The sequence below is a fragment of the Taudactylus pleione genome, unplaced genomic scaffold (genome assembly GCF_031769625.1).
Source record: "Taudactylus pleione unplaced genomic scaffold, aTauple2 ptg000212l, whole genome shotgun sequence".
Classification (NCBI taxonomy): domain Eukaryota; kingdom Metazoa; phylum Chordata; class Amphibia; order Anura; family Myobatrachidae; genus Taudactylus; species Taudactylus pleione.
The window spans coordinates 1,660,058-1,721,005 of record NW_028284614.1 but is presented as its reverse complement, the minus strand read 5'-3'; the positions used below and the strand labels follow the sequence as shown (position 1 = coordinate 1,721,005).

At 44.9% G+C, this 60,948-nt stretch overlaps 2 protein-coding genes across 2 annotated transcripts; both read right to left on the bottom strand.

The window, feature by feature from the left end:
- Nucleotides 1-19,771: 19,771 nt before the first annotated feature.
- On the bottom strand, nt 19,772-29,272 carry LOC148517675 (zona pellucida sperm-binding protein 4-like). The gene is made up of 12 exons (XM_088478249.1): nt 29,057-29,272; nt 27,822-27,943; nt 26,834-26,927; nt 25,456-25,611; nt 24,180-24,367; nt 23,637-23,734; nt 23,434-23,561; nt 22,675-22,864; nt 22,433-22,583; nt 21,755-21,833; nt 21,572-21,679; nt 19,772-19,933 (listed from the first exon to the last, which is right to left on the bottom strand). The coding sequence occupies exons 1-12, from the start codon at nt 29,229-29,231 to the stop codon at nt 19,791-19,793; spliced, it is 1,632 nt and encodes a 543-aa protein (XP_088334375.1). The 5' UTR covers nt 29,232-29,272; the 3' UTR covers nt 19,772-19,790.
- A 19,561-nt stretch (nt 29,273-48,833) lies between these two features.
- On the bottom strand, nt 48,834-57,175 carry LOC148517674 (zona pellucida sperm-binding protein 4-like). Its single transcript, XM_088478345.1, has 12 exons — nt 56,969-57,175; nt 55,226-55,347; nt 54,414-54,507; nt 53,511-53,666; nt 52,200-52,387; nt 51,647-51,744; nt 51,445-51,572; nt 50,488-50,677; nt 50,246-50,396; nt 49,597-49,675; nt 49,412-49,519; nt 48,834-49,000 (listed from the first exon to the last, which is right to left on the bottom strand). Exons 1-12 carry the CDS (start codon nt 57,141-57,143, stop codon nt 48,858-48,860), a joined length of 1,632 nt encoding a protein of 543 aa, XP_088334471.1. The 5' UTR covers nt 57,144-57,175; the 3' UTR covers nt 48,834-48,857.
- Nucleotides 57,176-60,948: the final 3,773 nt, after the last annotated feature.

Below are 60,948 nucleotides of genomic sequence, written 5' to 3'. Positions count from 1 at the left end.
ATTGTGGGGGATATGAGTATGGGACCTGTGGTTGTGTATGATATGTGGGGTAAGGATGTGTTTGCTGTGGTGTGGGATTGGTGAGGACGTGTAATTGTTCAGGTGCAGGTGTGTGTGTGGGTGCAGGTGTGTGTGTGTGTGTGTGTGGGTGCAGGTGTGTCGGTTGGCTGTGATGTTATTGTCCTTCCTTCCAGAGCTTGTATACTGACAGCCATTAGTTTCTCGCTCTGGGCTTCTCTCTTTTTGGAGATGTTTTTATTATGTTCTATGGCAGACTCTATGAGGTTATCTATTGTAAGTCCCCTCCAGCCAGGTTGTGAGGTCTGAACCCGAATCTTTAAATCGTCTTTCAGACCGTCCATGAGTACCGTGACTATCATTCCCCTGTGGTGAGTGCTATCTTTAATATCTTCTATCCCAGTGTACTGGGTGATAGCCTGCAGAGCCCGATCACAATATTCTACTGCAGTTTCACTCTCCTTTTGCTTAATTGTAAAAATTTTGTTCCAGTTAACTACTACTGGAAAATATATACCCAATTGAGTTACAATGCGGGAAATGTTACCTTGGTTTACTTGGTCTGTTAAGGGAACGTCGCCATCCAATACACAGTCCGTGATAAATTTTGTCACGTCGGTATTGCATGGTAGACAGGCCCTTAACACCACATGCCAATCTTTATTAGTGGCTCATGAGAACTACCCAAATTTCTCAAAAATCTTTGACATTTGGCTAATTCTTTTTTTGGATCAGGGAAATCATTTATGATGGAATTTAGTTCTGCCCTTGTCCATGGACAATGCATTACTACTTCCCTCATGGGCACTACACCGTTTGCATCCGCATTTCCCTTCGGAACAGTTATTGTCCGAATGAGATGCAGACCGGCAGCGTTGTTACCTCTGACCTGGTTACCTGGCTGGGGGTTTAATCTGCTGCTGCTACGTATGGTATTAAAAACTTCCTCTATGGGTGCAGAGTGTGTTAACACTTCCCTTGCTGTTACCGATGGAGATGGCGACAACACCCGTGATTGTGGTGATGCAGCATCTATCATTTGCACAGCATGGGAAATGGCAGACATTACAATAGGCTCATCATCCGTATCATGAACATTTTCTTTATAATTGTTTAAGAGAGGGTACAAGTTGCTTGTTACATTTTTATGGGTATTTTTGGTAACTGTACTTACACCTCCATCCACATAGGGCGGGGGAGGTGCGAGTGAACTGCTGGCAATACTCTCCACGACGCTACCTTGCCGCACGTGCGCGCCAATTTGCGGCTCGCCCGTATTGCAACTCAGCGTCGCAGATGTATTTTCTGGCAATGCGCTCGCAACGCTGGTTTGCGTCGTTTGCACATTTTTAAGCCAAGCATCCCCTTCATGCTGCCATAGTTTTAAACATTCAAAATACTTAATCTTTTTCTCTCTGGATCGCACCATACTGATGTGATCCTGGACATTGTCTAACACATTTTTAGCAAAACTACCAATTCTGGCAAACGGTCTAACACTCTTTCTCGTCATATTAAACCATAAATCACAATACCTTATTGCATAAGTACCGTACTTCGTATACATAATACGACGGGCTGATCCAATCGGCGCCTCCATTAGCAGCACATCATTGCTTAACATTTCTACTGTTTGCGTGGCTCCCATTCTGAGACAACTCCTACGCTTTTCAATAAAAATGTAAACTGGTGAAAGACAATCAAGATACTTTCACTTACCTACGGACGAAATTTCTAGATGCGCCAACTCACCTACGGAAGAAACTCTAGATGCCCCGCTCACCTACGGAAGAAATTCTAGATGCTCCTCGCTCACCTATTATCTCTCAGCTCACAATCACACCTAGTGCGGCTCAACTACAATGCTCAAATATTATTGAACACTGCAGTCACACTGAGAGCCGGTCCCTAACAAAAATAACAAACCATACACCTGCTCTGTGTACCGAGCGGCTAGGCTAACCCTTGCACCTAGCCTTTAAGGATCATACGATACCCTTAACTGTCCAACACATACTCACTGTTACACACTTTTTTCCTGCACAGAAAAATAAACTTTAACCCAGATATTGATAATAAAAAAAAAATTAAAATTTAAACCTCAATGGCTTTGTTCAAACACGTGGCAGCACAACCGGAAGTACGTATACGCTATTGTGCAACCAGTCGCATACAAAATAATGTGACTACCACACAACCGTATAATGGCTTTTTAACTGCGTATGCAAAAGTGCGTCTTTTCTGTGCGCAAAACTGCAACTTAGCCGCATACTCAATACTACGGCACCCTTTAAACGCTAGGTTCTATCAACAAAGGAAAACAAACTTTTTCCTCCCTTGTCCCTGGATTCTAGTCAGCTTCCTTTGCTCACACGAAAACGGATAGCGACTTTTCAGCACTCCACCCTTTGCTGAGATATCGCTAGACATATGTGCCGTGTGAGTAGGTAAGTGACTTCACTCGATGAGCCCCCATCTAACAATATTGGATTCTGAACCTCTATGTACCCCTGCCTGTACCTTCTAAAATCCTTCCTATAAACCTCTAAGGATGACGCTAATTTGCGTACACAGTCACACCATAAATAAAGACTTAGACATAGAACCTGTGGTTCCAAAGCACAAGTGATATTCAGGTAAAAGTTCAGACAGTTACACGCAATTGATCAAGACACAATTTAGGACTTTCCTTCGCTCGTTGTGTCTGATCAAAGGGGGCGTGCTGTCGATGTTGATTGACAGCACGCCCCCTTTGGTGGGCGTGCCGGGGGCGTGCCTCCCTGACGGGGGCGTTCCTAAGGGAACGCCTCCCGTCAGAAGCCGGCCCACTGACATCACTAGTGATGTCAGTGGGAGTGATTTTGGCTCTGATAGAGCCAAAATCACTCCGGAGCTTGCGGTTGAAAATCTAAACCGCAGGCTCTGGCTCGCAGTTTCGATGGTCGCAATGGTCACGACCATCGCGGCCATCAAACTGCACGCTCGAAACTACATAATATTCGGAATTTGATGAATACCGTAATTTCCACATCCCCATACTAATGTACTAATGTATGGGGAGTGAGAAATTAACGCAGGGGGACTTAGCAAGGAGATATCACTGATATCTCCTGTGTTAAATCTCTTCATGTGTCCATAGGCTGTGGGTGGTGACCCACAGCTATACGAGCGTCCAGGAGGACGCTCCATTTTAATGGAGGGCGGCCCTCATTCAGAGCGTGCGCTCTGCTCAGAGCGTACGGCTCTGAATGAGGGCCAAAGTCTCCATTTCAAGAAATTGATAAATATAATGAAGACCCCCCCCCCTGCTTTACTTACTTGATGAATGGCCTGATGATGTCATTTTTATAATTGCTGGTGAATATGTGCATTTTCCCCTGCTTTTGTGGGGCCCCATTCATCATCACTTTTCACAATCTGTTAATATGAGAGATTCAGGACTGGGTACGTGTTTTTGTGGGGAGGGAGGGGACTAAGGACAAAATTATCAGAGGCATATCTGTCCTTTGCGATGCGGCCGGGCAGAGGGACTTCCGGGTTGAACACCCAGAAGTCCTTCTGCGCATGCGCAGAAGGACGCGGGCCGCGGGGGCTCATGGGAGGGATCCGATCGGATCCCTCCCGGCCCCGAGCGTCGCGCTAAGAAGCCCATAGGCTTCTATTGGGTAACGCCTCCTGAAGGTGGCGTTACCTAGCGACGCGAAGCAGCAGAATGCAGCGCATTCTGCTGCTTAATACATACGGGGAATGCGGTAAAACCCCCGAAAACTGCATTTTCGGGGGGTTTACCGCATTTTGCCGTTAATACATCTCCCCCTAAGTTCCACTGTTAGACGTGTGTTAAATTTTCTAGTGGTGAGTATGTATTACCATAAGGGTATAAGGATGAATAACCTGATGGTATCTCTGAATATGATCAATCATTTGCAAGAACTGTAATAGTTTCAATCTAATATATTTATATTTATTTGCAAGTGGATTTTCTAGCAAACTGAAGGTATCACAAAATGAGTCTTATTTATTTGTTTGTGATTCTGATGTTCGTGTATTAATATTGGTATCAAGCCTGATATGTTACCTTATTCCCGCTTATACATGCAGAAATATCGTCATATATATCATATTGTATGTGACTTGAACTGTGCAAATTGATAGATCAATATTCACTTCTATATTGGTAGAGTGAGATTAGCAAAATTTGTGATAAATGGGATCGGATTGTTTATTGACCTCAATCGCTTACGATAGATAAGGCACGAGTAAGGTGGCTAATATACATTGATAGATTGTATTTACTAACAAAATAAGTGTTAGTTTTATCCGACATCCACTATCTCCGTGTTCCCACGTTGATGTGTACAGATGTCCCATCGTAGATCACAGTTAAATCACGGTCTATGCCGTCCTGTGTAACAGAAGATCAGTCAGCTCAGTGACTTTCAGTGCCAGACTGTAGTTTTGCTCACAGTTATATCAGTTTGTCGTCTTGTACAGTAACATCTATAACTGCCGGCTCAGATATTTTCAATGTCAAGCTCCAGTTAAGCCAGTTTTATCATGATCTAAACCGTCTTATGCAATAGCATGTATGGTTGCCAGCTCAGTGATATTTTAGTGCCAGATTGCAATTAATCCCGATCACTATTCATTGGTGAGTCTGGGTTGTTAGTTGGTATTCGCTCATACCCTCAGATTTCTAAGGATTTATTTAACACAGAGCTGTGTAGTGCTGAGTTAATGGATAAAATGTATCATAGGTATCAGGACAATTATTTTCATAGTCATATAGTGATCAGGCTCAGTCGCTACCATTTGAAATAATGAAGCTTTACCGGCTAAATGTTTTTCGGTGCCAGACTGCGGTTAATCCTGATCACATTAATAAATTAATCTAGGCTGTTAATTAATATTCACACATACCCTCTAATTTCCGGAGGTATTCTTTCACACAGAGCTGTATAACGCTAGGTTATTAAATAAGATATATTGTGGATATCAAGGCAGTAGTTTTAATAGTCACATTATTATTAGGCTCGATTAATACAATTAGAATGAATGAAGCCATCGGCTTCCCATTATAAATATTAGCCACAGAACCTCCGGTATAACCACTCAGATTTTCATGTTAGCGATCTATGGGGCCTATTCATCAACACTAAAATAACGTTTTTAAGGACATTTTCCTTAAATAACGTTATTTTGGTATTCATGTAGCCACTTAGCACAGGAGATATCACAGATATCTCCTTGCTAAGTTCCCCTGCGTTAATTTCCACACTCCCCATACATTAGTACATTAGTATGGGGATGTGGAAATTATGGTATTCATCAAATTCCGAAAATTATAAATTTTTTCGGAATTTGATGCAGTTACTATTCGCCACTGTGAGGTGGCGAATAGCAGGTGAAACTTACCTGTATCAGCGTGTGCAGGTCCCCCGACGAGTCCCTCCGGCGCTCTGCTCCGTCCTCAGGCTCCGGAGGCTGGTCGGACATGTGTGCTCCCCAGCAGAGCACAAGAAAGTTTAGAAAAAGATTTTATTTTTTATTTTTTTCTAATCTGTCATGTGGTCTGCTGGGAAACCACATGACAGACCAGCAGGACGGAGCCGGAGGCTGCTGCACGGACAGATAAGTCGGGGGGGGGATCGGGGGGGGGTACGAAACTTAGCGCATCTGTAGGCAGTGCTGCGCATGCGCTGGTTTTACAGATGTAACAGCGCATGCGCAGCACTGTTTCCAGATGCGATAAGGTAGTGTAGGCAGGGAAAAGTATCTATTTCACGAAAAGCTGTCATTGCAAAAATGATACATTTATTTTGCACCTTTATCATATAAATATGATATTTTAATATTTTGTGTTGAGCTTTGTGTCTCAGGGCTCTATTTACTACAATCCACATTGGGAATGCAGATTGTAGTGTGATATTACCGACTGAATTTGCATTACGAATTTAGACAATATCACAGGGATTTACTAAAAAATCTCTTGCAGGGACAGAGCTTGCGATAAAGCTCTGTCCCTGCAAATCCCCTTCGCAGCCTTATCACAGTATTTTTGCAAAAAATACCGTGACGTGCTAGCGCATGCGCCGACTGGCCGCCGCTACCTCCCCCGGCTCTAAGCCCCCCCCCTCCTTTAATTGCACTTACCTGCATGATCCGGGCTCCAGTGATGTCCTCCATGACTCCGGTCAGCTGACATCCCATACTGCACTGGTACCCAGTCACCTGATGATCAGGCCGCAGTGCAGTATGGGAGACCAGCTGACCGGCGGGAGGACATCACCGGAGCCCACTCCAGTCCCTGGACTCAGGTAAGTAAATTTTTTAAATTTTTTTGCAGTGTATCAGCGTGTGGTCTGTTTAGACAGGGCCGGATTAAGGCTTGTGGGGGCCCCAGGGCAACTAAGTTGCGGGGGGCCCCTTCAAGCCACACAGAGTCGAGCCCAGACCAGCCGTGTCCCCAGGAGCAGTCCCCCAGGAGTACCCCTAGTAGTAATCCCCCTCTATGCTGTGTCCCCCAGTAGTGGTCCCACCAGTGTGCAGTCCTCCCAGTAGTAGCCCCAGCAGTCCCCCCCCTGGAGTGCCCCTAGTAGTAGTAGTAGTAGTACCCCCCCAGCAGTGCCCCTGGTAGTACCCCCTGCAGTGCCCCTAGTAGTAGTAGTACCCCCCCCAGACACACACAAAAAAACAACAAATTCCACTTACCTTAATCTCCGCTCTGTCGTCTGCTCCTCCGTCCGTTGTCCTTACGGGCCGGCCCGCTGTGCATGATGGGAGACCTCCCATCAGCCACTGCGGGAGCCGGAAGACGGAGTCTCCGGCAGTGGGAGCAGCAGCCGATGAGAGTCTGACTGACTCTCATCGGCTGCAAACACAAACACACAGCTGCCGGCGCCTGTGTGTTTGTGCTGTGTAGTGCGGACGGCTCTTATGGGCCGTCCGCACTACCGCCCTGCCCCAAGCTGATGCAGCAGCACTGACTGTGCTGCTGCATGCAGCTGCAGAGCGCCCTCCTCCCGGGAACAGGTGCCGCCAGCACCTGTTCTCGGCAGGGTCACATCGACCCTGTGTGGGGGCCCAGGGACGACCACCCCTGTCGCCCCCCCCCCTTAATGCGGCCCTGTGTTTAGGCCACACGCTGATACACTGGAGCCGGCTCCGGGCTCTGCACGTTAGAGCGGAGCAGGAGTCCGGTAACCGGGGGAGACCCTGGATAATGCCACTTCCAGATGGCGTTGTTATTATCACAGGACCTCCCCAGGTAATTTTTTTCCACCATTTATTGTTAGTGACTTGCACACAGATCGCATTTCCCATTACAATTATGGGAAATGCGATCTGATTACTAAAAATAAGTGATAATTAAGGGTTGGAGTAGAATTTTACGAATTCTACTCCAATTGCCCTGTAGTAACTTTAGGTGAAACTATAATAATGTGAAAAGGGTGTGAAAACACCCTTTTTCACTTTATTTTAGTAAAAATAATGTTAATAAATAGAGCCCTCAGTGAGTTACATGTGTCCTTTTAATATACTAATAAAAGTTATATTTTATTTATATTAGTCCTAGTGCACTGCCTGATAGACTTCTTTCCTTCTGTTTTTGTGTTAGCTAAAGCCCATGTAAGTAGTGACAGTTATACCCCTTTTCCACCTAAATTCCGGGTCTGACCCGGAGTTGGAACAAAGTTCCTATGCGGATCAGACCCGGAATTTTGCCAGCGCCGACTCGGGATATTCCCGAGTCACCGCCGCTCACACCACAGTCGTGTCTGCACAGACCCGGCTTTTGCGGAGTGAAAGTGGTCGCTTGGAGATGACGTCATCTCCAAGCGCCACTGAAGCCGGACCAATCGGCCGGCTAGCAGCGCACTCCAGGTCATCGTGACCCGGAGTGCGCTGTTCTCACAGCAGGGTTTCACGGGCTACGCCCGTGTTAAACCCTGCTAGTTACCTGGGTTGGATCGCCGGGTCACTCGACCCGGCGATCCAACTCTCTCCCCTTTTACACCAGGGAGCTGCCCGGGTTAACCCTTCAAAAACCCGGGTTTTAGCTCCAGTGTAAAAGGGGTATAACTTACTTACCTGCATGCTCCAGGTCTCCGGTGATGTTCTCCATTCCTCCGGTCAGGTGATCTCCCATACTACACTGGGGCCTGATCACCTGATGACCGGGCAGCAGTGCACTGTGGGAGACCAGCTGACAGGAGGGGAGTCATCACCGGAGGCCCGACCACTGGTCCCTGGAGTCAGGTAAGTAATTTTTTTTACTATTTTGATTTTCTTTTTTTTTTTTACAGTAATCAGCTTGCGGTCTATTTAGACCACACAGCTGATTACAGGGGCCGACTCCCGGCTCTGCTCTCCCCGTTAGAGCAGGCCAGGAGTCCGGTAACCGGGGGAGACCCTGGATAACGCCAGGTGGCGTTATTATCACAGGGCTTTCCCCGATATTTTTTTCACATTTATTTTAAGTAACTATGGTCAGATCACATTTCCCATTACAGTTATGGGAAATTATTATTATTATTATTATTATTATTATCATCATTTATTTATATGGCGCCACAAGTGTTCCGCAGCGCCTTACAAAGTACATAGACAAAAAAGTGACCATTGACTTACAATACAATACAATACAATACAGGACATGGATAAACATAGCTATATTAGTGACATTAACGCCCGCATAAGCAGCCAAGTGTAAGTTGCCCTAGTGGCTAGTAAGAGATAAATTAAATTACAGTAGGGAGAAGCACAAGAGGGCAGAGGGCCCTGCTGGAAAGAGCTTACATTCTTTAAGGGAGGGGAAGACAAACAGGAGTGACACAGAATGGGGAGAAAGGAAGATGTAGCAGCAAGTTAGGATGAGAGCTGGAAGGCTTTAATGAAGTAGTGGGTCTTAAGAGCTCGTTTGAAAGATGGTAGAGAGGTGCAGAGTCTGATAGGGAGAGGGAGGGAGTTCCAAAGGTGAGGAGCAGCACGGGCAAAGTCTTGGAGGCGGGAGTGGGAGGAAGTAATCAATTGGCATGAAAGGCGGCGTGTATTAAGTGAACGAAGAGGGCGGACAGAAGAGTGAAGGGAGATGAGATCAGAGATGTAAATGGGAGAGGAATTGGTGAGGGCTTTGTAAGTGAGTGTAAGAGCCTTGAATTGGGTTCTGAAAGGGAATGGGAGCCAGTGGAGGGCTTGCAAAAGAGGGGAGGCAGATGTAGAGCGTTTGGAGAGGAAGATGAGCCGAGCAGCAGCATTGAGCACAGACTGGAGAGGAGAGAGATGGGATTTGGGGAGGCCAGCTAGGAGAAGGTTACAGTAGTCCAGTCTGGACATGACCAGTGAATGTACAAGGGTTTTGGTAGCATCCTGGGTGAGAAAGGGTCTGATCTTGGAAATATTCTTGAGATTGAAACGACAAGACTGTGAGAGGTTCTGAATGTGTGGTTTAAAGGAGAGGGAAGAGTCCAGGATGACTCCAAGACAACGCACTTTGGGGCTAGATGAGATAGTAATGCCATCTATTAATAAAGAAATAGTGGGCCATGATGTTATGTGGGAGGGTGGGAAGACTATCAGCTCAGTCTTAGACATATTAAGTTTGAGAAATCGCTGGGACATCCAGGAAGAGATAGCAGAGAGACCGTTAGAGATACGAGTCAGTAGAGAGGGGGAAAGATCAGGTGAGGAAAGGTAGATCTGAGTATCATCAGCATAGAGATGATAATGGAGGTCAAAAGAGCTGATGAGTTTACCTAGAGAAGACGTATAGAGAGAGAATAGGAGAGGTCCAAGAACAGAACCTTGGGGAACACCTACTGTAAGAGGCTGTGGGGGGGAGGAGTCGCCATGAGAGGAAACAGAGAAGGAACGGTCAGAGAGGTAGGAGGACAGCCAGGAGAGAGCAGTGTCACGTAGACCAAGGGAGTGAAGTATATGCAGCAGTAGAGGGTGGTCCACAGTGTCAAAAGCAGCAGAGAGATCAAGGAGAATGAGCAGTGAGTAGTGGCCCTTGGATTTGGCAGCAAGGAGGTCGTTGCTGACTTTTGTGAGGGCAGTTTCAGTGGAGTGGAGAGAACGGAAGCCAGACTGAAAAGGGTCAAGGAGGGAGTGGGAGAAAAGAAATGTGGTGAGGCGGTTGTAAACAATACGCTTAAGGAGTTTGGAGGCAAAAGGGAGGAGAGAGATTGGACGGTAGTTAGAGAGAATGTTAGGATCAAGGTTAGGTTTTTTAAGAATGGGGGAAACACGGGCATGCTTGAATGCAGAAGGAACAGTGCCAGATGAGAGGGAGAGATTAAGGAGGTGGGCAAGATGGGAGCAGGCAGAAGGAGAGAGGTAGCGGAGGAGGTGGGAGGGGATAGGGTCGAGGGGAGAGGTGGAAGGGGGGGGGACTGGATAAGGGCCTTAACTTCCTCTCCAGTCACAGTCGGTAAAATGGATGGGGAGGGGTGTTCCGGGAAAGGAGGAAGTGGAGAGCTGGGGGACTGGTTGGATATGATGTCCTGACGTATGGAATCAATTTTAGATGTGAAATAGGTAGCAAAGTCAGTGGCAGAGAGCAAGGAGGGGAGACGAGGAGGGGGTGGGCAGAGGAGGGAGTTGAAGGTGGAAGAGAGACGCTGGGGATTTGAGGACAGGGAGGAGAAGAGATTCTTGAAATATGACTGTTTAGAGAGGGAAAGGGCAGCACTGTAGGATGACAGCATGAATTTGAAATGGAGAAAATCTGCCTGAGAGCGTGATCTTCTCCACTGTCGCTCGGCGGTTTGTGAACATTTTTGCAGGTATCTGGTGCATTTGGAATGCCAGGGTTGAGGTGTGAATTTGCGAGGGTGAGTAGTGATCGCTGGAGCAACATAGTCAAGAGCAGAAGTAAGGGAGGCATTGTATAGGGAAGCAGCTTGTTCAGTGCAGGAGAAAGAGAGGATAGGGGAGAGAAGTGAGTCAAGTAGGGAAGAAAAGAAAGCAGTGTCGATGGCTTCAATGTTACGCTTAGTGATGGTGGCTTTCGGAGCTAGTGGAGGGGAAGGAGAGAGGGATAGGTTAAAAGAGAGGAGGTGATGGTCAGAGAGGGGGAATGGGGAATTGGAGTAAGCAGAAATATCACAACGGTGAGTGAATACCAGATCAAGCAAATGCCCACTAGCGTGGGAGGGTGAGGAGGTCCATTGGGAGAGTCCAAATGAGGAAGTGAGGGTGAGTAGTTTGGAGGCAGCAGATTCTGTGGGGATATCAATAGGAATATTGAAGTCACCGAGGATAATAGAGGGAAGGTCTGAGGAGAGAAAGTGAGTGAGCCAGGAAGCAAAGTTGTCAAGGAACTTGGAGGGAGGGCCAGGGGGACGGTATATGACAGCTACTCTGATGTGTACTGGTTGGAAGAGGCGTATAGCATGAACTTCAAATGTGGAGAATGTAAGGGATGGTTCTGATGGTATATGTTGGTATGAGTAACCAGGGGATAGAAGGACCCCAACACCACCACCATGGCGACCCCCAGGCCTGGGGGTGTGGGAGAAGGTGAGGCCCCCATAAGAGAGAGCTGCAGGAGAAGTGGTGTCAGAGGGTAAAATCCAGGTTTCAGTAATGGCCAGGAGATTCAGGGAGTTGGAGATGAAAAGGTCATGGGTGGGGGCCAGTTTGTTACAGACTGATCTGGCATTCCAGAGGGCACAGGATAGAGTGACAGAGTTGATAGGAGAGATGTGAATGAGATTATCAGGGTTGCAATAGCGTGGAGATGAGAATACTTTAGGAGACAGAGATGAATAGAGTGTAGGGATCATGCGTGCTCCTGTGCTAGGAGGGGACCCTGTAGGAAGTGGGCAGGGAGGGAAGTTAAGGAGACGTGAATGAAAGTGGGGCGAAGTGACAGGGAGATAAGTAAGGGAGGAATGATTACCAGTGGGGTAGTTGGATCCTTGGGGGGTATAAGAGAAAGAAAATGGAGCAATGGGAGAAGAGGGGGAGGAAGGCAGAGAGAGAAAGGGAGATAGGAGGAGGTGGAGGAGACCAGGGGGAAAGGATAGAGGTAGAGTCAGAGGGCAGAACAAAAGAAGATTAGTTAGAAACTGAGTGAAGGGAGGAGAAAATATAGGGCCTGATTCAGAGCCACTCTTAAGCGGCAGCTCGTTCGCTCCGAGCGATGTTTGCCCAACTGCGCATGCGTACGGATCGTTATACGCATGCGCGAACCAGTCAGTGCGGTCAAAATTCATGTGCTCGCAAAGTAGCGAATGCCTGCTAATTTGAGTGACAGAATGAGGCGTATATGGGTGGTAACAGGGGAAGGTGCTTGAAAACGGGGAGTGGAAATCCGATCGCAGGCGTGCTTAAGGGTCAAAACGGGCGTTTTAAGGGAGTGCATAATTAATCCAGCAGCGTCATTGACCACGTCACTTGGTTTTTTTTTAACTCAGAACTGCTCGCAAAATAGTGGTTGAAAAAACCAACCACAAGAATAGCGAGCAGTTCATACGCTGTTCGATGTACTCGATTAATCTAATAAATAGCGGACATGACGTATGGTGCGAGCGGCAAGGGGGCGTATTTTTCAAAATTACATTCGCATGTTTTGCTCGCTCGTTCAGACTTAGAGGCGTGAACAGACCGCAAAGTGCGAACGGTTCATTTGAATAGCCACCCCTTTTTAGAAAACAAACGACTGCAAATAGCGAGCGGCTCTGAATGAGGGCCATAGTCATGGTAAGGATGAGGTAAAGTGTCAGCACAACAAAAATATATTATAGAGTTTAGAAAAAGTGGAGATAAGATGGGCGCAGAATTTGAATATTAGAGTAGAGAGTAGCAGTAGCTAGATCATGTAAGACTAGACCAAAGTGCTAATGTAAAAAGACATTATTACAGAGTTAAGCTGATATTAACAGTATTCAGTAAGATTATCTGTTAAGCACAGAGGCAGCACAAATAGTAGAAAGTGATGGCCAGAGTTTTTGTAGCAACCAGAGTTCAGTGTTGAAAGTCCAGGTTATGCAGTCAGCAGGAGTTTGTAGCAGTGAGATTTTAAATTCACCTTTGTTGATGGTTTTTCTCCAAATCTAGATTAGGTTTTTAGAAGTGCAGATCAGTTGTTTCCCTTCTGTTCAACGCTGGTGTAACGCTAGTATTAATCTTAAAATGCACTTCTGAATGGGGCAATTCCAGCCTACTAATGACCAATATGTAGGAGACCTGGCATGTTAAATTACTGATTGCTTACAAGCCCAGCACCCTCCCACTAATATGGCTAGCAATAAATTGAGTTAAACAAACACACAGCACATACCACTAGGCTAATAACAGGCTCAATGAGCTAACTAACAAAGAAACTAAAAACATCAAACTCATATACTATGCAGTGATATGCTAAATAACATTACTTATCAGCAAAAGTCTGAGACTTGTAGTCCGTTACCCAAGTTCTCAGACTGGCCAATATATATTCAGTATAGCAAAAGTCTGAGACTTGTAGTCCGTTACCTAAGTTCTCAGCCTGGCCAATATATATTCAGTATATTCAGTATAGCAAAAGTCTGAGACTTGTAGTCCATTACCTGCAGATGGCAAGACAAAAAAGGATGCGGCAATTCAGCAGCAGATATAATTGAGAACGCTGGTGTAACGCCAGTATTAATCTTAAAATGCACTTTTGATAATATATATATATGTTTTTTATTAGTCTTTCTTTTATATACATATATTTATATAGAGCTCCCAGCTCCCGGGACGCCAACACACGTGCTGGCCAAAATGGCCGGATAACCACGGGGCTCCCATCTGCTACCATCTTGGAGAGGGTAAAGGCCCCCACACACGGAGCGATATAGCAGCTGATTCGTTGGATTGGAATGATATCGCAGCTATATCGTTCCGTGTGTGTGTGTATGACATTGTCCGCTGCGCACTCCCATGGGGTCGCCCATCACTCCTCCAGATCTTTCTGCATGAAAAAGAGATCTGGAGAATCGATGGACGATCTCATGCAGGTCTATGGGGGGGGCATATCGGCGGACGGGCACCGGATTGCTCAGTGTGTGGGGACCGCCCAATATATCAGCCCTTGGATCATATAACTGGGCGCACACTGCACCGTGTATGGGGCCCTTTAGCCATTACATTGACTGCTCTCGCTAACCGCCAACCACTGTGTGTAATCTTAAGAAAATCTCCCCTTTGCTAAGGGAGATATCAAACGGGTGCATGTACAGCTCTGGGAAAGTGCATTTGTTGCGGAGCATGTGAAAGGACTTTTTTAAAGGAGACTGGCAGTCAGCTATTAAACTGAGCTAATGATACTGCTTATTGCTCTCTGGGAGAGAACTTATATGTTGAGTTCGCAGTGAGACTGACATTTTAAACAAATAACATTAACCAATTTGCTTTAATGCTGAAGCGGACTCTACTAATAAAGACCTTATACTAACAACACTGTATGATGGTATTGGTGATAAACTTCTACATTGGAGATATTTTGAAGTCGATTCAGTGTTTGTGTCTATGTCATTTTTCAGATCTGCAAATGCCATTTAGCTTATATGTTTTATATTGTTGCTTAAGAGATATATGTTAAAAGTGCATATTTTTCCATTTATTATATTTTTATATTAGTATTCAATATGTACCAGGTGGGTGTTCACTCCCCGTCTGGGGCCCCCTCCTCTCTCAGCAAACTAACAGCAGTGGTAGACTCCGGGCATTAGAGTGATTTCCTACTGCGCATGCGCCCATTTTCCAGGCGTTTGCTGTAGCGCTACTCCTTGGGATATTGGAGCGGTAAGTATATATATATAAAAAAAAAAAAAAAAGTATGGCTGCAGGGTCCGGACCCCCTTGGACCCATGGGCCCATGTGTGCACACCATTATAAATAAGCCCCTGATATGTACTAAGAGATACAATATTGTGAGAAATTGTCGATAGACAGCGCTTTTTCTTCCATATACACTTTCATCTCCCATAGCTTGTGGCACACATCCTACATGCAAAAGCCCTGATGTTGCCCAGTTACGCCAACTAAGCAGCAAGTGGAGGTGCATCTGAGATGCATATACATCAATCTCCCGTAGTTGCTAATAGTAGCATATACAGGCTTGGACAGTTGCTAAAAATATAAATCCATCTGCGAAGATGACTTGCAGTACACTCTGAATCAGGCCCTCTATGTACAGAGCTACGTAAAATGTTGGAGTTATATAAGAAATAGGTTAATAATCTCATGATAAACTGGATAGTTCTCAGTTATGGGAAGAAGGGTTTATACTTTGACGAGATTTAAATCTGGTTTCCCACTTTCATACTTTGTCTTTAGGCGTCAAACAGCAAGATCGTTCAGGCACGGACTCATCAAGCCTCTCGCCTTCCACATCCGAGGAGCAAGATGATAGTGTGCGATTAAGAATGTATTCACTTTTAGGGAAATTGATGAAGACATAGCCGACGGTGCTTTAACTCCTTATACACTTCAGGGGAACAGTCTCAGCCTCAACATGTAAGATTGAATTCATTTCATTATCCATACCAGATCTGCAATTTATACACAAAGTATATTGCATTTTTGTAAGTCATTATTTTGTATTGCTTTTGTTACAGGATAGCACCATCCAACTGTGTCTGACAAGAAGATGATGGAGGATGTACCAAAGTAAACGTGGGTATCAGACAATAAAGCAAGGTACCATATTTCAGAAACCGCAACTCACATACAGGCTGGAAATGGTGCAACCGCAGATATGTCCTTGCCTGACTTTACACAAGTAAGAGGAGGAATGCCACAAACTTGGACACTTTCAGAAAACAAAGAGTGTTCCAAGTGGCAGGCTTGAAGTAATGGAAATAAGACCAGCCTGCAGAGTTAATGACAGAAGGAACTGGCATGCCAAGATCTAAAAGGCCCATTATATAAAAGTGTGTATATATGGAGATATATTCAGCATGTGGACATCTGAAATTAGGGTTAGGCTGCATTAGAATTAGGCTAAAATAGGAGTGTCGACATTCCAATTGCCAACATTATGTCAGCGTCAACACTGTAAATGTCGACATTTCATATCACACCATTATATGTGAGATTAACCCCACTATTGTATACAGGTTTCTATATGGCAAAAAAGGCACATCTAAAACAGCAGATAACGAACAGCAATAACTTTAGCTGCATAGTAATTTCTTTGTAGCTCTCTTCTGACTAGGATTTGTCAGGATTATCTTGTTCTGCTTAATGGATCAAAGTCTAATAACCTATTTCCCAGCAAGGCTGCTCACTACATTTGTTCCATGAAGTCCTGTGTGTCTTATCAGTGCTGTGTACTAGGTGTCCCCCACACGAAATCAGCTTATTAGAATGCATCTAGAAGAGCCTAGACATACAACTGCTATTTGTTTACGGGCATTTATTACCATAATACCCAGTCATATGCCTTGTTTCCCCTCTGCTGTTCATACAGCAAAGATTAATAAAGAATAAAGAAAATGTCTGTTTCCAGGTGAGATAACGTAGCCACCAAAAACAAAATATTACATTTTGCTATCTGCTTTACTAAAAATAAGTGATACTTAGGGCTTAGAGTAGAATTTTACAAATTCTACTCCAATTGCCCTGTAATAACTATAGGTAATACTAAAATAATGTGAAAAGGGTGTGAAAACACCCTTTTTCACATTTTTAGTAAAAAATAATGTTGATAAATAGAGCCCCAAGTCTGACAGAGAGCAAAACACTCCCATACCTTTGTTCAACTTTTCCACCCTTCATAGTATCACCCAGCCAAAAAACAGGCTGATGTCTAACCATATATCCTCAAGACTCAAGTTACATCAGCATACAGACTTCAGGTAAATTGCTATGTTTCAAAAGTCTCCTAGCTGTGGTAGAAATATTTTAAATCACAGCAGATAATCTATAGTTTGTCTATGTTTCTGCTTGATGTTTATATACACCTTTTGTTCAGCTGGTTGCTTGCATAGCCCCTGCCATATCTGGTGCAGGCTGAGCATCCTCAAGTACTCCATCTACAGAGGCCGTATGTTTTCCAATCTACTTCAGGCAATTTCTTTTCTTTTTCTGCTCACAGGATACAAGTGAATGTACATGATAGCAAATCTACACAAGCCCTCATGATTCCTGGGCGATTTAACTCCTATTAATGTGTGGACAGTTTTACCATATCAAAAGAACATAACTCACAATATGCCCAAAATGTCTACACCCTCATTTAAAAATAGTTAAGTGATTGTCAACTGCAGGGTAAAGTAGCAAATTAACAGATATAGGGGCCTATTCATTAAACTTAAAACTTCTCTGGAGATAATTAGCTTTAGAACTCTCATGGAGTTCTACCTAATTATAGGTGGAATTCATCATTCCACCTCTCCATAAGTATCTATTCCGAAAAGCTGTCATTTTTGTGATGACAGCTTTTCGGGAAATAGATACATTCCCTGCCTACACTGACTTATCGCATCTGGAAACAGTGCTGCGCAAGCGACGTTACATCTGTAAAACCAGCACATGCCCAGCACTGCCTACAGATCCATTAAGTTTGTGGAGGGCGGCCCTCATTCAGAGCGTGCGCTCTGCTCAGAGCGACGGCTCTGAATGAGGGCCAATGTGCGATGTTGACAAATAATCATAACTAGTTTGGATAAAAACAGTAATGTACACTGGCAAAGCCAGATGTTGAAGTAAAGCAGAGTTAGTGTAAATCTATACACAGTGGTCCGAATTCAGTGCGATGTTGAATAGCCGCGGGAGGGAGCTTCCGCAGCTATTCAATACAATGTGCCGTTTGCCTTGTCGGGAATTGGTTAAGTCTGAGAATGTTCTCACAACTTAACCTGGGTGTTAAAGGCACGGTAACCAGCATTCTCTGACTAAAGTGCTGGGCATGCAGCTGTTAGCACCACGCTAAGCCGGCAAACAGCTGCACACACAGCACTTTCAGCCAATTTCTCCTTGTATCCCCAGGGGGGTGCGAGAAAAAAAAAAAAAAAAATCCTTTAGCCACCTAAGCAGCACATTGTATGCTCTCTCCCACAGCTATTCAAGATCACACTGAACTGAGTTCGGTCCAGTGAGTCCACAGCTCAAAAAGGTAATAAACTTAGGTGCATCCTACTGCAACCCCAGCCAAGATCCAGGTACATCTAGTAAAACAAGTTGACAAAAGCACGTACCAGGGTTCTTTATCCAAAGAATTTAATCCATATACTCTATGGAACATGCAGGGTAACTTTTAGTCAAGCATCACCTTTAATCAAAGGACAGTCACCATAGCATCAAACCCAGATCACTCACTATATATAGCTAACAAGCCATAAAAAAAAAAAAAAAAGTCACCACTCATTACTGACATCATCCCAACTGAGTGCTAGTGTTTGGCATAAGTGGGAGGGTTAGGAGGATACTTACCTGCATGTGTAATGATTTCCATAATCCGGATTCTGTCATCTAGCACTACTAGTGCTGGGATAGTGTATCCAATCCCATTAAAACCACCTCACTAATATTGTGTAGCTCCCTATGAGAAACCTTTGACAGATTGAGGAATGACTGCACAAGACCTCAGACGGTGGCCTGTGCCATCAAGATGTTAGCAGTGGCAAAACTTTTAGCCCCCATGCTCTCTCACACACTTGACTAGATTTGAGAGCTGGGAATTTGAAGGCCAAGTCAATTCTTGACCTTTGTCATGTTAAACAACTTTGCCATATGGTAGGGTGCATTATCCTGCTGAAAGATACTATAGCCATCAGGGAATAGCATTTCCCTGAAGGATTGTACTTTGATTAAAACAATGTTTAAGTTCTACATGTCAAAGTAACATCCACATGAACCCAAAAGGTTTCCAAGCAGAACATTGGATGCCCATGACCCTATCAAGAGTTGTCCTTTCTTAAATCATATTTGGTAGTTCCTGTACTTCTGGCAAGGCTCTGACCCAGTTAGACATCATTTGGCTCTTGTCAATCACTCAGATCCTTACCAATTCTTCTTACTTCCAATACACCTTCAAGAGCTGAGTGTTTACTTGCTGCCTAATATAATAGATTATACATACATACATTCTCACCCCTTGGTATGTGCCATTGTAGCCAGATCAGTGTTACTCACTTCACCCATCAGCGATTACTGTTGTGGCAAATGCTGATCTGCCACATTAGTGTGCAGAGCCATTTGATTGCTGTACTCAGCAGCAACACTTCCCTCCATGGAATGGTGTTTTGCATCACATTTCATGTAGTTTAGCTGTGACACTAGCAATTACATGACTGCAGAAATACAATTAAATATTTCAGTCACACAGCACTGAAAGCCATGTGCAGACTACTCACACAACATCACTTGATCAGGTATAACCACACTATGATAGCCACATGCAAGTTCTGACAGCACATCAGCCAATGCACCCAACAGGTGCATCAGACACTGCCCAAACGTATGCTCATTAAAAACAAAAACATTTAGGTGTGGCACTAAATCCCTAAGCCCCAGTGGGATGCACCTCTTAAGTAAACTAGATGGGGGAAGAAGAAGTCATACATAACATTAATGTTCAAACATCTAGGGTAGACATGATATTTAGAGTTCCCCACCACTATTGTGAGATGTATGAAGGTATTCATTGAAGGGACAAGTGTTCAAAAAAGCCATGTGAATGAATACCTATGAAAGACTCAATATATTGAGACAACAGGCATGTAGACTGGACATTAGCCAAGAGCCATACAAGACAAATGACACAGGAACAAGTCAGTTTGGAAATGGTACTTTATTCATATTACAGTGGGTATGGTCGAGCTCTGACTCCTGCGATGCCACCAGACACCTAGAACTGTGACAGTCACCACCAAGATTCCTCCTCCGGCAGCTGCTCCCCTCAGCCACGGCATAGTAGAGGAGTTAAGGTCATGGGTACCTGAGAACGGGAAAATAAAGTCAATACCCAACAAAACTAAGCAGTCATGTAGCTTCTTTGCCACCACAGCAGGTTTTACCACACATTAGCATCATGGAAGACAGACTGGATGGAGCACAAGGCTCCAGGCTTGGTAAGTGGTGACGGTCAGTCACTAGATAATATCAACTGGTTGGGTACAGGTTCCCGGCGGTCAGAATCCTGACTGCTCAAGGCAAGTATTCCTATTCTAACTTGTGCCCAAACCTTACCCTCCCTAGTGCCCAACCCTATTACTTCCCTTTTGGATTCCAGTGTCAGCATTGTGACTGCCAGAATCCCTGCTGTTAGATTAAATGTATCCCATACAAACTAGAAGGGGGTCCAGTGTGTTTATCAGGGTATTAGACATACTTAGCTTGCTTGAGAACAGGTTACAACTCATAAAATACAAAAGATTGGATTTTTGGGGGTAGACACCCAGTCTTTAGAATGGTTAAGAATGGTGTAAGTGGACAAGTTGCCCATAGCAACCCACTTCTACCCTAAAAAATGACATATAAAATTTGTAGCTTTAAGCCAATTGGTTGCTATGAGCAACTTCTTCACTCTTTAGAACAGTTGATACACCTCCCCTATTCTTGGTAATTAGTGAAATCCTGCACACAATAGGAGATCACAGTTCTACCAACATCCACACAACTCACCCTGGACTTTTGTTTTTTGTTCAAAACTCATTAAAATACATAAGTCCAGAGGTACCACAAGCAGCAGTTGGGGCTCTATTTATTAACATTTTTACTAAAAAAAAAAAAAGTGAAAAAAAAAAAAAAAAAGTGTTTTCACATTTTAGTATCACCTACAGTTATTAAAGGGCAATTGGAGTGGAATTCATAAAATACTCCATCCCCTAAGTATCACTTATTTTTAGTAAGCAGATCGCATTTTCCATAATTGTAATGGGAAATGTGATCAGACCAAAGTTACTAAAAAAGTAAAATGTGAAAAAATACTGGGGAAAGCCCTGTGATAACAACGCCACCTGGGAGGTGGAGTTATCCAGGGTCTCCCCTGGTTACTGGACTCCTGCTCCACTCTGATGGGGAGAGCAGAGTCCGGCCCCAGTGATCAGCTGTGCGGTCTAAACAGACCACACAGTTTAAAAAAATATATAACACAATGACCTGACTCCAAGGACTGGAGCTTGGAGCTCTCGTGATGTCCTCTCTCTGGTCAGCTGGTCTCCCATGCTGCACTGTGGCCCGGTGGTCACCTGACAGGGTCCCAGTGCAATATGGGATGTCAGCTGACCGGAGGACAGGATATTGCCTGAATTCGCAATGTGAATTCACACTGTAATATCACTACAATCTGCATTACCAATGCGGATTGTAGTAAATAGAGCCCTTAGACACAAGTCTGTCCAATTAAATTGAGCCTTTCGGTCTAAGTATTTCTTTAAAAGGAACAGTCAACAGGGGCTATAAATGCCATATTCACATAGCTATTCATAGTTACCTAAAGGCTAGATGTGTTTTCATCTAGTACATCACACTCCACTCTGACTGCATGCATTTGCCTGAATTAAAAACTTAGACCATGAAGTGGCTCAATATTGCCATCAATAGTGGTAGTAAGCCACCTAGAAATAGAAGTTACCTTGAACAGAAGTGGCAAGCCTCCTATCTGATGGGATCTCACGGTCAATGAAGTCAACTGGGCCTTTGCTTACTGTGATCTCCTGCGCTGGTTCCTCAGCTGCTCGTTCTGCAAATATAGGAAACCAAATATTAGATGTTGTTCTCCCAGTAAGCAGAGCACGCTTGTACACAGAGCCCTTACTTGTCCTCTGGCTACATGACCTGGTGCAGGAATCAGCAGCAGATGGGACGCACACAGAAGCGCTGCAGTGGAAGTAGACCTGGGGAACAGATGGTCACTGGTTGAGTCCTCCAGATCCAAATACAGAAGTTTTGTTTTTTTTAGCATGACAGAGAAACAATTACATTGAACCATCAAAAACAAAGCTTTAATATAAAAATAACCTTCAGGCTGTGTATATATACACACACACATGTATATGAAAAATAAAAGTTTCATGTATTTACAAACTCTTTGAGCCATAACATTATATAATATTTGTAGGCTGTGTATATAAACAAATGCATTCTCAGTTTAGATTTAGGTCCCATTCCAAAGATCTCATTATGGTATGAGAGACTCAACCTGTAGCAGTTTGAGATACAGGTTTTATAACTGTACCAGCCATGTCATTATCAATGTTACATGAATCAGAAGTCAAGGGGATGTTGGTGGCAAAGCAAATGCTCATTGTGAATATATGCAAGACACGGCAACCAGATCACTGTACCCAAGACAGGCTTCCATATACACAAGTTCACGGATATCACAGCTCAATGACCACTAAACATGACCAAGTATATTGTACCAGTTTCATTAATCAACCCATAACACCTACATGCAATGAATAAAACTGTATGCATGTAGAAGTTAGTTTACCAGTCCTTCAAGAGCAAGCTGGGAACTCTGATCCACAAAGGTGAAGGTGCTGACAATGAAGCGCTGGTAGTGGGTGGGGAATGACATGCTCTGTGTGGGTGTGCCAACTGGGACCAGCTGAGTTAGGTAGTTGTCCCCAACAAAAGGGCACCTGGAATGAGAAGGATTAGTAATGTGTAAAGTAGTAGTACACCCTGTTGTCTCATACAGAGACAGGCGGTGAGAAGGAATGCCAGCCTTACCGATCCACAAGGATGGGCCATTGGACTTGTTGGGTGGGGTCTGGAGAGGGAGTGGCCCAGCAGTCATTTAAGATCAGGACCAGGTTTGGGTCTGTTCTTTGTAGTATTCTGACCTCCAAGAAGACTGGGTCTCTGAGCACTTTGACCACTGGGTAATCTCCATCCAAGTAGTATGAAGCATACTGCATGTCTGCCAGAGGAGAAGCCTTATTACCATTTTAGCATTCACACCTGAGCCAGTCACCTATCCAGCAAGTATTCTTCCCATTATATAAAGGCACACCTGCAGTCACTGATTCAACATCTGTTTCTGCAGAGATACTCAGCTCTGCATTGCTACCAGAGTGGCCACTAAAACCTGCCCTACACAGTCACCCACTGGCATCATTCATCATAGGGAACTGCCTGCCAGATCACTTTATTCTTTAGAAAGCAGACATCTGGCAACAGCCACTGCCCAGTTCTAGAGCACTGTTCTGCATCAGAGATAAAGTTATGGTTCTTGCATCAGTACCATAACATTTGTTCTGCAGGCCTCTACATTGCAAACAGCCCCCACACTCTAATCTACATGGCAGATCTGTACAGCTAATGCTGTGGGCATTAGAGGTACCCATTCTTACTAGGGATATCTTCATATCTATTAAACCAGTATGCTGTAGACAAGTCCACCTCCCTTAAACTGAATTATACATTTCAATAAGAAAGTTAATTTCCCCAGTGTACTGCTGCTTAGAAGCTAAATACACCAGTCATTACCTTGTGCTATCCTCATCTGCAGGAGCAGAGGGCCTGAGGTGGACACAGGAAGGGGTGGGGGCAGGGTGAGCACCTCAACATGCAGCGGGAGAACACCAGTCCGAGAGTAGATGCAGCGGACAGTCAGCCTAGGGCAATAATACAGTATTAGTTTTGCTCAGTGTACAGCTCCCCAGACACATACACCAGTATATATTGCTTACCTAAATGTGCTGTCTCTTGTGATAGATGACCCTTGCCATGTCCTTATGTCTTTGGTGGCATAAACTGTATTCTCATACACTATAGTGTTATCAGATGCCTAACAAAAGGAAGATCAGAGATGTGGAAGATGGGAGGAATACAATAAATAAATCATGCACTGGTTAGGTAAGCCACCTTATACCAAGAAGTCCCTTTAGCAGCCACTGATACACAATGATGAAACCCCTCCACATCAAGAGCCATGTTTGGGATTGGAGGAAGGATCCTTTTTGCAGCAAATCCAGGTCATTTGACCAATTTACTAATTTGATAAAGATTAAATACACCATACTTTAAGACTCTCGTCTTCCAGTAGTACCAAAGATCCATGAAGGCTCCATTGCTTCAGTGGCAGCATATTGTAGGTTGTCCAGTGCAAATGCATTGTAACCACCATATCACACAACCAATTGGTTACTGGATAAAGGCTCAGACAAGAGATAGTCCATTTAAAAACAATATGCTGTGTAACTGGAAGGGAGCAGTAAAACTGTCAGACTGACCTGACTGGCTCCACCACAAGAGAGCGGGAACTGGAACAGTATGAAAGCTGATGTCTTCGAAACACTCAGCATGGGGCACGAGGTGGCATCCACATTGAGGACACCAGCTGAACCCAAGAGCAGGGATGGTGTAGTCACATCCTTAGAGATCGCGATCAGGACCTGGCCGTCTGTACACAGTGCAGTCACTGGAGGGGGAACCATCACAACAGAAGCAGTTAGTTAAATTAAAGTCATTAATCTAATACTTGTAAACTACAAGTATCTACAAGATTTTGTTTCAAAACAGTTAGTACATATGGGATGGCCTATAGTCCAAGTGTCATCTTAGATGCCAAACTCTTAAGCCCAGGTGACCAGAAGGTTCTGGTCAGGTCAGTAGTCATATTGGGTGGGGAGGGTTATTTATGGCTTAATGCAGAAATTACAAGCCCAAATGCTTAACCAGTGGCATGGTTTATTTGAGCTAGATGCAGTTCTCCATTATACACTGGTTATGTGGAGCCGGGGTGTCATACAGCTCACCAGTCAGTGAGTGTATACAGGTAGCAGTGCAGGCTCTCTATAAAGCAGTGTGGAATTTGTGAACTCTCAGGTCTCACAAGGGAGGGCAGATTCCTGGGCGATACAGGAAAGGCAGAGCAGGTACAATGGCGTCTATTTACTAAGCCTTGGATGGAGATAAAGTACCAGCCAAACAGCTCCCAACTGCCATGTCACAGGCGGTGTTTGAGGGAAAAAAAAAAAAAAAAGACAGGAGGTGGTTGGTACAGTACTTTATCCCCATCAATTTTGTCTGGTTCAGAGGCTCATGTGGTACAAGTTGCCACCACAGCTCACAGATGGGACACTAATGTGAACCTCAAGAGGAAGAGTGGAGAAGTTGCCCATAGTAACCAATTAGTTTCCATCATGTAGTACACAGGTTCTCAAACTTGGTCCTCAGGACCCCAAACAGTACATGTTTTCCAGGTCTCCTCACAGAATCACAAGTGAAATAATAATCTCCAAATAATCTCCACCTGTGGATCTTTTAAAATGCGTCTGGTGAGTAACAAATACACCTGTGCACCTGCTGGGTGACCTGGAAAAAGTGATCTGTGTGGGGTCCTGAGGACAGTTTGAGAACCACTGATCTAGCCCATGACAAATCAGTTTCTATCTATTGTAGAATGTAGAACTTCTCCACTTGCCCTCATTAGAGGGCACCTCACATTTTGTTCTATTAGATCACTGGTCCAGGTTAGAAATCTCCTGAACCCCTGGAACGTCTTACCTTTGTTTCCATAATAACAGGGAAAGGAGGGATCACTGGGAGAGAAGCAGCAGTCTAGTCCTTCACAGACAGCCCTGGTCACAGAGGCATTGGCACAAGGCAAGCGGTCACCACTCTGCACAGCAGCACAGTCACTGGGGCTCGGAGCGTCCATAGCTGAGGGAGAGACAGTCCTTAGTGTAGTCCCAACACCCACTGGATCCCAACTAGTGTTATACAGTTATCTAGTAAGTGTAGCAAGTTTTCTGAAGGCTCAGATTTCCCACATTTATTGGTAAAGTTTTATCCTTTAGCTCATTAACAGGGAACATCCCTTACAGAGCATTACTGACAAATGTCTCCCCTGGGCAGCCCGTTAAGGGACTAATATGGAGTTTGACCAATATATTTAAGAATTTAAAGCTGAAAGGAAGACATTTTGTGCCAATTTGTCTCCAGACACATCCAGCACTACAAGGGTGAATTGATCAATGTATGATCATATTTAGAAGGAATGGTGTCTATACTGTAGAAGCAACATCAAACTATTGATACATTTGCCATCATTGTGATGTATACTTTGTTTAAAGATTGAAAAAAAATTTTGCAGCCAAAAAAACAGGAGGTATGAAAATGAGTAGTAAATTAATTCAACTTACATTAATAAAACAATCAATAGATCCAACATAAAGTACAAAGAACTGCAATCTTTGTTTCACCATACAATCTTAAACTGGGCATCCACTACCCAATTTTCTGTCAGATATCTGTCTGGTTGGAATGAAAACCTGGTAATTTATAGGATTAAATGAAAGTCGATCATATGGTTTAATTTAAACACTGAACATTTTTTTTTTGTCCTAGTTTCAAACTGGTTACATTTGTCTGAACAACCATTTTTGGCTATTTTCCAGTGTTTGTGAGCAAATTGACGACTGTCATTTGCTCCCATACATTACCAGGTTTTCATTCCAACCAGCCAGATATGACAGAAAATTGTATAGTGGATGCCCAGCTTTAGAATTTCTGCATTTTGTACTTACTGTTCTATTTATTGAAAGGCTCACAATAGTGTAATTTCAAAGAGACCTTGCAATAAAATGTATTCCTGCATTATACATTCACCCCAAGTGAGTTATACCTCATGCATGCATACATAAGCACAAGGGCATAACAGGTGTTTGAAAAAAAATAAAAATAAAATAAAGATGAAGTATTAATGTAAAACCCCATCTAACAGCAGGTATAACATGCCTTCTCTTGTAGAAATGTGTAGCAGACACATTTGCTTAATCAGATTACTGAAGATATAAGTAATTCTGGGCATTAGTGTCATTTTCTTGTGTTTGTTTCCATCGAGCTCCCCCAGTTACATCACATGTAGAGAACAGAGCGTTACCTGGCAGGAACGGGCACTGGATGTCACTCTTACGATATTCCACTTGACCGTTGGCAATTTGCTCCACAATCAGAGTCATCACGTGGTCTCCATTCTGTGACATGAGTAATATTAGGCATGAGCAATACAATACTAAGTTACAAAATCCTGTACATCTTTATGTGCATAGTCTCTAGTAAAGGGATTTGTATGTAGCCTGACAGAGGAGCTGAACTGTTGGTAAGAGAAGAGGGGATAAATGAGGGATGTACACAGATATGGCGCATATAGCAAACTAGTAACATAACTAGTGCATTACAGTATTGGGTTGGAATGCATTTCTAGAGGGGGGTTTCCAAATGATTGATTTTAGAGTGAGTGTGGTGATTTTAGAGTGAGTGTGGTGATTTTAGAGTGAGTGTGGCAAGTCCAGGAAGAGGGTATAATTATCACTTAATCAGCTTTATTATGCGTCATACATCATTGTTCCAGCATATACAGGACCAGTGACCCCAGTAAGCCATTAAATGCAGCAGTAGGGCCATCCTGCCTGAGCTGAATGTTTATTTCAGATGTGGGCACCATTCCAGAGCATAAGAGCAAGTCCAGGAGTCTGGGGGAGCAGCAGAAGAACCTAGCACTGCCCTGGACATATATGTATATATTGGTCTCATTATGCACTTGATATTGTATTATACAGTATTAAATAATTAACCTTATCAATGATGACTGACATGATTAAAGATCCACACGTGGTAAAAATGATTTTATTTGCGATACTAAAAAACATGCAGCACAAATAAAATTCTATTATATTACTATTTCTGTTGTGGTCATGGTGTGGACTGGGGGAGGGGGTTTCCAGGCAACCGGAACCCCCCTGCATTTGCCTATGGGCCTGGCACATATTGGAGTCTAAATATCAGCCCCTGCCATGACACCTATAGGCTATGGCAGTGTATTACAGTCATTCATAGTTATGGTTTATAGTGTTAGTAGTTCACCTTACCTCCATCCTTACATAGCATCCATCATAGGCAGCACCAATGATCATTGAGCCATCTGGTTTCTGTCCTACCCAGAGCCCACAAGTAGAGTCATTATGGAGCCTGTGAGGCTTCCCAGCATTATCTGGAAGGGATAGAACAGAAGTTACATGTGCATTCCTAATAGCCAGCACAGCCTGTCCTCCAGCAGCTACACATGCACATTACTTACTATAGGGTCAGAGGTCAACACAAATAGTGTCACTGATGGCACTCCATGGACTATCAAAACAACCTGTCACATCTGTAACTCCAACATTTCAGATGAATTACTTAAATCTTCAAGGATAATGCTGATCCTTGAAGAAAGATGTAATAAATTAATCTGAAACATTGGCATTACATCTGGTGACATGATTTGAAATTCCATATAGTGCAATCAGCTACACTATTTGATTATGTAATGCTCGCAGGCATTCTTTGATGTACACCTGGGTATTTGAACCATTATGTGGCATGCTGGTCTGAAGATCCACATATTAGGGGTGCAAACATTTGTCACATACAGGGAAAATATTGGCCATTCCACATAAGACTACTGGGCAGCTTTGTTTTTACAATGAAAATTAATGTGCTAGGCCACACCCCTCCCAGGTACACTTCCCTGCACAGGCCACACCCCTCCCAGCTACACTTCCCTGCTACTCCCCCACACACCAACATGTAAAAGATAGATTTTATCAGCCCATCCAATAAGAAATAAGGTGTTACCCATAACAACCAGGTTCTAGCCATACACATTTTCTCACTTATGTACCCCTAAAAATCAGTACAGACAAAAGCTTTGCATGATAACTGTAGGAAGATTTGTTCATACCACTGTATTATGATAGTCTGGTATAACTCACAATGAAGTTGCTCCTAAAGCTTATTACTAGTAGCACCCCAGAGATGACTTCTATAGTAGGTTTTGTATTTTCACCAGAAAGAAGGATAGTAACTTACAGACCTCATCAGTTCATAGAGAATAATTCAACACACTGAGTTCCCATTATAGAGGCCATATCCTATAGATCATAAGCTTGCAAGCAGGGCCCTCTTACCTCTGTCTGTGTTATTGCCCTGTTTTGTTCTATCAAGGTTTCCAATTGTAAAGTGCAACAGAATATGCTGCGCTATATAAGAAACTGTTAATAAATAAATAAAATGTCTTCAGTTAGGAAATTCTGTAGAGATCAGAGATACTCAGTTTACTCACCTATCACTGTGACAGCAGACACAAAATCTAGGGGCACAGAGGGAAGAGACAGACGCATCTTACTGTGACCACAATGCAGATCAGAGACATCTTCTAATAGCCCCTCAGTACCAGACACTGAGCTACAGATCCACAGCAACACTACACATCCCAACCAGCCCCTGGTGATCCCCATTCTGCCTGCAGCTCCCACTACTGCAGGTGATCACAGGCCGGTCATTTATACCATGATGAGGGGGCGGCAGCTGCTGTGTGATCAGACAGGTGCTAATGTGACCCCAGGTGTGTGTCATAAGGGCTCTCAGGTGGGTAATAGTAAGTTTATTAACTCACTATAGTATTCACCATAAGTTACCATCTATTTTCTTGCCATTAATTAACGGGACTAAGTATAAACCCATATTAAAGAGTTTTGCAAACTCCACCATTACAGTCCAGATTGTAAGGCTATCCATTCTTGCTTGAGCACAGGTGACTTATTTATTATCTCAGTCAATTTGATTTAACTATATGGACTCAAACATAGATATCCTTAAAACAGTGTAGTGGAGTTTGGGAAACTCTGTCATGCCATGTATTTTTACTGTGTATATACTGTAGGTACCCCCCCAAAAAAAAAATGTTAGTATTTTATGTTTTGCACACATGGGAGTCCCAAAGCAGAATTTGTGCACTGCCTTCCATAATGTCAGGAAAGACGTTCAAGATGAGAAGCGATCCGGCCGGCCAAGCACGTCCTGCATAGATGACTATTTGTGCCACATTGAAGTTTTGATTCAGGAGGACACGTGCTGCAAATGAATTGTGATTGCGCACGCTGTGAGGATTCACACGCAATTGATTGACAGGAAGAGACTGTTATGGGGTTGGTTACAGAGAGTTCTGGCCAAAACGCAGGCGTGTCTGTGTCATTTCCTGGTCGTGTACTAGCCAGCGTCTGCGATCGCGCATGGACAGAACGAACCTCCGGCGTTTCAATTACCACAGCTATTATTTCTGAGTGACCATAGACTTACTCCAGCTGTTAAAGTTTTGAAGACCTGCTTACAATGCTGCGTCTGTGTACACAATTGCAGCCAACTAAAAGTTCTCTGGTGGGCGTCTCAATACAAAATCTGCTGCCTGTTGCCTTAGCATATTTTAGCTACTGCGATCCGTGAAAGTGCGCAGTTGCGTCTGCATTACTGACCGTCTATGAATCAGGCCCATGGTGCCATGAGGAGGGAGCGCAGTTCCTGCAGAGTAATGTTACGGCGAGGAAACACGGGTGCATCATGTGACACTGGAGATGAAGCAAGCACCCATGGCATGGAGACACGCATTGTCCCCAACTTCAAAGAAATTCAAAACAACTCCATCAGCAAAGAAAGTCATGGTGACCATGTTTTGGGACCACAAGGGCGTGCTTCTTGTTGTTCTCCTCACCAAGGGAGATACTGTGAGTGCTGTCCACCATTGTGACACATTAAGCCGGTTGTGGAGAACAATTAAATGAAAATGACCTTGGTTGCTTCAAACAGGTATCGTATTGCCGCACAATAACACCAGGCCGCTCTCAGCCAACCCAATGCGTAAGTTGCTATGGCGCTACCATGGGGAGGTACTGGACCATCTTCCCTACAGGCCTGACCTGGCACCGAGTGATTTCCAGCTCTTTGGACCATTGAAGAATCACCTGGGTGGAAGGTGATTTGCAGCAATACAGCAGGAGAGGGGGGGAGCCAATGGTCTTTCTGACCCAGGGCACCAGAAAGTCTAGTTACGGATCTGACACACCCACACCATGCCCTTACTGTATATTTGTAGGATACCTATACTAATTCTAAATTGTTTCATTGTTTGTTTTAATAAAAAAAACTGACTGGAAATCTCAACCACCACCATATGTTCTGGCTAGTAATGCAGCTTACCCCATTCTGCAATGGGTGAGCTCTGCAGTCACTAGTATTGGGACCTTAACTTACACATCTTGGAATAAACCTTTAACTTTAGCACAGGTAATGGATAAATACAGGGCAGGCTCAAGGCATGTTAGACCAGTGCGGTCGAACAGGGGCGCCACTCCATAGAGGGCGCACCCCTCCCAGCCATTCCCAATTTCAGCGGGACAGTCCCATTTTTCGGGCACTGCCCTGCTGTTCACTTCGTCCCAAGGGTGGTGGGGAGGTTGGGTACCTCCACCGCCGCAGCTATTCGGCAGTTCCAGCCCCGGAGAAGAGAAATGGATGCCATGCGCATGTGCGCGGCATCCATTCAGTGCAGGAAAAGGGTTGAGGGTAACCCAGCTACTGACGTAATGCTGGGCTCGCCCCCAGCCTGACATTAATGGGAGGTGTGCCATATGGGCACGCCCCCAAATACCGTCATTTAGGTCGCGCAAGTACGAGGTGACTGTTACCCATCCTGCACAGGGCGCAGTTACCTCTGGAAAAATTTGATTTTCAGTCACTTGCACATTCTGGGCTGCCAAGATTTCTGTCAGGCCCTGAGTAGGCCCGGAGTAGGGGAGGGGCCATACTTGGGAGCATTGCCACAGACCACTCAGCATAATGTCCATTGGTACAAATGTGTATTGCAGTGAAGGTGGGTGCGTTGCTCTGCATTCCCAGGTTACCCAAGCCCTCAAACAGGCCCAGGTCCAAGTATTCTTTACCCACCTCATACCCCACTCCTGGCTCCACATTTACTATACATCAAGCTTTGCACTATGTACATGCGATACCCTGCAGTTGTGAGGTATCACTTAAGGACCTGGGATCTTTCCTGGTATCTGCCCACCGCTATTCCTGAGCAGATAACAGGAAAGATCCAAGACCTGTCCCACCCACAGATAATATGCTGTGGTAACAAACTATTACGTTACAGGTGATTCTGATGACAGCCTTTCATGGGCAATGAGATCCTACTCTAATTTGGCCATTTAGGAAAAGGGCATAGAGGTCAGCGTCATTTAAACAAAGCTGATTTAAAAAAAAGTAAAATAGCAGTTGGAGGGGTGAGAGTTGGGGCTGTAGAGAGATGAGAGCTGGGAGGTGCCACTGAGCAGCGTGACGCAGATATTGAGATCAGCAGCTGAGAGGGAGAGACTGCAACAAGCAGACTGGCTGAGACTTGTGGTACCATGCAGAGTCCCGCTGAAGTGACAGCTGTGTCCTGTACTTACCTTTTGGAGGGAAAGTAGCGTCCTGGCTCAGTGTACTACATTGGCGAAATAAAACCATTTAAATGTCCATAAACATCCATTGTTGTGTTACCAGACATAGGGCAGAATGTACTACACTTTGCATGTTGGCTACTGTAAGGGCCCCAAGGTGCACATGAAGCCTTGGATGTGACCCGGATCACCAGCATTCACATCAATTAGAGAGTCTTCTTCAGATTTCTTAAGGTGCATACACACACAATGATTTTTTGAACATTTATCGTTAAACAATATCGTTTAACGATAATCGTTTGAAAAAATCGTTCACTTTCTGAGTCAAACGATGAACGATTATCGTTCATGCGCGTTCACGTTTGTAGTTTGTAGTTCAGTCAGACTTGTCAACTGAATGATTTTCAGTAAGGGAATATGCAAAAATCGTTTGTAGTTCATAAAAATCGTTCATTACACTTTAAAAAATCTGACAGATAATCGTTCATAAAATCGTTGGTAACAAAATCGTTGTGTGTGTATGCAGCTATAGTGTTGTGGACATTGATGATTGGGTTAAAGGACCCTCCGTCACGTAAAAGGACCTATGAAAAGAGCATATTATATTCGGTTTATGTGAATGTCCAGTTTTTGTGTATATAGAATTTGTCTTAAAGAAACATTATGTAGTTTTATAGTGATTGTTCATTAGTGATCAGGGGGTTGATGTATCAAACAGTGAAAAGAATAAAGAAGTTGCTATAGGCAACTGTGGGCAACCTGTAACTGTGAGGCTGTATTTAGAATTATTGTAAATCTGTTGCTCGAGGTTTATGTGCAAATCCAGTTTTTGTGTATACAGTATAGAATTTATCTTAAAGAAACACTCTGTAGTCTTATAGTGAGTGTTCATAGTTACCAGTAACAGACTGTATATTCGGATTTATTGTGAATTTAATACAAATCGAATTTCTTTTATTACAACCATCTTGCTGCCCCCATTCCAGTTCTCATCTGATGTCAGTTAAAATAAATATAGTTGTGCATTTACTGTGTCTGAGGGAAGAACCCTTACCTCTCTGCTGGGACGTGGTCAGAGTTGGAAGTTACCACTAAACAAAGAAGCCAGAAGGTCACTCTATCAGAGGGGTAACTCCAACTTGCACCCACTCCACACCATCACCTTAAGTGCGGGGTGTCACATACATAGTGCAGCTATAGAGCTCTCTCCTTCAGATTGGTCCAACACTTTCAATCGTTTGCTGGCTAGGCCCCTATCAGAAGGAAAAGCCATGTCTACTCATTATAAACACTTTAAAACCTCCTTTGATTTCATGGGGGTGAACATAGGCAAACGCAGGGGGGGTTTCCGTCTGCCTAGAAACCCCCCTGCCCAGCCCACACAATGACCACAACAGAAATAGTAATGTAATAGAATTTTACTAGTTCTGCATGTTCTTCACAGTATCAGAAATGAAATAATTAGCACCACCTGTGATTCTTTTAACATGTATTAGTCAGTAATAAGTACACCTGTGCACCAACTAGGAGATCTGGAAAACATTCACTGTTAGGGATGTGCTGCTATAGAACTCAATATGTACATATACTGTATGTCCAGGGCAGTGCTAGGTTATTCTGCTGCTCCCCCAGACTTGCTCCCATGCTCTGGAATGTTGCCCACATCTAAAATAAAAAAACATTCAGCTCAGGCAGGATGGCCCTACTGCCACATTTAATGGCTTACTGTGATTGCTGGTCCTGTAAATGCTGGAATTATGACACACAATATACTTTGTATGACGCATATTTTTTTTTTTTAAAACATATTTTTATTGTAAAACCGCAATAAACAATATAACATATTGATCAGAAAATGACAAGACATCAACAGGACCACAACAGTGATGTGCAATACAATGTATCCATGAGGAACGTAACAGTACAGGAATTAAAATGGTGGTTCACCTGAAGACAAGGTTTCTTCATTATACCAGGCTGTAAGTTGAACTGCAGCTCGAAGCGTGTCTTTAACCTGAGGTGTTAATGTGTGAACATATGGGAGCCAAATATTAAAGAACTTCTCTGCTTCCTTGTCTTTATTAAGGGATAGTTCTAACCAATCCATATTAAATAGGTGCGTAATTCTAGGTTGTAAAAGACTGAGTGTTAAAGTGTCAGTGGATATCCATTGAGATAATATTGTTTTTTTCGCAGCTGCTGCAATCTTTGCTAGTAATAGACGGGCACCTCCAGGGGCACAGGATGATCCAGATGATGGTACAATATCCCACATAGCCCACTCGGGTGTTAGTTCAAAGGCAATTCCCAACTTGGTGGAAATATAGGTGTGTACCAAGGACCAGAACCTCTGTACCTCCGCACAGTGCCACATACAATGCATTAGATCCGCATCAGGTTGACCACATTTAAAACAATTTGAGTCTGTGGAAGTACCTGTGATGAGTCTTAATTTGGGGGTGAAATAGGCACGATGCAATAATTTATACTGCATTTCCGCGTATGAAGCCGAAATTAATTGCTTATTGAGTCTAACAAAAGATTTCAAAATGGTGGATAGGGGTATGTTAGGGAATGTGGAATGCCACTTGGCAAATCCCACCGTCTCCACTTCCAAATTTATTTCCCGGCGTATATAGGTGTATAGCATAGAAGTGGAAAATGACATAGAGAGGCAGCGAGACAGCACATCATCCAAACCATTTTTCCCAGGTATAATGGGAATTTTAGGGAGTAAAGTATTGACATAACTACGTATTTGGAAATATATAAATAAAGGGATTTGGATACAGGGAAATTTTTCCTGTATTTGGTTATGAGAGTAAATAGTCATTGTGGAGAGATCCAATAATTGATATATGTAACGCAATCCCTGTGTGTTCCAGGTTTTGAAAGTCTGTGTTAGAAAACCAGCATCAAACCCTGGGTTATGGCCGATAGGAAGGAACAAGGAGACATTGGGAGGGACTCTCATTTGAGTTCTGGCTCGGCGCCAAGCCAAGCATGTAGTATGTAGTAGTAGATTTTGTGCTACGTGAGGTGGAAAGGACAAGGGTCGTGTGTGTAGCAAACTAGCTAATGGCATTTCAACACTAAAAGATTGCTCTATTAGCGTGTCAGCAAATCCATTTGTTCCTCTAATCCAGTCAATTGCGTATCGGTAATTTGACGCAATAGCATAAGATTTTAAGCAAGGGAGATTAATTCCGCCTAAAGCAGGTGGTTGTCTGAGTTTGAATAATGAAATCCTGGGTTTTTTGTTCGCCCAAATGAACTTGCTGATCGCTTTGTTAATCAATTTTAAATCAGATTCTAAAGGAAGCAAGGGGAGCATCTGAAAAAGATATAAAATCCATTTTAATTAATTGACATCTACCGAGATATGAGAGTGGGAGATGTTTCCATTTTTTAAAATCTAAAAGTGTACGTTGTATTAAAGCAGGGAAATTGACTGAGTATAGGGCGGAGGGATGTGCCGGGATATTAAGGCCTAGGTATTTTAGAGTTGTTTTGGCCCATTTAAATGGGAAAGAATTTTTCCAGTTTTTTGTGACGTCCGAGTGTAGGGCCAAGGCCTCTGTTTTGTTATAATTTATCAAAAAACCAGAGATAATATGGAAGTCTTTCAGGATATGAAGGAGTTTAGGTATGGCAGAATGTGGGTTCTCAAAATACAGTAATAAGTCATCCGCATACGCGGAGACTTTCAAAGTATTATTTCCAATATTTATTCCCTGCCATTGTTGACATAGCAAAAAGGTGCGGATAAGAGGATCTATAGCCAAGTTAAATAATAAAGGAGATAGGGGACAACCCTGTCGGGTTCCCCTATGTAGTCTAAGGGATGGAGTATTAACTGTTAGGAATGCTATAGGGGTGTGGTATATTGTTTTGAATAATGTAATAAATTCGGGACCAAAATTTTGTAGCTGGAAGATGCGCAGTAGGTGGTTCCACGACACCCTATCAAAGGCCTTGTCAGCGTCGCAGCTGACAAGGAGCGTTTGGTTATTTCTCATTTGGTGAGATTTAGTTAATCCTGCAATCAAATGTCGGACGTTGATCACTGAGTGTCGTCCTTTCATAAACCCAGTTTGTGCGGTGTGTATGAGATGTGGCAATACTAATTGTAAACGTTGAGCGATAATACCAGTGAGGATTTTGAAATCCTGGTTGAGCAGAGATATTGGCCTATATGATTGGGTCAGCGTAGGGTCTTTCTCAGGTTTCAAGAGAAGGATAATTCGGGCCTGGTTAAAGTCTGGTGGTGTTGAGGTTCCCTTCAATATTGAATTAAATAAGGAAACTAAATGAGGGGTTACAAGTGGATTTAATATTTTGTAGTACTCGGCACTAAGGCCATCTGGGCCGGGTGTCTTTCCGTTGGCCAGGGACTTGATAGTTAGAGCAACCTCCAACTCCGAAACAGGAGTTGTTAGGGAGTCGCGGGCCTCTTCAGAGAGGGAAGGTAGATTAGCCTCTTTCAAAAAGTTCATCCCCAGAACAGGGTTATCATCCTGTGCGGAGTATAAGTCTGTGTAATATTGTAAGAAAGAGGCCGCAATGTCCTCGTTGGTATGTAATGATCCTAGGGGACCTTTAAGAGAAAGAATGGGAGAGGATGTTTTCTGACTTCTCACTATATTAGCTAGCAGTTTGCCCGCTTTATTTCCCCAACGGAAATAGCGATGTTTCTGGAAATCTAGATAATATTGGGCTCTTTCAGTGCACAATGTGTCATATAAATTTTTGTTATTCAAATAATTCCGCCGTGTCTCTGTGTTGTTATTTTGCAGCATAATGGCATACGATTGTGATAGGGCGTTACTCAATTCCGTGAAACGTGTGTTAAGTTTACGGCGTTTATGGGAAACATATCCCATAATATGCCCTCTCACTACTGGTTTAGATGCGGCCCAGAACAATGATATGTCGCCAATATGAGAAGCATTATCATTATTATAATTAAGAAATTGTTGTTCTAAGTATTTTTTGAAGTCTGGAGAAGTGAATAAGTATGAGGGGAATCTCCAATTGAAGGAAGATGTTTTGGGGGTAGATAGTTGTAACGTGAACCATGTAGGCGCATGATCGGAGATGACTATGTTTTCTATATGAGATGTTTGAATCCTATTAATTAATGAGCTTGAGACCAGCCAGAAGTCCAATCTAGCTGAGGAGTGATGGGGGTGGGAGTAAAACGTGTAATCACGTGCTAAGGGGTGGAGGTGTCTCCATGGGTCTACTAGGGCGAGGGATTCAATTAGTAGTTGTAGCGTTGGAGATGTGCTGCCCCGCCACTCACCGGATGCTCCCGTTCTGTCCAGACTAGGAGAAAGAGTAGTGTTGAAGTCTCCTCCTATGACGAGGGCGCCTTCTGCCCAATTCTGGAGTCGGGCGTAGAGATCGGAGAAGAATGCATTGTTGTGACCTGTGGGAGCGTACAAAGTGACAAGCGTGATTAATTCACCTTCTAAATTCAGTTTAAGAAAAAGAAATCTGCCCTCGGTGTCCAGGATCGAGTCTACAACTGTGTATTTTAAAGATTTATGGAAAATCACCAGCACCCCTCTTTTTTTAGATGTGAAAGATGCAGCTGTATAATCTTTTATCCATGAGTCTCTAAGAGTATTAGGGTCACCCTGTCTCCAATGGGTCTCCTGTAGCACTGCTATGTCAGGTTTAAATTTTTTAAGTTGTTGTAGTATTTTACGCCGTTTAATCGGGGTGTTTAAACCCTCTACGTTCCAAGTTAAAAATCTTATGTTTTTTTGTGTTTTAGTGAGATCAGCAATAGAGTGAGACATTGTGTTATCCTATACCTGTTCTGTAGATCAAAAAAATGAACCATCGTAAAGAGACCATCACGCTCTCAGTCCCAGCATGCAGAGAGCGCCTGCAGTAAAACCTTGAAAGTGCCATTACAAAAATACACATAACATAAAAACAAAAACATGACCTGCCATAATGTATGGAATATAACAAACATAATGCAGTCTTACAATTTTTGAAAATTTTAAGAACCAAAAAATAAGGCTCTACGGGCCTATTTAAACCCAGTGAGGTATAAAAGTATCGATAATTGAAAAAAAGAAATAAAAGAAAATAAAAAAGGGGATATGAAAGAGGAGGAATGGTAAATGTGTAAAAGGAAGGGGAGAAAACAACAAACCAGAGATTATCTTGACAATTCTGCCGTTGACGTTTAGCAGTTGTTAAAATAACCAGAAATCTTGAAAACAAGCATAAGATATATATTTCCAATAACAAACTCTCCATGTTTGCGATAGGAGACGGATTTGTACAATTAAATGTATCTTCTTAAGTCACGATATCATTTTGAGGAGTGATTTGGTCAGTTAGAGAGTCCAGGAAAGTCTTTGCAGACGATGGAGAATCGAAAAAGTGTTGTTTGCCGTTATGTAGGACTTTCAGCTTCACAGGGTACATTAATGCAAATCTCAGTCCCAGATCAAATAATGCTTTACAAATAGTAGAGTATTCCCTTCTTTTCATTGCTACTTGATACGAGAAGTCCTGAAACAACAACAATTTGTGTCCCTGATAGGTGAGGCCTTCTGATTTGCGGTAGGCGTCCAGTATGCGAGTTTTGTCTAGGTAGTTCAACATTTTCATTATGACAGGCCTAGGTCTTCTCTGGTCAGAAGCACGGTCAGGGCCTATGCGGTGAACTCGTTCTATGATGAGGGTATTGGAAGAAGCCGAGCAATTGAGCTCAGAGGGTAACCATTTAGAGACGAAATCCATGAGATCTCTTTGCTTAACAGATTCCGGTAGGCCTATTAACCTTAAATTGTTGCGGCGATTCCTATTCTCTAAGTCTTCCAATTTTTCCTGCATAGCAGAGATCGCTGATTCCTGTGTACGTATTACGCTTTGTGCCTCTGTTAGTTCATCTTCAACATTGGAGATACGTTGTTCTGCTTCCGTAAAGCGTCGACCATGTTCCTTAAGTTGCGAAACTGCTGATTCTATAGCTTCTTTGAGGCCGGACAGTTTTTTGTCAAGCAAGGGAGAAAGAAGCTCAGATATTTCTTGGGCTTTAGCTATTGAGGCGGTACTAAATTGAGTCGATTTAGAGGTTCCGTCCAGAATATTGTCAGCTGGAGGTGAAGTAGGAGAGTCAGGAGATGATGATGGAGCTACATTTTTGTCTTTCCCTTTAGTAGTTTGACCTTTAGGTGCACGCTGTGGTCTGGCCACAAACTTCTCCATGGTATAGGGATGTGATGTGCGATTTAATCAGGAGCCACTAGGGGGAGCCCCAGGTGTTCAGGATATATATGACACTGGGTCTGTAAATTAAAACTTATAGTATGGCTTGTGAGCACTATCTTTGGACCAGACAAGACAAGATCACAGTATGAGGACCCAGCAACACCACCCTGCTCCCTGGTGTGAGCAGCAAACAGAGAGGATTGTGAAAGGAGGTAAGCGCTTGCTGCAGCAGCTTAATCAGGTCTCAAAAAATGGCGGCCGCGGGTGATGTGTGGCCAGCGGGGAGCTTGTAACTGAGGGACGTCCCTGAAACGGTGTCCAGGCGTCCCGCTTGTTCCTATGGGTCTAATAATAGCTCCGGTGGCTGTTGCTGAAAGTGGGGAGGGGAGAAATTATGCCCGGCCGCGATCCAAGATGGCGGCCGCGGGCAGTGCCGCTTTTCCAATGCGGCTGTACTCCGGTGTTGTGGGGCAGTGCGGGGGGCCGGGGCATGCGCCGCTCTTACCCGCGTTATCCTAGAGACCTCAGGGTGGCTTTAGGTGAGGCAGTGAGTCTCTCCGGCGGCGCTATGTCTCGGCTATATGGAGCCGGCTTGGGAGCCCATTAAAAGTGCGGCCAGGTCGTTTGGTCCGCCCACCGGAAGTCTGTATGACGCATATTAAAGATGGTTATGTGCTATTTCTACCCTCTTCATGGATTGGCCACACTCACTCTAAAATCAAGCATTTGGAAGCCCCCCTCTAGAAATCTTGCGTTTGCCACTGGTGAAGGCCAGCTTCTCACACTGGTGGACTATATTTCCTTGCCCAAAGTGTGTAAAACACTAATAAACAGGCACAAATACTGTATTTGCACCTATTAGTTTGAACACTTATACCATGCGGAAAGATTGTTTTGCACCATATCTCAGGAGCTATGGAGCATGTGCAGGAGACTCTGGCAAAGTATCTGCATATGGTCTCCCTCTGGTCTTAAAACCAATATTTACACCACCGACCTCTGCGTGTGTAGCAGCCATGCCTGTATTAACTAAGGGTGAGCGGGTTCGGATTTCTGAAATCCGAACCCCCCCGATCCCCCCCGATCCGAGTCCAATCCGAGTCAGGCTCGACTTTTCCCGCCTGACTCGGATCTGAAATCGAGGCAAAACGTCATCATCCCGCCTTCCGGGTCTCGCGGGTTTTGGATCCTATATAAGGTCCCCGCGTCGGCGCCATTTTCTCACTCGGCTGTGGACAGTGAAGAGGGAGGGTGGGAGTTAGGGCTGGCTGGGCTGTGTAGTGTAGTGCAGAGTAGTGTTGTGCTGTGCTGTGCTGCTGTTGTCCACTACTTCAAAGTCCATAGGGACTGGCTGTGTTGTGCTGTGCTGCTGTTGTTAATAGGGGCTGTGTCCACTACTTCAAAGTCCATAGGGGCTGGCTGGACTGTGTTGTGCAGTCAGTTCTCCATAGGGGCTGTGTCCACTCCAAAGTCCTGGAATTATGACACACAATATACTTTGTATGACGCATATTAAAGATGGTTATGTGCTATTTCTACCCTCTTCATGGATTGGCCACACTCACTCTAAAATCAAGCATTTGGAAGCCCCCCTCTAGAAATCTTGCGTTTGCCACTGGTGAAGGCCAGCTTCTCACACTGGTGGACTATATTTCCTTGCCCAAAGTGTGTAAAACACTAATAAACAGGCACAAATACTGTATTTGCACCTATTAACTTGAACACTTTGTCCATTGAATCTGGAAATGGCAAATGTCAGGAATATTAACCCATCATTTAATTTAGTGAGAGGCAGCAGGAAACTGTACATGATTATTTCCGCAGTAGCACAGAAATGCATTCTTCATACTTGGATACATGAGCAGCCTCCTGCTATTACCCTTTCTAAAAATAAAGTTTATTTAATTTTTCAGAATGGATTAGAGACCCCCCTCCATAAAGAATAAACTATAGAATATTTTTTTTTTTTTAAAAGAGAAGGTAGATTTCCATATATACTAAATGTGTCAGAGGGGCATATTTATCAAGCTAATTCTGACCTAATACCATGCGGAAAGGTTGTTTTGCACCATATCTCAGGAGATAGTGCCGGAGCTATGGAGCATGTGCAGGAGACTCTGGGAAAGCATCTGTACATGGGCTCCCTCTGATCCAATAGTTACACTGCCGATCTCTGAGTGTGTAGCAGCCATGCCCGATTTAACCCTTGCAGCACCCAAGTGTAGGAAGAGTTTAGTATTGGAAATTAGAGCAGAAAAAATGGATTTTAACGGTGGCAGGTGGTATACAGGCATCCTCGGTCCCAGCAAGCCCCGAGTGGTCTCCTTGTAGATAATCTGGCCCTGGTTAGGTTTTGCATTAAGAAGCTCATCGCATTGCGCGTTGTGCAGAAGCTTCCGAAAGTTTCTCTTTCCAGAACTTGCTGCACACAGACACATCTCAGCCCCATAAAATGCTATAAGGAGTGCTGTGCTGGTGGCCCGCAGTGGTTATCTGATATCCATTACCGACCCTTTTTAATACATATGGCAAGCCATACCTATTGCGGTAAACCTAAAAAAAAAATGATAGTATTAGAATTAATGCATCCTACTTATGACTAGGACCCCAAAAACAAATACCTTACCCCTAATTGTGATGAAATTAATGGTTTTTCAGGCAGTTTTATAGAAGGGAAAGAAAGTCCCAAATCAAGTAATTGGTGGCAAAATTAATTGTTTTCCAGGCAGTTTTTGTTTAATACTGGCTGGCATCAGAAAGAAAACACGTACTGCTCACCCGGCCAATCTGGGTGATACATAAGCCCCAATATACTGGAGGCCCGGATATTGCCTTCCAATTGAAGATTTTCAACTAATAACATTGGAAAATACAATAACACAGTTACCTTAGTATACATTGTGCAAAATATGTACCGAAGAGCAAATACTGTAGGCTTATCTGAGATTAGTCTTTTAAATCCAAAGACTATTATGCTGGCCATACACCTGACCAACTTTCCTCCAACCTATCCGGTAATGCATGAGCACAAATAACAATCAGCCATTTGCTCCCAAACACCAGAAAACAGACAGAACCTGTTGGTTAAATCTGTTTGATTTAAGCAACTTGTCTTAACAACAGCTTCCATCCATTTTCCCGGTATTTGGGAGCAAACGGCTGATTGTCCTTTGCTCCCATGCATTAATGGATTTTCAACCAACCAACTCGTTGGATGGTTGGAGGAAAGTTGGTCAAGTGTATGGCAGCTTTAGGCTGGGTACACATTCGATGTATCGTGTTGAGGCATATCGGAACCATATATCAGGCTCATCGTCTAATGTTTACCCACAATTGCACTCTCCCATGGGTAGTCTGACGTCTTGTGATTGGCCATGCAGTACGACCAATCACACAATATTACATGCAGGACAGTGTAGTTAATGAAGAACAGAACGAGTGATCATTCATTCATTAAACCTTTAGGTGAGTACCGGCAATTTTGCATGTTCCAGGGCAAAGGTAAATCACCTCGACCATCGGCAAGACTGCTGGGTTGTTTAAGGTCTACCCAGGATTAGTCTCCACTAATTATCGGACCCCGATAATTAACATTCTGACTCGCCACGGTTGCCGGAGCAATTAATCATTGCTCCGGCGTGGTGTCAGCTGATGTGAAATCAGCTGTCCCCGCAAGCTGCTTTACTGCTCCTTTCACAGCAGTGACAGGTCAGGCATGCTCAGAGAGCCCCGACCTCCAGCAGGAGCAGCCAGATAGGGGCGCAGGGATCTGAAGATGGTGTATGCTCCTGCAGTAAAGCTCCAAAAATAATATATTTTCAGAGCTTGATGAATTGTCCCCATACTAGTGTATGGAGACAGCGGGCCATTCCTGGAGAGAAAGGTAAGCAGGAGATATCTGTGATACTAGTGTATGGGGACAGCGGGCCATTCCTGGAGAGAAAGGTAAGAAGGAGATATCTGTGATACTAGTGTATGGGGACAGCGGGCCATTCCTGGAGAGAAAGGTAAGAAGGAGATATCTGTGATACTAGTGTATGGGGACTGCGGCCATTCCGGGAGAGGAAGGTAAGTAGGAGATATCTGTGATACTAGTGTATGGGGACAGCGGGCCATTCCTGGAGAGAAAGGTAAGAAGGAGATATCTGTGATACTAGTGTATGGGGACAGAGGCCATTCCACAAGAGGAAGGTAAGTAGGAGATATCTGTGACACTAGTGTATGGGGACAGCGCATAGTTGCCTACCCTCCCACATTCCGTGGGAGTCTCCCGCTATAAGCTGGGAACTCCCGCTACTCCGGAAAGTATAACGGATCCCCCGATTTTCCCCACTGTGCTGTTGCAACTCCGCACTGCGCATGCGCTAATTGGTTGAGCCTGGACTTGAGGACGTCATGACGCGGCCACCGCGGGGTTGTGAGTAGCAGTGGCCGCTCAGCCCAGCATGCAGTCTAGTTAATGCCTTCCTCCGAGGCCGCTCGGAGTGGAGAATGTCTGATGGCACTAGAGGGTCCTCTCCTCCTCCCCGGTGGCCTCCCCCGGCATGCAGACTCACAGTCACTGCCTTCCGCGGAGCGGAGTATGCCTGATGCAGTGACTGGAAGCGGCAGCGTCCTCTCCTCCTTCCCGGCGGCTTCATACAGCATGCAGTGTCACAGTCACTGTCTCCTCCCTTCCCCAGAGTGGAGTTTGTCTGATGACAGTGACTGGAAGCAGAAGCGTCCATCCTCCCCGGCAGCTGGCCCAAGTCCAAGAAGACCAAGTGACTACAAACACAATGCACTATCCCACCTGCCCACCACCTTAGTAAAAATAAATGTAAGTAGAGAGTGGGACTCTGGAAGTAGATTTAGTGCTGATAATTGTATTAGACACATTTTGGTGCAGAATTTATCTGTAGGAATTTGCAGTGGGAGTTGCTCACCCTGCATTTCCCTGTAATTCCTTCCAGTCATTACATACAATGTTGACCACAAAATGTTATATCCCATTTTTTCTTTGCATATTAACACTGGTTCCCTGAGTGCTTTCATAGTACTCCTTTTCACTGCTTCTATGTCTAATATATGGATTGGCTCCCTTGCCTGATATATTATTGCCATCAAGTCCTCTAGTGGAAAACTTTCTCCCATTATGTAGATCCTGACACTGGTGCACCCTTACTACTGTCCCTATAGTCCACTAGGCTTTCACTGCAAGACAAACCCCTGAGTGGCAATAGATATGCCATGCGTGGAGCTAGAAATGCCCTTTTCGTGGAACTGGCCACGTCCCCTCAGCAGCCTTAGAATCTCCCTGAAACTAGTTTTCAAAAGTAGGCAAGTATGGGACAGCGGGACATTCTGCAAGAGGAAAGCAAGTAGGGATATCTGTGATACTAGTGTATGGTGACAGCGGCAATTCCACAAGAGGAAAGTAAGTAGGAGATATCTGTGATACTAGTGTATGGGGACAGCAGGCCATTCTGGGAGAGACAGGTAAACAGGAGATATCTGTGATATTAGTGTATGGGGACAGCGAGCCATTCTGGGAGAGGAAGGTAAGCAGGAAGTATCTGTGATATCTCCTGCTTTACCTTCTTGATGAATGGCCAGAGCACTTAATTTTTACAATTGCATTATCCCCTGCTTTTGTGAAAATGTAGTGATGATGAATGGGTCCCACAATCTGTTAATATGGAGATACGAGACTGGGTACGTTTTTGTGGTGGGGGGGGGCTAAGGACAATATTATCAGATGCATATCTACAATGGATGCACACCCTGCACCCATATTTTTAATACTTACCTCTCCAGAGTCCCACATCAGCGATAGCAGGGCTGCACAAATCACCCAGAAAATGGGCACCAAAGCAGTAGACTCTGGGCACAGATTGCAGCACTCAGTACACTGCCAGGCTGCAGGGAGAGAAGATGGGCCCCGGACAGAATACAGTGCTGAGGAAAACCATTATGCTGCTATAACCAGCCCATCAGGAGACAAGCCCATGTAAAGTAGTGACAGTCACAATAGCACAGATGTGTAATGGTTAGCATTACTGCCTCACAGCACTGAGGTCGTGGGTTTGATTTCACTACAGCCAGGCCCGGTGATGGGGGTACAAAGGGGACACTTGTACCAGGCCCCAACCCGTCAGGAGCCCAGTTCATGTGTCCCCCTTGCCTTTGCCACCTGCTGTGTAAGTTGTTTACACAGCAGCTGGCAGAGGCTACAGTAAGCAGGGAACCTGACCCAGCACAGCTGCTGCAGCTAGATCCATCGGGGACAGAACAGGCAGAGTCAAGGACGGAGGGGCGCAGCGTGATGTCATTACGTCGCTGGATCAGGGAGGAGCCGCCGGCCAGGCAGCGTCTGGGCCACCAGGAAAGAGTAAACTGGCAGCTCAGCAGGTAAGTGTGGTGTGGGGCCAGGCTGGGCTAGAAAATCATGGGGCAGGCTGCAGGTGGTGAGGAGCTGCAGATGGCGGAGGGATGACAGACACTGGCTGGAGAGAGGGGTATAAAAGACAGGGGCTGGGAGAGCAGGGCTGGCCTGATCCAATGTTTTTTGGTAAGCGGGAATAGATTTTGGCACCCCCTCATTGGACCTTCATCCTAGCTCACTCACCGCCCCCCCAGCCCCCATATCCCCTCTTCAGTCACCTCCATTACAGCACCCTTCCATCACAGCCCCTTAATCAGGCTTACCTGCTGGCTCCAACAGCGGCTGCAGAGGACTGAAGGTGGGCAACAGGTCTGGCTGGCAGTGACATCGGCAGGCGCCCTCCTCAGCGCTGCAGCACACCTGCGAGTCTGCCCGGAGTCACATTACCCGTCACCCAGCCCCACCCATTTAGGTCTCAGTGCAGCCAGCACTGCTCGGATCACCAAAGTGATGGCCTGTGGCCAGATCACCACTTTGGTGAACAGATAGCTTCATCGCTCTATGATTGAGAGGGGAGGAGAGTGGCCCCTCCAGCAGCGACTCGGGGGGGGTGCGGAAAAAATAATGCTGGGAGATACAGGCAATATGAGTTGATGGCTGCAGATGGAGAGGCACAGGATGAGGCTGGAGACAGAAATGGTACTGGAGTGGAGTGAGTAAAGGCTGTTGCAACACAGGCAAGGATAAGGCTGAGAGACACAGGGGGGGGGGGGTGGGAATCCAAATACCAACCTGCATGTACTTCGTGAGGGGATAGGGGCCCCAAAAATTAGTGTACCGGGCCCCAAGATTTCTGATGCCAGCCCTGACTACAGCACTGTGTGGAATTTGTCTATTCTTTCTGCCAGGTGCTCTGGTTTCCTCAGTCCAAAAATATACTGGTAGCTTATTTTGTTGGGTGCCAATTAACCTAACTCTAGTGTGTATGTGTGAGCATGTGGTAGGGAAGAGAGTGTAAGCTCCACTGAGGCAGGGAATGATGTGAATGGCTAAAATATTCACTGAAGCGCTGCGGAATGTGTGCACTATATACAGAATATAGGGAGTGAATTGCCTTACAGATTCCTGTCAGACAGCAGCTGTGAATGACTGTCAGCAAGCAGTGTGCTGGGAGATGTGTATTTCTAGATACCCTCCCTAGGACCTGCATCATTTACAGTGATTGAGGAATTTGTCTATTATGGTTGGTGTTCTGACAAGTCCAAAGGGAAATCTTGTTACATCATGTCAGGGACCCCAATAGTCATTCCTTTTTGACTACACTAGATCAGCGCCAATAACCGTATCACTGACTGGTGCTACACTAGTGTCAGGACAGCAAGATCTGATGTAGCAAGGGAGCACTTAATACATTACTCCCAATTCATATTCTATTTATCAGTTATACCCAGGGGCAGAAGTATGGGAGACAATGGAGGCGGCAGGCGCCAGCACTGAAGGGGCACCTCTTCCATCACCCACAATATATTCACCCCACTTAGGTCTGTAAATATGGGGGCTAGGGGCGAAACTAAATGATAACTTGCCTCCGGGATGAACTTACGCCACTGGTTATACCATACACCTCTTCTGCCACCACCCATGCAAAATGAAAAGAGGGGCAACATGTCCCCATACACTCTAGCACAACTGTTCAGTCTCTGCAGCACACTAGCACTCAATTGGTCTCACCCTGCTTCTTGCAAGAGTTATGCTCTAGAACCCAGTCTGCAGTTATGCTAGATCTGAATATAGACTAAGGAACACTATTTACAAAAACACAAGGCTTAGGGAGGGATGTACCAAGCATTGCTTCTGCGCTACATCCTCCCTGACTTAGGGCCTGATTCAGAGCCGGACGCAATTAGCACTCTCGTCCAGAAAATAGGGGTGGCTATTCAAATCAACCATTTGCTCTTTGCGGTCTGTTCACGCCTCTAGGTCTGAACGAGCTAACAAAACTTGCGGTCGTTTTTTGGAAAAATATGCCCCCTGGCCGCTCGCATCCTACGTCATGTCCGCCATTTATTAGATTTATCCAGTACAATCGACCAGGGTATGAACTGCTCGCTATTCTTGTGGTTGGTTTTTGCTACCACAATTTTGCAAGCAGTTCTGGCTCTAAAATAACCCAGTGACGTGGTCAATGACGCTGCTGTTTTAATTATGCACACCCATAAAACGCCCGTTTTGACCTTTAAGCACGCTTGCGTTCGGATCTCCACTCGCCGTTTTCAAGCACCTTCCCCTGTTACCACCCACATACGCCTCCTCCTGTCACTGAAATTATCAGGCATTCGCTATTTTGCGAGCACATGAATTTCGACCGCACTGACTGGTTTGCGCATACATATAATGATCCGTACGCATGCGCAGTTGGGCAAACATCGCTCGGCACGAACGAGCGGCCGCTTACGAGCAGCTCTGAATCAGGCCCTTAGTGTACATATGTATTAAGAATTTCACAAAGGACAGCTCTCCCAAAAAGAGCAGTCCTTTGCAATGCTGGCGGGTAGAGTGACTTCCGGGTTCAAAACTCTGGGGTCCTTCTACGCATGCATAGGATGACGCTAGCTGCGGCGGTTCATGCGAGGGATCTGATCAGATCCCTCCCAGCCTGGAGTGTCCAGATAAAAAGCCCACAGGCATTCCAGGTGCTTAGCACAGTCTGAGAATTTGGTAAAATCCCCAAAACTGCATTTTACCTTTATTGCATCCCAGCCTTAATCACAGAAATTTAAAAAGAGGGTTTTTATTTTATTTTTGTAAGGGGGGGGGGGGGGGGTTTGGTGTAATGGTCCAGGTATCAACTTAGAATTGACACCAAGTCTGACGAAGAGCATAAACCCTCCCATACCTTTGCTCACCTCTTCTACCCTTCATAGGGTCATCACTCAGCCACTGATAACAGGCTGGTATCCAACCACACATCCTAAAGACTCAAGGGGCCATTTATGTCAAATAACACAGGAACAAGTCAGTTTGGGAAAAGAAAAGCACTTTATTCATATTACAGTGGGCATGGCGGGGTGCTGACTCCTGCGATGCCACCAGACACCTAGTACTGTGACAGTCACCACCAAGATTCCTCCTCCGGCAGCCGCTCCCCTCAGCCACGTCATAGTAGAGGAGTTAAGGTCAGAGGTACCTGAGAATGGGAAAATAAAGTCATGACCTAACAAAACCAAGCAGCCATGTAGCCTAGTGTAGCTTCTGTCACCACAGCAGGTTTTATCACACATTAGCATGATGTGAGACACTGGATGGAGCACACGGATCAAAGGTTGTTGTTAAGTGGAGAGTTAGACATGAGTAAGTCTGTCCAATTAAAGTGAGCCCTTTTGGTCTAAGTATTTCTTTAAAAGGAACAGTTGACAGGAGCTATAAATTCCATATTCACACAGCTATTCATAGTTAGCCAAGGGCTAGATCAAAACACATCTAGTACATCACACTCCACTCTGGCTGCATGCATTTGCCTGTATTAAAAACTTAGAACATTAAGCGGCTCAATATTGCCATTAATAGCGGTAGTAAGCCACCTAGAAATAGAAGTTACCTTGAACAGAAGTGGCAAGCCTCCTATCTGATGGGATCTCATGGTCAATGAAGTCAACTGGGCCTTTGCTTACTGTGATCTCCTGCGCTGGTTCCTCAGCAGCTCGTTCTGCAAATATAGGAAACCAAATATTAGATGTTGTTCTCACACTAAGCAGAGCACGCTTGTAAACACAGGGCCCTTACTTGTCCTCTGGCCACAAGACCTGGTGCAGGAATCAGCAGCAGATGGGACGCACACAGAAGCGCTGCAGTGGAAGTAGACCTGGGAACAGATGGTTATTAAAGATAATTACAGGTAGAGTCTGCCATATCCAAATACAGAAGTTTTTTTAGCATGACTCAAACCTTTTACATTGAACCATCAAAAAGCAAACTAAGGTACAAAATAAAATATATAAAATTACCTTTAGACTGTGTGACAGATCTTAAAAAAAAAAAAAAATTCTTCTATGGTTAGATTTGGGTCCCATTCCAAAGATCTCATTATGGTATTCAAATATCCAAAATACCCCTGGTCCCAAGCCTTTTGGATATGAGAGACTCAAGCTGTAGAAGTTTGAGATACAGGCTTTATAACTACCAGCCATGTCGTCATCAATGTTACATGAATCAGAAGTCATGGGGATGTTGAGGTGGCAAAGCAAATGCTCATTGTGAATATATGCAAGACACGGCAACCAGATCACTGTACACAAGACAGGCTTCGATATACACAAATTCACGGATATCACAGCTCAATGACCACTAAACATGACCAAGTATATTGTACCAGTGTCATATTAATCAACCCATAACATACAGTTTTATTCATTGCATGTAGAAGTTGGATTACCAGTCCTTCTAGAGCAAGCTGGGAACTCTGATCCACAAAGGTGAAGGTGCTGACAATGAAGCGCTGGTAGTGGGTGGGGAACGGCATGCTCTGTGTGGGTGAGCCAACTGGGACCAGCTGAGTCAGGTAGTTGTCCCCAACAAAAGGGCACCTGGAATGAGAAGAATTAGTCATGTGTAAAGTAGTAGTACACCCTGTTGTCTCATACAGAGGAAGGGGGCGAGATGGAATACCAGCCTTACCGATCCACAAGGATGGGCCATTGGACTTGTTGGGTGGGGTCTGGAGAGGGAGTGGCCCAGCAGTCATTTAAGATCAGGACCAGGTTTGGGTCTGTTCTTTGTAGTATTCTGACCTCCAAGAAGACTGGGTCTCTGAGCACTTTGACCACAGGGTAATCTCCATCCAAGTAGTATGATGCATACTGCATATCTGCCAGAGGAGAAACCTTGTTACCATTTCAGCATTCACACCTGAACCAGTCACCTATCCAGCAAGTAATCTTCCCATTACATAAAGGCACACCTGCAGTCACTGATTCAACATCTGTTTCTGCAGAGATACTTGGGTCTGCATTACTACCACATTTGCCACTAAAACCTGCCCTACCCTGTCACCCACTGGCATCTCATTCATCATAGGGAACTGCCTGCCAGATCACTTTATGCTTTAAAAAAGCAGACATCAGGCAACAACCACTGCCCAGTTCTAGAACACTGTTCTACATCAGAGAAAGTTACTGGTTCTTGTATCAGTCCCATTACATTTGTTCTGTAGGCCTCTGCATCGGCTCATACTTTAGACCTCTGCATTGCAAACAGCCTCTAGGCAAGAGGTTCCCAAACGCGGTCCTCAAGGCTCCCCAACAGCTCAGGTTTTAGAGCTATCAATGGTTAAGCACAGGTGGTTATATCAAATTGACTGAGGTACTAATTAAATCACCTGTGCTCAACCATGGATCTCTAAAACCTGAACTGTTGGGGGAGCAGTGATTGGGAACCTCTGCCCTAGGCTCTAATGCCCACAGCATTAACCATACAGATTAGAGGTACCCATTCTTATTGGGGATAGTTTCATATCTATTAAACCAGTATGTTTTAGACAAGCCCACCTCCCTTAACTGAATTACACAGTTAATACAGCTAAAATCCATTTCCCCAGTGTACTGCTGCTTAGAAGCTAAATACACCAGTCATTACCTTGTGCTATCCTCATCTGCAGGAGCAGAGGGCCTGAGGTGGACACAGGAAGGGGTGGGGGCAGGGTGAGCACCTCAACGTGCAGCGGGAGAACACCAGTCCGAGAGTAGATGCAGCGGACAGTCAGCCTAGGGCAATAATACAGTATTAGTTTTGCTCAGTGTACAGCTCCCCCAGACACATACACTAGTGTATGGCTTACCTAAATGTGCTGTCTCTTGTGATAGATGACCCTTGCCATGTCCTTATGTCTTTGGTGGCATAAACTGTATTCTCATACACTATAGTGTTATCCGATGCCTGGCAAAAGGAAGATCAGAGATGTGGAAGATGGGATGAATACAATACATTACTCATGCACTGGCTAGGTAAGCCACCATATACCAAGAAGTTCCTTTAGCAGCCACTGATACACAATGATGAAACCCCTCCACATCAAGAGCCATGTTTGGGATTGGAGAAAGGATTACACTTTTTGCAGCACGTCCAGATCATTTGACAGTTTGTAATTTGATAAAGATTAAATACAAAACCAAGTTTTTCAAGACTGAGCTCTTGTCTTCCTGTAATACCAAAGGTCCATGAAAAAGCTCCATTGTTTAAGTGGCAGCATATTGTGGATTGTCCAGTGCAAATGCATTGTAACCATCATATCACACAACCCATTGGTTACTGGATAAAGGCTCAGACAAGAGATACAGTCCATTATTTAAAAACAATTTTACTGCTCCCTTCCAGTTACACAGCAGACTTACCTGACTGGCTCCACCACAAGAGAGGGGGAACTGGAACAGTATGAAAGCTGAAGTCTTCGAAACACTCAGCATGGGGCACGAGGTGGCATCCACATTGAGGACACCAGCTGAACCCAAGAGCAGGGATGGTGTAGTCACATCCTTAGAGATAGCGATCAGGACCTGGCCGTCTGTACACAGTGCGGTCACTGGAGGGGGAACCACCGCAACAGAAGCAGTTGGTTAAATTAAGTCATTCATCTAATACTTGGTCAACTACAAGTATCTACAGGATGTTTCTAAAAACAGTTAGTACATATGAGTCAGCCTATAGTGCTAGTGTCTTAGATGCCAGACTCTTAAAGAGGGTTCCAGATGAATAAAATTGTACGATCTGGGCACAGGACACCCAAGCCCAGGTGACCAGAAGGTTCTGTTCATGTCAGTAATCATAGTGGATGGGGAGGGTCATTTATGGCTTAACCACCAATGCAGAAGTGACAAGCCCAAATGCTTAACCAGTGGCATGGTTTATTTGAGCTAGATACAGTTCTCCATTATACACTGGTTATGTGGAGCAGGGTGTCATACAGCTCACCAGTCAGTGAGTGTATACAGGTAGCAGTGCAGGCTCTCTATAAAGCAGTGTGGAATTTTTGAACCCTCAGATCTCACAATGGAGGGCAGATTCCTGTGAGTTACAGGAAAGGCAGAGCAGGCACAATGAGGTCTATTTACTAAGCCTTGGATGGAGGTAAAGTACCAGCCAAACAGCTCCTAACTGCCATGTCACAGGCAGTTTGAATAAAAAAAAAAAAAAGTTACAGGTGGTTGGTATATTACTTTCTCACCATATATTTTGTCTGGTTCAGAGGCACATGTGGTACAAGTTGCCACTGCAGCTCACAGATGGGGCACTAATGTGGACATGAATCAAACCTCAAGAGGAAGAGTGGAGAAATTGCCCATAGTTACCAATTAGTTTCTATCATCTAGTACACAGGTTCTCAAACTTGGTCCTCAGGATCCCAAACAGTGCATGTTTTCCAGGTTTTCTCACAGAATCACAAGTAAAATAATAATCTCCACCTATGGATCTTTTAAAATGTGTCAGTGAGTAACAAATACACCTGTGCACCTGCTGGGTGACCTGGATAATGTGATCTGTGTGGGGTCCCGACTTTGAGAACCACTGATCTAGTACATTCTACAATAGGTAGAAACTGATTTGTTGCCATGGGCAACTTCTCCACTTGCCCTCATTAGAGGGCATCTCCCATTTTGTTCTATTACATCACTGGTCCAGGTTAGGAATCTCCTGAAACATCTTACCTTTATTTCCATAGTAACAGGGAAGTGAGGGATCACTGGGAGAGAAGCAGCAGTCTAGTCCTTCACAGACAGCCCTGGTCACAGAGGCTTTGGCACAAGGCAAGCGGTCACCACTCTGCACAGCAGCACAGTCACTGGGGCTCGGAGCGTCCATAGCTAAGGGAGAGACAGTCCTTAGTGTAGTCCTAACACCCACTGAGTCCCAACTAGTGATAGACAGCAATCTAGCAACAGTGTAGCAAGTGGTCTGAAGGCTCAGATTTCCCACATATTTACTGGTCATGTTTTATTCTTTAGCTCATAAATAGGGAACATCCCTTACAAAGCATTACTGACTAATGGGCTGCCCAGGGGAAACATTTAGGGACTAATATGGAATTTTACCAATATATTTAAGAATTTAAAGCTGAAAGTAAAACATTTTGTGCCAAGTTGTCTCCAGACACATCCAGCAGTACAAGGGTGAATTGTTCAAAGTATGATCAGTTAAGGGAATCATTTAAAGGGATGGTTTATATAGAAGCTACATCAAAAACTATTGACACATGACCATCATTGTGATGCATACTTTGTTTAAAGATTGAAAAAAAAAAAAAAAAAATACACATTCACCCCAAGAGAGTTATACCTCATGCATACATAAGCACAAGGGTTTGCTAACAGGTGTTTGAAAAAAAATAAAGATGAAGTATTAATGTAAAACCCCATCTAACAGCAGTTATAACATGCCTTCTCTTGTAGAAATGAGTGTAGCAGACACATTTGCTTAAATAATCAGATTACTGAAGACACAACAGATTAGTAATTCTGGGTATTACAGTCACTTTTTTTTGTGCTTCAGTTTCCATCAAGCTCCCCAGTTACACTCACACAGGACATCACATGTAGATAACAGAGCGTTACCTGGCAGGAACGGGCACCGGATGTCTCTCTTACTATATTCCACTTGACCGTCAGCAATTTGCTCCACAATCAGAGTCATCACGTGGTCTCCATTCTGTGACATGAGAGCAATATTAGACATGCCCAATACAATGCTAAGTTACAGGATACTGTACACATTTATGTGCATGGTCATAGTAAAAGGGATTTGTATTTAACCTGACAGAGGGGAGAGCTGAGCTGTTGGTAAGAGAAAAGGGGATAAATGAGGGATGTACACAGATATGGCGCCAGGGGTGTTTCTAGAGAGGAGGGGGCCCGTGTGCAGTCTCTAACACGGGCCCTCTCCTCTCCACCCGTCAGTGCACTGAGCTGTGCGCAGCCAGCGCCAGAGATAGACTCTGGGCACTAGAGTGCACCCAGAGTCTATAGTGTATGCACAGATCACCGGGAAAATAGCCACGACGGCCATTTTCCCTGTACTGCGCATACGACAGGAAAATGGCCATCGCAGCCATTTTCCAGTCGTTTTACAGCGCTGGACGCCGACGTGGGCCTCCGGAGAGGCAAGTAATATTAAGGGTGCAGGGTGTGTGGTGCGGGGCCCCCCTGGACCCTGGGGCCCGTGTTCCCCACACCCATTATAGATATGCCCCTGTATGGCGCATGTAACAAACTAGTGCATTACAGTATTGTGTTGGAATGCATCAGATCTCAGAGGCCTGGCACATATTGGAGTCACTCTAAATATCAGCCCGTCACAGGCCACCTATAGGCTATGGCAGTGTATTACAGTCAGAGTTGTGATTTATAGTGTTAGTAGTTCATCTTACCTCCTTCCTTACATAGCATCCCTCATAGGCAGCACCAATGATCATTGAGCCATCTGGTTTCTGTCCTACCCAGAGCCCACAAGTAGAGTCATTACGGAGCCCGTGAGGCTTCCCAGCATTATCTGGAAGGGATAGAATAGAAGTGACATGTGCATTCCCATACCTCCAAACATTTGATTGTCATCTGGGACTTCCACGCACCAAAGGCACGCACTCCTGAAAAGGGGGCATGGCATACCAGTACACCCTGTTTTCATCACTAAGGTGTGCCCAGCATCTCAGAGATGCTGGGCTGCCCCCGGGCTTCCCTCCGTACAGTGAATAGAACCCCCACCCCAGGTGGGACAGCCCCATAAAAACCAGGACTGTCCCACTGAATGGTTGGGAGGTATGCATTCCTAATAGCCAGCATAGCCTGTCCTCCAGCAGCTACAGACATTACTATAGGGTCAGAGTTCAACACAAAGAGTGTAGCTGATGGCACTACATGGGCATTCAAAACAACAACCTGTCAGACATCTGTAACGCCAACATTTCAGAGCAGTTACTTATGATCCTTGAAGAAAGTAGTAATTATTCTAAAATATCAGCATTATAGAGGTCTGGTGAGTCCATAGAATGCGATCAGCTACACTATTTGATGACATGATGCTCATAGGCATTCTTTGATGTGCACCTGGGTCATACTTGCCTACCCTCCCGAATTGGTCAGGAGCCTCCCAAAAATCAGGTGTCGCTCCAACCTCCTGGGAAGGCATGCAATCCTCCCGGCTGCTGCCCACCCCTCCTATCCCCCCCGCATGTACCTTAGAAACCCCCACAGCATGGGGTTGGTGACAATTCACACTGAATCGTGTGAATTTGACTCCACCCGCTGCTTTACAATGTCTGTAATATCAGTATTGTGCAGCAGGGCCAAAACAACAAGATCACATGGCCCCACCCCCTCCACAAATTCACATCATCTGGCCAGCCCCACCTCCTCACAATGGCCACACCCTGTCATGTCAATCTGGCTGCAGAAGGAAAGAAGAGACAGGCAGACCTCATTTATGCACCCCCCCCCCAAAAAAAAAACCAAAAAAAAAAACCCACCAAACACAGAAAGCATTGTATGATAACTGTAGGAAGTTTTGTTCATACCTCTGTATTACTATAGTCTGGTGTAATTCACAATGAAGTTGCTCCTAAAGCTTATTACTATTAACACCCCAGAGCATACATGCCTACCCTCCCGGTTTTCGCGGGAGGCTCCCGATTTTTCGGGTAACCCCCCGCACCCCCGGAAGGGTAGGCATTTCTCCCGCATTCTGCCCACTTCCTAGTGAAGTGGGCAGAATGGGGAGAACTTCCGCGGCAATCGCAGGTCTCTGTGTAGGGGGCAGGGCTTAATTACGCGATTCTGCACGAATCACGTCATTTAGCCCCACCCCTTATGCAAATTTACGCCAATTTACCATGAAGGGGCGGGGTCTAATGACGCAAGATGTCAGGCCCCGCCCCCATCACAACCCAATTTTTCTCCTCTCCCCAAGTCTCCCGCAAAAGCTAAGTACAATGTAGGCAAGTATGCCCCAGAGATGATTTATACAGTAGGTTTTGTATTTTCACCAAAAAGCAGGATAGTAACTTACAGATCTCATCAGTTCATAGAGAATAATTCAATACACTGAGTTCCCATTATAGAGGCCATGTCTCCAATTAGGAAATTCTGTAGAGATCAGAGATACTCAGTTTACTCACCTAATACTGTGACAGCAGACACAAAATCTAGGGGCACAGAGGGAAGAGACAGACGCATCTTACTGGGGCCACAATACAGATCAGAGACATCTTCTAACAGCCCCTCAGTACCAGACACTGAGCTACAGATCCACAGCAACACTACACATCCCAACCAGCCCCTGGTAATCCCCATCCTGCCTGCAGCTCCCAATACTGCAGGTGATCACAGGCCGGTCATTTATACCATGATGAGGGGGCGGTGGCTGCTGTGTGATCAGACAGGTGCTAATGTGACCCCAGGTGTGTGTCATAAGGTTCTCAAACTCGGTCCTCAGGACCCCAAACAGGTCATGTTTTCCAGGTCTCCTCACAGAATCACAAGTGACCTAATTAGCACCGCCTGTGGATATTTTAAAATGTGTCAGTGAGTAATGACTACACCTGTGCACCTTCTGGGTGACCTGGAAAACGTGACCTGTGTGGGGTCCTGAGGACTGAGTTTGAGAACCACTGCACTATAGTATTCTCCATAACTTACCATCTATTTTCTTTCCATTAATTAACGGGACTATAAACCCTTATTAAAGAGTTTTGCAAACTCCGCCATTATAGTCCAGATTGTAAGGCTATCCAGTCTTGCTTGAGCACAGGTGACTTAATTAGTATCTCAGTCAATTTGATTTAACCATCTGGACTCAAACATAGATATCCATAAAACATGCAGTGTAGTTGCGTAGTATGGGGAACTCTGTCATATTATGTATTTTTACTATGTATATACTGTAGGTACCCCTCCCCCCCAAAAAATGTTTGTATTTTATGTTTTGCACACATGGGAGTCCCAAAGCAGAATTTGCGCATTGCATAGATGAACAGTGATCCAGCCGGCCAAGTGCATCCTCCATAGATGACTATATGTGCCGCATTGAAGGACTGATTCAGGAGGACTAACGCAGAGCTCTGAGCGCCCTGTGCCGGCCTCACCCCTTTTCCGCATAACATGACGGGCATAAGGGGATGGGGGCGTCGGCACTTGAAACTGCAGCAGTGACTGGAGTGCCTTTAAGACGCTTTGGGCAGCTGTAATTATGGTAGGGTTCCTGCCTGTAGCATCCAAAGGACGCTACAGACAGCACTGCCATAGAAGTGCTAGCTGCAGGGTGCCGTTCCAGGCACCCTCCAGCCAGAAGCAGGGGCCGTGGGGTGGTGGCGATGCTGCCCACAGAGCCCAGCGCGGTCGCACCGGCTGCACACCCCTAGTTACGGCTCTGGACAGACGCAGTGATATTGCTGAGGAACTGAACTTCTCAGTGGGACCTGCATTATGATGCATAGTGCAGAGTGATGAGAAAGGGATGTGTCATGTTGACACGCCCATTTTTAAGTAACCACGCCCTTTTGACCACACCCATTTTTTTGGCACACATGCATGGGGGGGGAGGAGGGGAACTCCATTTTAAAATTTGCCCTGTGCTCCAATACCCTAGTTACGCCTCTGCTAGTGGGGCAGCTTACCCCATTCTGCAATGGGTGAGCTCTGCAGTCACTAGTATTGGGACCTTAACTTACACATCTTTGCATAATCCTTTAACTGTAGCACAGGTATTGGATAAATGTGATCTTCCAGTCACTCACACATTCTGGGCTGCCAAGATGTCTGTCGGGCCCTGAGGGCTTGAGTAGGAGAGGGGCCGAAAATTGGAGGCGTTGCCACAGCCCACTCAGCGTAATGTCCATTGGTACAAATGTGCATTTCATTTTACCCCACTCCTAGCTCCACATTTACTGTACATCAATCTTTGCACTATGTACATGTGATACCCTGAAGTTGTGAGGTATCACTAATACCCCTTTTACACCGGAGCTAAAACCAGGGTTTTTGAAGGGTTAACCCGGGCAGCTCCCTGGTGTAAAAGGGGAGAGGGTTGGTTCGCCGGGTCCAGTGACCTGGCAATCCAACCCAGGTAACTAGCAGGGTTTAACACAGGCATAGCCCGTGAAACCCTGCTGTGAGAACAGCGCACTCCGGGTCACGATGACCTGGAGTGCGCTGCTAGCTGGCCGATTGGTCCGGCTTTAGTTGCGCTTGGAGATGACGTCATCTCCAAGCGTCCACTTTCACTCCGCAAAAGCCGGGTCTATGCAGACCCGACTGCAGTGTGAGCGGCGCTGACTCGGGAATATCCCGAGTCGGCGCCGGCAAAATTGCGGGTCTGATCCGGATAGGAACTTTGCTCCAACTCCGGGTCAGACCCGGAATTTAGGTGGAAAAGGGGTATAATACCCCTTTCAGACATACGACCTGGGAATTTCTCCTGTGCAAATTCCCGGGTATTTGGTCGAGACCCCCCTTTCACACTACAGCATCTACCTGGGAAATTCCCGGGTAGACCCCTTTCAGACATAAGCCGGGTTTTTCTGTTTTCTACATAGAAAATCACAGTTTTCTCATACCCCTTTTCCACCTAAATTCCGGGTCTGACCCGGAGTTGGAACAAAGTTCCTATCCGGATCAGACCCGGAATTTTGCCGGCGCTGACTCGGGATATTCCCGAGTCAGCGCCGCTCACACCGCAGTCGGGTCTGCATAGACCTGGCTTTTGCGGAGTGAAAGTGGACGCTTGGAGATGACGTCATCTCCAAGCGCCACTGAAGCCGGACCAATCGGCCGGCTAGCAGCGCACTCCAGGTCATCGTGACCCGGAGTGCGCTGTTCCCATAGCAGGGTTTCACGGGCTATGCCCGTGTTAAACCCTGCTAGTTACCTGGGTTGGATTGCCGGGTCACTCGACGCGGCGATCCAACCCTCTGCCCTTTTACACCAGGGAGCTGCCCGGATTAATCCTTCAAAAACCCGGGTTTTAGCTCCGGTGTAAAAGGGGTATTATTTAAAGTGGACGCTTTCTGGCACACATTAATGAGGTCATGCAACATTAATTCAACGGTGTAACTTAAAAAAAATTATGGCACAACATTTGTGTTTTCAAAACAAAATTTTATTTAATAAAGTCCTTTATTGCCACTCCCCTCTTTTGTCCGCTCTCCTGTCCCCTCTCCTCACCAATTCCAGATCGCGGTTCTGTTACAATATGTGCAATATGTCAGGCGTCTCTCCTCTCTCCGGCTGCTGCTGATGATGATGTCATCACCATGCAGCAGGCAGCCGTGGCCAGCCAATCAGGAGCTGTTTGGTGAAGCCCTGACATTAATTCCCGGGTAGCACTATTCAGACATGAGCAGGGTAATTTCCCGGGGCTTTAGTCCCGGGAAATTCCCTGGTCAATTGAAGGGTCGGCTACCCGGGAACATGTTTCTGGATAGGTACCTTTCAGACCTACACGACATCTCGGGAATTTGGCCGAGGCAGGCCAAATTCCCGGGAATCTCGGTATGTCTGAAAAAGGTATTAAGGACCTGGGATTTTTCCTGGTATCTGCCCACCGCTATTCCTGAGCAGATAACAGGAAAGATCCAAGACCTGTCCCACCCACAGATAATATGCTGTGGTAACATACTATTAGGTGATTCTGATGACAGCCTTTCATGGGCAATGAGATCCTACTCTAATTTGGCCATTTATGAAAAGGGCATAGAGGCCAGCGTCATTTAAACAAAGCTGATTTAAAAAAAAAAAAAAAAAGGAGCAGTTGGAGGGGTGAGAGTTGGGGCTGTAGAGAGATGAGAGCTGGGAGACGCCATTGAGCAGCATGAGGCAGATATTGAGATCAGCAGCTGAGAGGGAGAGACTGCAACAAGCAGACTGGCTAAGGGGTCTATTTACTAAGCAGTGTTAGTTGAAGTGAAAAGTGATAAGGCACCAGCCAATCAGCTCCTAACTGCCATCTCACAGGCTGTGTTTGAAAAATGACAGTTGGGAGCTGATTGGCTGGCACCTTATCACTTTTCACTCTGTCTCCTAACACTGCTTAGTAAATAGACCCCTGAGACTTGTGGTACCATGCAGAGTCCCGTTGAAGTGGCAGCTGTAGCCTGTACTT

Excerpts from the sequence above, each read along its gene's own strand:
- LOC148517675 (XM_088478249.1), bottom strand. The coding sequence starts at position 29,231 with ATGGGGATCACCAGGGGCTGGTTGGGATGTGTAGTGTTGCTGTGGATC. Across the intron at positions 26,928-27,821 it reads GATGCTATGTAAGGATGGAG|AATGGAGACCACGTGATGAC; the intron begins GTAAGGTGAACT and ends CTCATGTCACAG. Across the intron at positions 23,562-23,636 it reads ACAAGAGACAGCACATTTAG|GCTGACTGTCCGCTGCATCT; the intron begins GTAAGCAATATA and ends TTATTGCCCTAG.
- LOC148517674 (XM_088478345.1), bottom strand. The coding sequence starts at position 57,143 with ATGGGGATTACCAGGGGCTGGTTGGGATGTGTAGTGTTGCTGTGGATC. Across the intron at positions 53,667-54,413 it reads CCGGTGCCCGTTCCTGCCAG|CTATGGACGCTCCGAGCCCC; the intron begins GTAACGCTCTGT and ends TCTCTCCCTTAG. Across the intron at positions 51,745-52,199 it reads CTTGTGGTGGAGCCAGTCAG|GCATCGGATAACACTATAGT; the intron begins GTAAGTCTGCTG and ends TCCTTTTGCCAG.